A 66361-nucleotide genomic window follows, 5' to 3' on the forward strand; every position below is an offset into this window, starting at 1 on the left:
CGAAAGCTGATTTGTTGCCCGATTTCTGTCGCGTTACTGATAATTACGAAATGCTTTCTCTCGAAACTAAAGGTCTGGTTGTTGCCACACGTTACAGACCCCCTGATGGGGTCTGCAACGTGTTGGGTGATGGGGTCTATAACCATTACTGAAAACTGTTTAAAAGCATTTCAAACGGCGATAGAAGGAATTTGTTGGGATTCAATTTATTCATAAACTGCACAGAAAGCGCGTATGATATTTTCATTACTAAGTGTTTAGAGGTATATAAGAAACACTTCCTAGATAAAGAGCGGAAAATCATTCAGATCTGCAACCTTGGGCACCAAAAAGCTTTTAGGAAAAATGAGAAAACGAGAGAGCATGTACCGGAAATTCTTAAAACTCGAGACCGACTACATCGCCAATTCTTTACATCTGTCAGAAACAAATTAAATAAAGAATTAAGACAAGCAATGAACGCTTAATATGCTCGGGAGTTCGTGTCTTGCACTGGGCAAAGTGAAACACTCTGGAAAAAGATACTCTCCTACGGAACGAAAACAAAAAGAAACGCACCAAAAGAAAATTTATTAAATGAATGCCTAGTGAAAGGCCAAGAATTAACGGATGAATGTAACCAATACTTTGCAGCCAAAGACTCTGTCTCAAATCCAAGCTTCGCCAATGATATCCCAGCGCCGAGAACTACCACATCAATTTTTTTTCGCGCCAACTGATATTGTTGAGGTGTGCTTCGTTTACTTAGCTTTAAAATTTCGCGTATCTGCTACGTGAATGACACACTATATATGGCCTATTAAGTATGCAGTACTTGAAATTCTTCCCATTTCGGTGTACATTTACAACTTGTGCATATCTTGCGGTATTTTTCCTGACAGAATTAAAACTGCAAGAGTAACAGGCATTGTTAAGAAAGGTGACAGGTAGAACATAAACAACCGTTCAATATCGATCCTCCCAGTTTTCTCAAAGGGATTGGAAAAAATCTTTCTCACTCAGATGTTATCATTTAGCAACAAATATCAGCCCATAACTAAACAAACAGGTCAAAAGAGCTGGGAATTATAGCTCAGAAAGGGCACTTATTAATAAACCTCGAAAGCAAAATGCTTACTATTCGTTATTTGTTGATTACACGCAGGCTTTTGACAACATCATTCACAGTATTATTGTAACTAAACTAGAATGGTATGGCATCAGGGGCGCACCTCATGCGTTATTATCCTCTGATTTACAAACCCGGCACCAATTTATCTCACTAAATGAAGTCATGTCGCAAACTAGGGAAATAATTTCAAGTGCACCACAGGGAAGTCTTCTCGGGCCGTTACTTCTTAGCCTATACATTAATGATCTAGTATATATTTACAAACAAGCAAAATTTATGGTTTATGCTGATCACGTATTTTTCTATTGTCCTTCAGTTACACAGATTTAATTATAATGACAAATGAACTCCTCGATACGCTTTCTATTTGGTCTAAAAGCAACAGTCTGCAAGTAAAGTGCAATAAAACCACAGCTATAATTTTCGTACTGAGGGTAGAGAAATCCCAGACAGCCATAGTATAACGTACGTGTTTAGGCATATTGAGGTTGTTAATACATTTAAAATTATCAGTTTAACCTTCTCGAACCACTTACAAAGAGGTGAGAACACAAATTTTGTCCTGAAGAAGCTCAGCACTACAGTTATGTTAAATCACAATGAATATATATTTTCTACGTCTCTTAAGTACTATGTAATGCTCTGTTTGCCTCGCACATTATTCATGGCTTTTTGGTACCCCGTGAAATCTTAATATTTTCACCATGCAGAAAAGGACTTCACGCATATTGCCCATGCATCCTACACTGAACTTAGTGACCCTCTTTGAGAGACGTAACACAAAAAATCCGAGGCATTTATACATATCGACTCCTGCACGAATTCTGTTTTAGTAGAAACATTATTCTACATTACTTGACATCGCTGATTTACGCCTAAACGTACCCGCCTACAGTACACACCGCTCTGAAAAGCGTGAGGTTAAAACACACAGGACAAATTGCAGTAAACAAATTATTGAGAACAATTTACCGCGGTTATTAAATGTCCTTAACGAAATTGGCATCAATATCGAAAATATGAGCCCCGCACATTATCAGACTTATATTGAGTTCATGTATACTTCAGAGTGATTATGTAGGGTGTTGTAAAAGGTATTTTTCATCCTATTTCTTAAGTATATCTGGATGATTGTTTTCCAAGGACCGGTTACGTGCGTATGTGGCGCTTTGCATGTTGTGCTTCTCCGCACTGCCACATGTAAAAGGAGTCGAGGTCCTCTCAAGCTGCACTGTAGGAGCTTTTATCTCGGCCTGCTCCGTTATGTAAAATGTAAATCAATAAAAGGAAAAAGAAAGAAAGGAAGAAGGAAAGAAAGAGCGACAGAAAAAAGAGAAAAAGAAAGGAATGAGAAAAGAAAGAAAGAAAGAAAGGGAGAAAGGAAGAAAGAAAGAAGGAAGGAAAGAAGGAAGGAAAGAAGGAAGTAAAGACAGAAAGAAAGCAGGGAAGGAAGGAAGAAATCTAGAAATAAAGGAAGCAAGGAAACAAAAGAAGGAAGGAAAGAAGGAAGGAAAGGAGGAAAGAAGCAAGAGAGGAAGTAAGGAAGGAAAGAAGGAAGGAATGAAGGGAAGAAGGAAGAAAGGAAGGAAGAATTGGAGGAAAGAAAGAAGGATCGAAAAATGACAGAAAGAAGGAAGGGAGGAAAGGAAGGAGGAAAGAAAGAAACAAGGAAGGAAGGAAGGAAGGAAGGAAAGAAGGAAGGAAGGAAGAAGGTAGCAAGGAAGGAAGGAAGGAAGGAAAGAAAGAAAGAAAGAAAGAAAGGGAGAAAGGAAGAAAGAAAAAAGGAAGGAAAGAAGGAAGTAAAGAAAGAAAGAAAGAAAGAAAGAAAGCAGGGAAGGAAGGAAGAAATCTAGAAATAAAGGAAGCAAGGAAACAAAAGAAGGAAGGAAAGAAGGAAGGAAAGGAGGAAAGAAGCAAGAGAGGAAGTAAGGAAGGAAAGAAGGAAGGAATGAAGGTAAGAAGGAAGAAAGGAAGGAAGAATTGGAGGAAAGAAAGAAGGATCGAAAAATGACAGAAAGAAGGAAGGGAGGAAAGGAAGGAGGAAAGAAAGAAACAAGGAAGGAAGGAAGGAAAGAAGGAAGGAAGAAGGTAGCAAGGAAGGAAGGAAGGAAGGAAGGAAAGAAAGAAAGGAAGAAAGAAAGAAAGAAAGAAAGGGAGAAAGGAAGAAAGAAGGAAGGAAGGAAAGAAGGAAGTAAAGAAAGAAAGAAAGCAGGGAAGGAAGGAAGAAATCTAGAAATAAAGGAAGCAAGGAAACAAAAGAAGGAAGGAAAGAAGGAAGGAAAGGAGGAAAGAAGCAAGAGAGGAAGTAAGGAAGGAAAGAAGGAAGGAATGAAGGGAAGAAGGAAGAAAGGAAGGAAGAATTGGAGGAAAGAAAGAAGGATCGAAAATGACAGAAAGAAGGAAGGGAGGAAAGGAAGGAGGAAAGAAAGAAACAAGGAAGGAAGGAAGGAAGGAAAGAAGGAAGGAAGGAAGAAGGTAGCAAGGAAGGAAAGAAAGAAAGAAAGAAAGAAAGAAAGAAAGAAAGAAAGAAAGAAAGAAAGAAAGAAAGAAAGAAAGAAAGAAAGAAAGAAAGAAAGAAAGAAAGAAAGAAAGATCGACTAAACCTTCGGAAGACGTTAGCAAAATGCGGTTACAAGATTGATGGCTCAAAAGCGGGACAATGATATAAAGATAAAAATTAATGATTAAAACTTAGGCAAAAGTAAAGGCCAATAGAATTTGTAATTAATGAAATTGGCGAATTGATATATAATGACGTTAAATTTGACAGATTGGTTAGAGGAATGCAAAGAAAGATACACCGAGCATACTGGCACCGGTCACCACCCCGTTCCAAAGGGGACGCTAATACCATTCGTTCATCCAATCCGCCATTTTTTCCATACATGAAAGTTGATGGCGCCTGGCGGATGCGGGGCACCTATACAACATTCATATGCGCTCTACTTTGTCATTGCCCTAGGGATTGTTCGGCGGCAAAGCGGGGTCACGGTCTTTTCAAGCACGTCCCAAACACTCCGCCTGATTTCAGCTATGCTAGCTTATTGCGCGACGGCCAGGTATTTTTTCAGCACTCTGGCCGATGCTGCCTCATTTGACAACGCACACTGAAAACTAGTGTGAATCTCGACCATAACCGATCACAAGCTATCGGCCACTGCGGCTTGGGTATTTTTTTTTCGGTATTCGAATTCTGTTAAGTATTTATGTTTAATTTACATTACGAAATATTCGAGTAACTCGATGGCTTTTAATTAACATCATCCTACTGAATTATCACAGAATTTTCTACTTTTCTCTACTAGTGCTTGAAAGGAATGCAAATGGTTTCTAACGGTCTTGCGTTTGTTGAAAAATACATAGAAAGGTGGAATTGTACTCCACTGTGAGAAAATTCAAATTGAAAAAGCAGACAAAACACGAGAAATTTCACAAAGGGCAAAACAATATAAACACATGAACACCAGGAAAAATATATAATAAATACTTCCACACCAAGTCGCTGGATAAGAAAGAAATTGAGAGGATACCGTAATCAGTGCCGTCTGCCGAAAAAAAATATATACAGTTGACAGAGAAAGTAGTGTGCACCATCCTTGTGCAGAGCGCTCGAGCGGTGCACTTCCCTGCAAACAAATCCAGATGTTTTCGCAGCCTCTAGGGCACAGAGGCAACAATTTCCCAGTTGTTGTGCCGGATAAGTGAAGAAAGCTGGGCGAGTTGCTATATATCCAGGATTCACAACATAGCAGCAAACACGGACAAAAGAGAAACTACAAAGGGAGACCAAGCTGCCTTTTGTGCGTGTTTGCTGCGCTGTTGTGAATTACGAGTACCAGATAGACTCGCAAACAAAGTAGACGCGAGCATTTCGTGCAGAAATCAGGGGCTGGTCTCTCATTTAAGTTTTTGCTACCCGTTATGCACCGCTCGAGCGCTCTACACAAATGTGACGCGGGCTGTACAGTGCGTTATTGCTTCGTTTTTATAAATGCAGCTCATCGTAAAAAAAATGAAAAGCAGGACATGAAACGAACGAAAAGTGAAGTACGGTGTGATAGGGAATTCATTCCTTAAATCTGCTGTTATTAGCCTTTTCCTTCCTTCTCACAATTCAAATTCTAGACGAGATCACGTGTAATGAAGGCGTGACACCTAAAGCACGTCTTTTCACTGTATCCTGCAGTGCTAAACTAGTCGATTCACCAACAGCATATGCGCTTGTGTAGACGCAAGAATAGGACTCAGAATCTTAAGCTTCCGAAACGAAGGCAATTTACAAGAATCAATGGCGCGACATGCCTCTACTCTGATGAAAACATCATGTCGACACAAGCGACCAGCGCTTCCAGACTCGCTCGCACTAAATTCTAAAGTGGTCTTTATGTACGCGGTATCAACGTGGCGTTCCCAAATTTCACATATCGGATGAACGGAAGGATAATGGGCATATAAAATTATGAACAATATGCGGCGGAACGATAAGGGTGCCGTCAGAGCTGGCAGGGGTGCTCTGGTCTCATGGCGCTCCCGACGCGACACCCGAATGCTTCCCAGAAGGGCTGCACATCCCGCAGCGCCATGTTGCAGCGCGATCGGGCCGAAGCAGCACGGCCGAGTCCGCTGGGTACAGCCTGTCCGCACAGCTGGAAGCAGTGCGCGGCGAAGAAGGCTCGTTCCTCGCCGCCCAGACGTTTGGAAATCTCGGACATCAGCGCAGATGCAGAGGAACCGCCGCCGCTAGCGTTGCGTATCTTCTCGAAGGCGGCGTAGGCGATGCGCACTCCCATCTGGTCCATCAGCACCTGCGATAGGGGTCGTCTCAAGGATTTATTTGAAAAAGCGCCATCTAGCTCTGAAAAGCACGATCGGCATCACTGCCAACTTGTCTAGGAAAGAGCACTATATCAAAAAGGCACGATTGTCGGAGGAAACTTGTCTTTAAATAGCCCACAGGCTTGTCTTGCAAAATACGATGTCTTGCAAAATCATGAACAGCGTCGCCCAAACCTGTCTTAACCATTTCGCTACCGAAGACGAGCTAGGATCGCCTACACAGTTTGTACAGCTCTCCTCCGAAGACGAACTATAGCCACGCCGTCGTCAGCGCAGGTTCCCATCACCTAGAGAAATATCAGCTTGGTTCTCATACGGTGCCGTTAACATAAGGCGCTATAGAAAATAAAAGCTTGATGGACTTTCAAATCTGGCCGAATATAAGTTAAATCCTAATCACAGGCAACTGGATATAGAGGTCCGCGGTTATGACGTTTCCCACGCGGTTGTGACGTTTCCGAAAAAACAGCTGAACACAAATGTGTATCGATGCTTTGTCAGATTCAGAAGCAGAAATAAGTCTCTCTTCTCCTAGTGAGGGGGATGGCACGGAACTGTTGTGATCTTTTCGGAGTCGATGGATTCTGAAGACGACGACGTTTCGGCGAGCCCGCAGTGGATGATGGTTAACGGCGACAATCATCAACCTTCGCCTTCGTGTTTTCCAACCACAGGTGGGAAGAAGACGCATGTGAACTTCACACTTAACGTAGTGGAGGTTCTGATGGCTGGCAACGTTCAGGATCGCAACCGAAATAAGAAAGGATGAGCATCCAACTTGGCTCCACGCTTCATTGCACGTTACTTTCCGCGGTACCTATCGTAGCTGCTTCATTTGCTCCATAGCGTTCAGAGGGCGACAGAACGAGTCACCCGAAAAATTACGCGGGCGTGGTGTGCGTACTATGGTATGGCGCTGTGCGCAGTGCCCTGTGCTTTGAGATGCACCACACAAATGCCACCCTTTAGCTGGCAGAGAAGTTTTTTTTTTTTTTTCACAGAAGTTATTACTTCCAACCACTTGCCTTGAAAGTAACAGCGCGTGAAAGCGAACTTTTCAGGCGAGCACTTCAAGCACTACAACGAAAGCTCCTCCAAATTAGTGAAGCCGCAAAGTTTAGCTCTGAAACCGAACTATTTTTCTTTTTCAATAATCTGTTTTTGTGTTAGGGCTGAATTAAAGTTCAGTTTCTCACTCCTTTATGTCGATGGTTGTCTCCGTGGAATGCAGTAAAAAATAAAACATGCGGTATTTCTCATCCTTTTTTGGAAAAATATTCTGTGAGGTAGATGAAAGAACGATCAGCGTCGCGGCAAACACCTCTTCGAAAGAGCACTACCTTGGAAAAGCACAACCAGCAGGCTAGCAACCTTCTCTCGGAAAAAGAGCTATCTTAAAAATGCATTAGAAATTTTTTTTGCGTAAGCGCATTGGTAGGAGCAGTTGCGCTGCCCGTAACATGAATGACAGCCACAAATTTCGCCGCGCATCTTTCGCAGAAACAATCGTGAAGTGGACGGTAATATGATGCCGAAGATGGCTGCGGTGGTTGCCGCGCGATCCTGATGCTCCTAGAGGGCGCTTCGTACGAGCACTGCGTGATCGTCGTCGCAACATTAGCCGACAAGTGAGCGCTATAGGAGCAATGGCTGATGCCGAGACTATTTAGCACGGCCGATGACGTCGTAAGTATTGTGGATTGCCGGTTAGTGCATGAGTGCGAGGGAGAAAATTATGACCCCGTCGCTGGCTTTGTAAGGTCCCCCCTTCCATAGGGATCGTTGTCAAAAAAGAGACCGAAACGCAAGCGGAATTCGTCCCTAAAAATCCTGAAATGACAAAAATTCTGCAGAAGCACTAAAAACTGCTTACGTTTGGGAATGCGAAAGCATGTCATGGAGGAAAGACGCAGACGTTTGGTTCCGATATACAAAGTGAGTTTATTTCAGGCGAGCAGTATTTTTTTTTTCGAAGCACGACACTACCCACACACACATGCGCGAATGCCACCACCCGGAACGCTGTACAACGAACGGTTGCATCACAATGTTTGTACGAGTATCACCACATGAATTGCGCCACAGGAAGGTCGGCCAGTGGCGGGTATATATAGAAGAACGACGTGTAATGTATTACCTGAACTGGTGGCGCTCGGCTTGCTTTGTGCGTCACACGGCCGCTTAGTGACGTCACCCTATTTTTCTCGCCATCGTTGCGATTTTCTCCGCTATCGGTGAATACACACACACCAACGCACGCCGCCGGCTTTTATCGTAATGGATCTAGTAATGCTTTAGTATTAATATAAAATTTCTTGACGAAATTCATTCACTTTTTCTGCCTAAATGGGCATTACATATTGCGCCCCTGATTTACGCGTAAGGCATCCACCAAAATTTTCTGCCTGGACAGTGATTCAACCTCGAGCATACCAGGAAGAATACTTCACCGCCATTTCGGGTGACTATTATCTAGCGCGAACTCTGCCACTAAGCTGTCAGCCAGCGAAGCGGACACTTTCGGACCAGAAATTCTCAAAACACTATAGTCATTCGTATTCCGGTGATGGTCTCACAGCCACGCAGTGCTGAAATTGACGCTCTTATGCACAAGCCATGCAGTCTACCGGGGCTCCACACGGACAACATGAATTGTAGCTGAGGGACATGCAACTAAAAATGGAAGGGATTTCGTCCGGTCTTAAATAGTACTGGTAAACGAGCAAGGTTTGGAGCAGGCTAATAAGTAGTTTTTTTTTCGTTTCTTGCTCCGCTGATAATAAAACACTCCCAAATGCGGCTCACCGTCAAATAGGTTAATTGTAGAGTGACTGAGCAATTTTTATTCACAAGTGTAATTCAAAAATACCTCAACTTCCCAGATTAACCCGCAACGTGGCACTCTCTCTGTGACCACGTAACTAAAAGCTATAGTAGCTGACCCGGTGGGTTGTCATCGCCGCAAAGCTGTCAATACTTTCCGGCGATAGACAGTGTCTTGGTTTTATGAACGAGAATATACGATAGAGAACCCGTTCTTGTGACGCTACCTAAAACGCACTCTTGGAGAGAAGAAGACTGCACTTTGTTTCGCCTGATCTTGGTGGTTTTAAGAACGACCGTGAGCGAACTCGGACTTCGACTATATAACCAAATATTGCACTCGGAAACCTGTACTTCATTCACACTCTTTGCACGCATTATTGGCATGAAAAGCCCTAGCGGCCTGAGCACCCACCTCGCATGGGGAGGTGCGAGTTCGATGCCCATTGCCCCCGCGTACCTACCGGCAACACAACTGGTACAAGTTTTCCCCTACTCCGGTACTCGGCTTCGTTGGGGTTAAATGCATGGGAAGTGGGTCTCTGACCCCACCCTATGTAGAATAAAATACCTTGTACTGTGGTGCTGTTTGGCTTCTGATGCCCATGCTCCATAAAATATCATCATCATCATCATCAACATAAATTAAACACTGAAGCCGTTTCTAAAGCTTAATTTTGAAACCTTAAAAAGCGTGTACTCTTTATGCGTTCGGTAGGTGTGAACCAGGCCAGAGTGCTCTTTTAGTGCTCTCCATTTTCTGAGCGCATGCTAAGCTGTTGTGCAGTAAAGTTTTAAATTTGTTATCGTGGTCATCTTTTTTTTCCTTCTGACGGTAGTACACAAACCAGGCCACCTAGCACCGTATCACTGTCGCTTGGACGCTGCTTCACCAAACGCTCAGCCGCAGTCAAAAACTAGAGTGGCATGGTGGAATAGCGGCGCGCGGCACTACTAAATCGGGGTGTGAATGGCCGCCTTCCAATGAAATGTAACTACTGCGCGCACCAGTCGTAAATCAACCTGACTAGTGAAAACCGGGGTGCATCGACCTTCAGGAATTCGCCTGCACACCGCACATGTCGCAGCAGAGAGACGGGCTCGTCTTCGGACCTTCGCCACCGTCGCCGGTTCACCGGACCACTTGTTGACGTCACGAAGTCATCTGGCGAAAGACTGAAGTTACTTCTTTACAGTAGATGGTCGTACCTGTGCTGCCTCGGCTTCGCCGAAGACGTCGTGCTCGCGTTCGGGTCGCCTATTCCTGAGGCAGCTGAGCGCTTTTTGGTAGATGGAGGCTGTGTCAGGAGTGTACGAAGGCACGTCCCGGCTGAAGCCGTCTCGTGGTCCCAAAACGGGGTCCAGGAAAGCGGCCACCTGCGATCCCACCGTGGAGCCCAGGGCACCCAGGTTCAGGCCGTCAGGAGCCACCTCGTCGTCCGCCAAGAAGGGACCGAACATGAGGACAGGAGACACGCGCACAACCGGGTCGAACGGATCCACGTGCACTTTGGCTTTGCGCAGGGCGTCCAGCTGCGACGTGTAAGAGGCGATTGGTGTAGTAGCTGTCATCCATCGATCACAAAAGCCTGATTCATAAATTTACCTGCACCGTTTCTTGCACTGCTTGATTTGCAAGAGGAGTGTGTTGCAAGTGCTCCGTTTACAGAATTTTGTTTCTCCCCAATAAACAGTCTTTCGACTGATTTAGTGGCCAGTCAGCAGGCCAATACATTAATTGAGTGTTCGACCAATTAACTTATTAATTTCTTTGAATGATTGATTGATTGATTGAGTGATTGAGTGATTGAGTGATGGATTGATTGATTGATTGATTGATTGATTGATTGATTGATTGATTGATTGATTGATTGATTGATTGATTGATTGATTGATTGATTTTCCTTTTCCTGAACGTACGATGTGCAACACTGCATTTTAAATCGGCTAAGTAGACAAGACTGACTTTGCATTCCGCAGTTCAACATGGCGAAAAGGGCACCCACGCCTAAGAAAGAATATCGCGTTTAAGAAATGTAAATTCTAAGACTCGTGGCCCGAACTGGGGTGTTTCATTTTTATTTTCTTTTTTGCGTCTCCCCCATAGCGTTGCTTAGTTGTGAAGAACAAAGCAGTCCGCTCTTCGGAAGGTAACAGTGACACCTGTGGATGTTTTAATACCTTACGCATTACTTGGGGTTCGCGACCCTGTCAAAAGATAGCAAGCACATCCTCTATCCTTTCAAGTTTCCCCAAGTCATTTACTCCAGAGTCTATCATAATGCTCTCGTGAAGAAGTTGCTTGCAGGAACTTCTGCAAGCTATTAAATGCAAGCCGGAATCAGGTGGCCTAAAAGGTTCCATACCCCAGCCGAGAACGCGGAGCAAAGGCTCGCCCACCTCGGGCAGGTCGTCCACGTCGCCGAGCGCCTTCGCGTCAGCGGCCTTCGTGACCTTAACGCCGCTGGCCAGCGAGGTAGTGAACCAGGTTAGGAAGACGGTGTCGAAACGCAGGCTGGCCACGTGCCGGTACTGCTTGTTGATGTCGGCCACCGCGGCCAGCGCCGGCGTCGTCGGTCGGCCCTTGGCGCTCAGCAGACGCAGCCGAGCGTCCGTGCGTGAGAGCGTTCGTTCGTCCTGCCAGCGCGCGTACTCGCCCAGCGTCGCGTTCAGCACAGCCGACACGACGCGAGAGGACGCTGAGGCGCGCCTTGTGGAGAGCACCTCCTGGAGGAGCAGTGTGACCGCCAACGACATAAAGAATCAGCCAGATTTTCTCAAAAAACAGTTGACTTACAATACGCAAATCTTGGCCGTGAGTGACCATCTAAGCTTCAGAAATTTATTTCTTACGTAACATAACAAATTCCTTTGATAAAAACTGCTGAATTGAGCCGGCGCGGTGGCTCAGTGATTATGGCGCTTGGCCCCTGAACCGAGAGACAAGGGTCAGACCCCGGCTGCGGCGGTCGCATTTCGATGAAGGCGGAATGCTAAAGGCCCGTGTGTTATGCGATGTCAGTTCACGTTAACGAATGCCAGATGGTAGAAATTTCCGCAGCCCTTTACTACGGCGCCCCTCATAGCCTGAGCAGCTTTCGGACGTAAATTCCTGATAAACCATAAGCCATAAACATTGCTGAATTAAACGCCAATAGTACTGGCTCCAAAGTACTCTTTTGCATCTCTTTTAGGCCTTTACTTGGACACTCTCAGGCCTTTCACAGGGCAAACAGGTTTTTTTTCGTAAACTCGGATTTTTTTCTAAATCGCTATCTGTTGCATTTTAGCTAAACAATTTTACTGTGTTGGACAGGTCCCAGAAAGCCGACGAAACCAATTAAGACAGCTACTTTTTTTAATTTCGAAAATGAGGGTTCTCGCAATAAAAATCATTTACTAAGAATGTTTAAAAAATCGTGTACTGCTATTTTATAGTCGCCCGATACAAAAGAAAACGATAGTTATACATCGTTCATAAAAAATATAGGGCAGTAAGAACCGGAAGAATGTTTTGTTATTTTTTTAATGTGCCCTAGTTTCACATTCAGACGTCTAGGAGGAGAGATTTCAAATCGAGGTCGCAGGATACAAAAATCTTTTCTCCCTATGTATTATGGAAGGACAACTTTGACGCAACAATGAAGAACAATAAATCTTGAGAAAATCTATTGGACTCAAGAGCGCACTCTGCCGCGTTTTGGATGGGACCAAGCAGCCCCTCACCCCGAACGCAAAACCCTATACCGTCTGCAAGCAGAATGAGTCGCGCGGGTTCACACGTAACATTACCGCACCGGTAAGCCCGCACGGCAAAGTGTAAGTATCAGTATCTCTCGCTTTGTTTTCCGTTTATTAATCCCAGGTCATCAACTTATGCATCCTTTTGCACCGTCAATTCTGTTGCGTCACCGGATGTTGCAAGTTAGTTATCGCGGTCACATTTAACTCCACTGAGAAAAGTCATTGATTTTTACGCCGGTTTTAATGGCCCGAATGGCTCGTACAGGAACAGGAGCACCATCGATGAATTCGACAGCCCGCTAGCCTTGACATGGCTCGCATAAGCATCAAGGCAATAAGCCTCGAGAAGCGAGCGAACAGCAGGGACGGGTACGTCATTTTCTGTCCCTTGTTCTCCCCGAATGTCCGAATGTATGTGGAAAGCCTGGTATTTTTTTTTGTCACCGTCCTATGGCAGGGATGGCGCCGACGGAAAGCACCGGCGATGAATTGGACGTGAGTTCCCTCCCCTTGGTCCTGTGAGTCTTGAAGCGGGAACAGTTAAGCAGCGAGCATAGATGGGTACGCTATCTTCAGCGACTTCTCTCCCGCGGGAGTCCAAAAAGTCTAACTTTTTTAGACACCGCCTTCGGTATCAATGGTGAGGAGGGAAAGCACAGGCGATGAATCTGTTGTGTTCACCTGGAAGGTGTAGAACTCCCAAGTGCGGGGCTCCACGCGGCGCGTAGCGTCCATGCAGGCTCGCACACGCAGCCGGAAAGCCGCGCGGGTGTCCAGTTCGAACGTCTTCCCCAGATGCGAAGACGCCAACGGCAGGAGCCTCTCGAACAGCAAGTACCGCACCAGGTTCAGCGCCCGGCCTGTCAAGGCCTCCGCCACCAGGAATGCCGACAGAGCCTCCACCTGAGCCCCAAGAGGATGAACGGGTATGCGATAGCACGACTAGAACCAGCTTCACAATATTGCTTCGCATACCAAGAAGACCGGCGATTGTGAGGAAACACAGATTATGTGTTTCACAGAAACACAGATCACACAGTTTATATCTCTTACACACTGAACGTAAAAGCGCAAAAACACAAGGACACAGACTAAGGCAGACAACACGAGCGCTTACTTCCAACTGATTTTATTTCATGCAAGAAGCGAAATTTTTACTCTTGATAAGTGTCTGCACATGCTTACAGGGCAATTACCACAGAGTTATGACTGATACCAGTTATCATGTAACACATATGAAAGATGTCAGATATGCCATCTCTTTTTGTGACAGCAGAATTGATGGAGCACTTATGCAATCATCCCCAGCTCAGAATGGAAAACCAACTCGCCCAAATGCAGCCATTATAGATCTCTTACACGCTCTGTCTAAAGTGATCCCGGGGATGCAGACTGTCCGCGAGAACTAACGATAGAGGCCATTAATCTCCAAAAGAAGGCTAGGACTGCTATTAAACAGCGGATAGAAATAAAAAAATTCAGTGCGTGTGGACACTATAGTTCTGTATAAAAACATATTGGGAATCAATATAACTGGCTAAAGCCTTTCCATATTGTTAAGCTATGATCGAACAGAACGTATATCTGCAGGAAAAGTCCGCCGCATTAATAACCACCACACAAAGTTGCACAACGGCAAAAAGATGTCCGTTGTTACAGCTTTCGTTGTTATCTGTAGTCACAACTCAAGAACGCAGCGGCAAGTGCCTCTTAAATGAGTGCCCAGCCAATGGGACAAGGTGACGCATTATTCAGATATTAGCCCCGACGTCTTGAAAACTGTTCGACGCCATTGGCTGGGGGGAACCTTCTTTGAGAAGTATTTGCGGCGGCATTGTTGAGTTGTACCCGTCTATATGCACGAATCTGTTCTCAGGACGATACTATAAGCAATGAATTTTGATGCCTCCGGCTTGTTTGATACTGTAGAGTATCAAAAAGTTTTTCTTTTACTCGTGTGGTCGGTAAGCGGAGTGCACCGCAGACCATAGCCTATTGTAAAACTGATTTTTTTGTTTAATTGTAGTTAACCACTATACACTCTGTATGAGTTTCAAACACAAATACGCGTAGATCATAGTACTTTTCTGCGATTGATCACCGAGGGCAAGCGTTCGTGAAGTTGCGCCGGGGCGCTTAATACTAAACAGAAATTGCCTACTTAGAAACGAGTGTCTTTTTATTTCGACGAGAAAAGCCCTGTGTATGCCACCCCTTCTCCCAGGGGTGGATTTAAGGAGGTGGGGGAGGGCAACTAACCCCTGCCCCCTCCACCGGCCAGAAGCGACAAAGCCGCAGTGACCCTCATTTTATTTAGGTGAGAAACTATAGGAAATCCACTGTCTTAAGAACGTCACCCCTCCTTGCAATTTCTAGCATTTGATTCGAGAACTGCTCATAAATACTGCAGCGCATCACCACCATCGGCATGAAAGCGTAAGAGAACGCATTGAAAAGCGCACATTTAAAGAAGAGGGAGGGGGGAGAGACACGACACAGTGTGGTACACTACGCGGAAGCGTCAATAAAATTCGTTCACCACAATAGGCATATAAGCAAAAACTACGCACCCACATCACTCCAAACCTACACAGATTACAAAAGGACTAAACTGACCGCTTTGTCTTATCAACGAATCGGTTGTTCGAACGTAGAATAAGAGTAGCAGGTGATGCATCTGCAGTCAGACTAAAGGAGTAATTATTGCTTTCTAATTAACTAATAACCGAATAATAGTGGAAGTGCAGTTTTCCTTGCAAGACAAAGACCATTCGCTTTTAGTCACATTTATGAGTTAGATTTTGCCCGAGTTCGAGATCTCATGCGCCAAGGACAGTGTAAAGCGAGCTACTCGCCGAGTTTGTTATATACCTCAGCCACAATCTCAGCCTTGAAGCTACATTCGCATTAGGAAGGCACACACACGAGCGGACGCTGCGCCAAATAGGGCGTTCCCTTCTTCCGGGATCGGGTCATTTCTCAAACGTACCTTTATGTATATTTATAATGACATGTAATGAAGATTAAATTGAAGACAAAGGGATTAACAGAATAAAACAATTGGTATACATATAAAGATGGACTCATCGTAGTATAATTACACCGAAATATAACTATTTCTTTTGATGCTTCAGACATAAATTGCGTCATGCAGTGTCCTTCCCTACGCGAGACTTCGTATAGTATGCAAGTGATTTCCTGCGCTCCGGTTATACAAAGAGCGACGCCTGTAGCTGTTTCGTATAGACGGTTTTCTACAAGCGCATTACTACGCCACTGTTTACCGACAAATACCCATTTGTGATGCAGCACAAGCGACGTTCTTTTTTTCGAAGGCTTGACCGCTTCAGCTGCGACCGAGTTTGAGATAGTTGGTTGGGCATTATACGATCTTAAAAGCGTTCAAAACAAAAGACGGACATACAGTGCGCTTAGTTCCAACTTCACGAATGAACACACTTCATAAAAAAAGGAATGAAATATACATAAATTCATTATTAAAATCATTTGTTAATAAGCGCTCTGCGTGTCCGTCTTTCTGCACCCTCTTTTTTTAGAGCGTTTACGATCCTACAATTGACCTCTTCATGAACTTGTCGGAGCTAAGGCGAGGAAGAACCAGCTCCAACTGCGTTCAGGTTCGAAATGTTAATTTGCGCTGCTCGCGCTGCGGCGGCCTAGCCCAACTTCCTCTTTCATGTCCGGCGCCGCGTGCCATGGCCTGCGAGCCGAGTGCGGCGCGCGAGGGGCGCTACAAACTCTTAACTACGTACTATAGGCCACAAAAGTTTACGAGATGTGTGCTCTCAGAAAATGAGATATTGTTGCCCTGACTCGAAACCCAGTCGTCTGGTAAAGTACCAGCCATCTAGAACTGATCACGCAAAGAGAAGATAGGTAGCGCTTTTTGCTGCAGAAATTTGAATTATTCAACTATCTGTTCCCAAAAGCTAGCTGCAACTAGACTCACCCTACGCGTCTGCAGTTTTTCCGACTCAGTGATATGGATAAACTGACCAGCCTGCATACAACTACGTGCTGTTTGTCACACGGTTCTGTATTTACAGGCTATTGGTTCGCACGTGTGTTTCAATGCATTTCTTTCCCTTATAACTGTAACGACCTGGTAGCCCAACATGCAAACCTCCGTTGCGGTAGCCCTTACGAATGTGCGATATCAGCACACAGCCTGACGCACACAACACGCACCAGCGTTGGTGTGCTGGTCACGAGACCTTTGGAAGGGCTGAGCTTGTTTGGATCCGGAAGGTAGCGGTTGGTCAACTGCGCGAACTTCGACGGCTCCAGGAACGGGAACAACCGGCCCACCTCGTCGAGCTGCTCGCGGTGCACGCAAATCCCACGGAAAGTGATTTAGTCTGTGTATTGAAAAAAAGCCCAACCTACAGGAACGAGTTCACGTTGCTGGCAAAATCGTCTAGCCGGGAGAAAATGCCAGCATTTCTCTCGTCACGATTGCGGCAGCTTCGAGCCATGAGTTTCCGACACAGTAATGCTGACAGAAAAGTTTTAAATCATGGACAGCGCAAAGAGGTTTGGTTAGGAAACTTATGGGGGGGTGACTTAAAGACTTGAAGGAGGAGACTTTAAGAGATAGGAGCGCAGCAGGGTGGACAACGAAATAAGTTATTGATATCCTAGCTGAAATCAAATAGACAAAAAATATTGGGATAGAGCGAAATAGATTTCGAGAGGTGGAAAGCATAGCATAGGCGGTGGAGAGATCAGTTGGGCGGTTGAGAATAGGAAGTTTGCGGTGATAAGGTAGTCGCAGCTGAAGCAGGACAGGGTTGTTTAATAGTTAATGTTAATAGTTAAAGCCACTGCTGTGTAGTGGACGTAACGGGGCTGACGAGGTGATGGTGATGACTACGCCTTGGAGTTAATTCTGAATGTACAAAATTACACTGGACTTTTCACTTGGAAAATTCACGTGATGGCTTCACGGTAACCGGGGAAACAGCTGCATTTTCGTGTATTGGTTGCGCGTCTTCGCTATGCACTCGTTTACGTTCACTGTCACTAAAAACGCATTCTTTCCTCCGACTGCGCGAAAGAGAGAGAGTACGACCGCATTCATTCAACGACTAAATGAGGCATGAAGTGTGCCTCCGGAAAAGCCGATGAACGATTCTCTGAGTTTAAAAGCACTGCGGCGGAATGCGGACGTCGTTGTGAGCATGCGGACACCATCAGAAATATTCAGTCGAATGTGATGTGGAAACTTCATGCCGATGCATGCTAAATATTTCCATAGTTGCCTTTTTCAACATACGCTATGTCTTGATAGTGGTGCCTGAGGCACATTCTAAAACAAAGTTCGTTGGGGGCACTTGATATCTCTTAAATGCATCTGTCCGTCATCGGTGGCGTGCCAAAGATCTGCCACTACCTGACAAGTGCCCTCACTGTGGCGCTGCACCGGACATATGTGATGTGCGGCACTTGTTGTGGACGTGCCCAGCGACGGCTGCTATCAGAAAACGGCTCCTCAGGGAGGTGGGCCTGCGGTGGAACCGCGAAAGTGACTTCGTGAAGTGGACAATGGACAACCGTTTCATTAACAACCTCTGCGACTACCTCAGCGCAACGGTTCTTCACTCCTTCTTTTAACTTTCAATCCCGTGCATTCCTTCCCCCCTTTCCTTTTTCAACTTATGCCTCATGGCACACTTCTCGAATAAAAAAAAAATGCGGGAAGGTGAAAGCCGTTTGCGACTCATTGCACTAATTTTAATTTGCCGCGCTTGAATTCAATTTACGACAGAGAAGAAGAGCAGCTGGCGCCAGCGTGGCAGAGAGATCACGTGACATCACTGGGTCACGTGAACTAAAATGTAACGGACGGACGCGAATATGAGCCATTAAAGGCTATCGCCTTGAAAAAGGTCTATTCTTCACCGTCTTAATCAGCCTGACTACGCCCACTGCAGGGCAAAATCTTCTACCATGTGTCTCCAATTAACCCTGTCCTGTGCCAGCCGCGGCTGCCAAATTCTTAATCTTATCCGGCCACCTAACTTCCTGCTCCCCCCCCGCTACGCTTGCCTTCTCTTGGAATTCAATCCGTTACCATAAAGGACCAGCGGTTCTATTGCCTTCGCATTACACGTCCTGCCCACGCCCATTTCTTCCTCTTAATTTCGTCTAGGATGTCATTAACCTGCGTTTGTTCCCTGACCAACTGTGCCTTCTTCCTATCTCTTAATGTTACACCTGTCATTTTTCTTTCCATAGCTGGTTATGCTGTCCTTAACTTAAGCTCAACCCTTTTGGTTAGCCTCCACTGTTCAGCCCCCTCGGTGAGTACCGGTAATATACAACTGTTACGTACTTTTCTCATAAGGAGTGTAAACTGTCATTCATAATCTGAGAGTGCCTGTCAATGATCTTAGAGTACCTTCAAAAGCGCTACGCCCCATTCTTATTCTTGCCGTTATTTCACTCTTGTGGTCCAGATCTGCGGTCGGTACTTGCACTAAGTAGGCGTAAACCCTTGCCACTTCCAGCGCCACGCTGCCGATCGTAAACTGCTGCTTAGAAAATGCGGCACTTCGGTTGCTATGCTTATAGCCTTGACAGTGGTATCCCAGGCGTTCTGAGAAAAAACAAATGATGGTGTTTCGACGTGTACACAAAAAAAAATAAGGCATTGGAACGTGCGGTAGAAGTCTACCATTGTTTCGACGGCCGCGAGGACATATGTGACAACGAATTATATGATCTATTTTGTCACGCGCCAAACAACCACGGTAGCCGCGGTAGAAGAGCCGCGGTAGAAGAACGTGTCAAGGACGTTCGCTTCGCTGCCTGCACCGTTTAACCTAGTCCGCCATCATTCATCTGTAAATGAACCTTTTCCATCAACAAAACATATAATAATATTGTTCATGTTGTAATAAACCTTTAACAAGAAATAGATGACGTGACCCATTCAGTTCATATTCTAGTCACACTCTTCCGCGTGCGCCCTGTTCACATACAACTACAAGTGACTCTAAAACTCTGGGCATAACATGAGTGCCCCTTCCACATTTTTTTATCCATGAAAAAACGAAGGTCTCACGGTGAACCATAGGGGCTACCAATCGCGCTCTGTTACTCTCCACCTATTCTTTATTATCCGTAGTAAGTTACGTTCAGAGACAGAAGGAAAGCAGAGCGGGTTAGGGAACAAGCACGAATGATACCCTAGCTGCGATCAACAAGAAAAAAAATGGGCATGGACAGGTTGAGTCATGAGGAGAGCATATGACCGATGGTCCCCTAAATTAACGCACCGGACAACAAGCGAATGCAAGCGTAGCACAAAGTGCCAGCGAGCCAGGTGAGCGAATGAGATTAGAAAATAGGAGGATTTTAAGGCAATGGCAGCTGGCACATGACCGAGTTTCTTGGAGAGATATGGTAGAGGCTCTTATCCTGCAGCCGGCGTAGTTATGTGGATGATGATTATATTATATATCACTCCCGCCTCTAGGAGGGTTGATTGCACTGCGGCCAGTGTTCCCGAAAATAAGCGTGCGGGAGCCTTGCGACCCAGCGGGCGCCAGTGGTCCTAACCTTAAAGAACAGCACTCTGCCAGGCCAGAGCGGTGCCTTGAGGACAAGAACGCGCAGAGTTTCCATAGCCTGGACTACGTCCGCAGCGATGCTCTTGAAGCGGATAAAGGTGCCGTTGTGGGCCACGGCGCGCAGCACGTCTTCAATGCTGGCCGCGGTTCGTTGCACCAGCGGAGAATCGACCGGCTCGAAGTCCAGCGTCAGCCCCACGACGCGCTGGGAGGACTTTTGCGAAGATGGCCACGACCGCAGGCGTGCGTTCAGCAACAATGGAAGACCGTTCTCCAGAGACAGCCTGCCGAAACATAATGCGCGCGGCGCATGTCTTACACCGTCATGTAGTACGTGCCGTCCGAGAGCTCCGGATAAGTGTCTGGACATACGCACTATTGGCATCCGTGTGAGGTGGCAGAGTTTGCTACCACAGTAGTTCACACTTCCTTTGGCAGCATATTCACGGTGGCATATATTCAGCCTGGTGGTAAAGAACCATATGTCAGGAGCGTGCTTCGCGCAGAGGAAACCCGGTAGCACATGTTTCGGTGATTAGTAACGCCTAATTTGCAAAAAAGCACCCTATTCGCGATATGATGTATCCTAAATTCACTTGAAACAAATACATCAGTGCTAGGTACAGCACACACTGAGAAAAAAGCTGCGAGGCCACATTGTACACAGTCATGAACGAAGTGCATTAAGGAACACTGAGGACGAAGTCACCCAATTATTATCCCCAGAAAAGACTTTCCTAGGCTGTTTCTGTCTATGGTATTTGTACAGCAGCAAAAGACACCTCTATCACCGAGATCATTGCGTTTAAAAGTCTTCCCGTCAGTCGACTGACATTAGTGACGCCCTTTTAAAAGACGGGTTGCCACTGTTTTGAACTGAATGGCGAAGCAGCATAGCCTCCGAGATCTAGGCTAAAACTGTGAACTCACACATTTTAATTTCAAAATGGGCCGAAGATGGCGGCACCTGCACTTCGTTCTTTTTTCTTTTCTAGCTTATAAAAGCTCTGTTTTCACGGAGAGTGGCCTCTTTATGATCGGGACGCGGTGCCCAGTCGATACAAGCCAACTTCTATAATCCTCGGATGTCAGTTTAAAGAGCACCAAAGGCATCAAAATTCTAGAGATTCTAATATCTTCTTGTGATAACGCATCTGTTTGCATAACAAGATCTTTAGCAACTGACTACTTTCTTGTCACGAAGGAACAATGGGTGGCGGACGTGAGAGTCAGCAGTGCTTCACTGCTGACTTTAAGGGACACCGAGGGAGATTTCATGCGAATTTCGTTCTTCATATAAGTCTATTGTATGGTTCTTTACGGCTATATTTATGTTTGTTTGGTAGCGAAAGAGGAATTTTTTGTTGAGTAAACTGAATTTGAGAATGGCGCATTTATTCCCTCGCAAAAGATTCAAAATCATGACGACAACACCGATGGTGAAACCCCGATCATTGTTTGGAAGTGAATGGCGGTGTCACCTAGCCTCCGAAAAGCTGCCATGACGTCATCGCAGATTACTTACGAAAGCCGGTGGTGGTTTTGACGCTTATAGTTCATCTCCAGGTCTTTTCTGACATATGAAATCACCATTTTAAGTTAGAGTTCCTCCTCTGCAATAACGACTTGGTAGTCAGTCGATAAAGGCGAAATTCAGCTTGTCTTTAGAGTGGCTTTAGGTTGTACTGAAGTTAGCAAAACATCCTACACTTACCTAAGCAGGAGCCCTACGAGGTCCGTGCTGGACAAGGCTGCCGGCTTTCGGGTCCAGTGGATGCCAAGTGTTTGGACCAGCTCGCGCAGCCGCAACAGGCCTTCCTCGCTGCCACTGCGGTACTCGTCCACGCAGTGGCGGAAGGCACCCACGGCGCGGCCCGCGAAGCTCTCGGCGGAGGCGACCACGTCGTTGAGCAGCCGGTCGCGGACGAATGCCAGCCGCGCCTCGAGCACAGATAGGAAGTTTGGATGGCGCGGGTACTGCCGCGCGAAGTTGCTGCACACGTAGCTGCGAGTGAAGACATTGGTCTTCATTTACATCTACTAGATGCTATACACTTACATCTACTAGATGCATAGGACTGATGTCGGTAACCGGATGCGCACCAACAATCAGGAAAAAAACTTCTCCACAATCCTTCCCGCTTCTAAAACGTATTGGCGATTTCCAGGAAACTGACGTCACGCCGTACACTAGTTTACCATGAATCGGCGCGCGTGGAGTCAGGTGGTTTACTCGCTCCGTTGCTTGTGTGGTTCGCCGCCACATTCACACCTTGCTCTCGCAATTCTGCCACGAAAGATATATATTTTAGTGCTATTAGTTAAATATTTCACGCTAATAAGATTGAGAAGCCGCTGAGTGCTATTTCATGAATTTTAATAAGGGAGACCATGAGCGCAGAAAGTTTGCGAGCTCAAGAGGAAAGTATGCAAGACCATAACAGCGCATTTATTATCAGGCACTGATCGTATATTTATTCTTAAGCAGATAATTTGCCTGGTGTGGAAGGGTGTGTGTAAATACGAGGCACTGTTTGATAAGGAACATCGCTCAGTACACCTGAATACCGGGCACATTTCGAGCGCAAATAGTTTTGTGCGTTACTGTTTCGTAACTGCAGGCCTTATTACGGCATGTGTGCATGGTGCTATTGTGTTTTGTTATCCACGTAAAAAGCTAGTATGTGTTTGTAGGGGGGGAGGGGGGTGATATAATGATTTCAACTGAAGTATACATTTCATTCTGATTCTTCTCACACTTTGTTTTTCGCTCTTCCCCGGTAACCGCTAGAAAAAGTCAGACAGGCCGACGGGTTATGACCAGAATCGAATAAAATCAGACAGCGAAGATTGTATCATAGCACCCTTACATTCCTCACAAGCCTTCCAACGACTTCTTGGACAGAGATTTCTTCATTGCCTCTTGTTTATTTCTTTACACCCTGAATAAATTAGATTGCTTGAACCACACGATGATGTCCGCATCAACAAAAAATCATAACTTTATCGAGAAATTTTAAAACAAGAGCGATTTGACCTAGAGTGACCCCGGAAGCAGCCCTCCGCAACGCCGTCATCTTGTATTAACTGGGGCGCCTCCTATGTTAAAAAAACAAAATAGCCAATGCCGTCGGCGGCACCCAACACTTTTGACCTCGATTTGCGCTAGATGCGGACAACTACAAACAGGTAGAAACCTATCAAAGTTCCTACGGACCCAGGAAAGCTTTGTTCTCAGGGAAAAAAGAAATGGTGTATTTACTTCATTAGAACGGCAAGCTTTCATTTAGTGCCCCGTTAAAGGAACACCACTGCAAAAACGTCGCTTTTCTGAAGAACAGAGTAAGATTAAACAAGACGGGATGGATGGTGGGAGTAGCGGCGCTTCTTGAAAGTTCGAATCAGTGCGCCAGGTATAGTGAATTCTTCGCCGGCCGCACTGGGCTGATCGCGATTCGAAGTGCAGCACTGTTTTGGCGGGAAGTGTCGTCCAAACAGGACAGTAACGCCACCACCGCTTTTCAGACACAAGAATGTGAAACATCGCCCGCCTAGGCATGTCGCCCATACTCGGCCTGCGTGAATCCGTCTTGCGCAGAAGCACAAGACAAGCGCGGGCTCTCAGGGTCGTTCCAGCTCTTTCCGAACGGTTGAACCATACATTTAATGCACTAAGTCTAGAGCGAAAGCTGCGCATTCAGTCCATGCAATTAAAGGGACAATGCATGATCTTGCATTATCCAAGTGCTCATGGTTGCAAGCTGCCGATAAAACAAAGTTTGAACCTCACGACGAACATAGTCGGAAGATGGCGGCTTGCTGTGCAGCTGCAAACCTCATGTAAACAACGACTGAAGTGACTTGTTTGGAATATTTCCAGGCAGTATGTAGCGCCTACTTAACTTGCGTTTCCACTCTAACATCGTCGAGTAATACCCTCTTTGCCTACTGCTTCTGCAGTGATATGAAGGGAACAGTCGAATTATCTCTGCGTGGAATGCCCTTCTCACAGCGCTCGACGTGCATCGGTCGAGTAGACAAATCTGAACAGAGTCGAAGAGTTTCATGATATATCTGTTGATCATGATATATCCGTTAGAACATATAGTATGTTTCGCGGTTACTGAAGCGGAAAGCTTCACTACGCCAGCTTTTCTAGCCGCCAGCGGAGCCACAAGTTTGACCTTTAATGTAGCTAGAGGTCACGGTGGCCGCAAGTTTCACCGTGAATGTAGGTAGTGGTCAACCCATGAGCATAACTGGTTGTAATCAGATTCAAGACATGACGTCAGCTACAGCAGCGACACCAGAGGCTATTACACCAACTATCTGGACTTTGACCTTTGACGTTAGCATTTGGCCTTGACCTTGACCACCGGTCAAGCGGGAAAGCGCCTGCCGGCATCGCATGCGCAGGTCATGAAAGTGGGTTCGGCACAAAACGCCAACCTGCTGCGGTGGCTCAGTGGTTAGGGCGCTCGGCTACTGATCCGGAGTTCCCGGGTTCGAGCCCGACCACGGAGTCTGTATGTCCATGGAGAAGAAACGCTAAGGCGACCGTGTGCTGTCGGTGGTGGTGGTGGTGGAAACTTTATTAGACACAGGGGAGTTTAGAACACGCAGGTCATTGGGCCCCCGCACGGCCCCACTGCACTCAAACGTTCATGTCCCGGAGGCTCATAGCGTTGGCAGTCCGGCCTGTGGCGATGGCTTGCTTGGCTGGGTCCTCGAAGCGCAGGTCTCCCAAGCCTCCCAACTGTTAAGGTGCTCCAGGTCCCGCGGGGTAGAATCCTCCGGGTAGAGGAAAAGGATATGATCGAGAGTGGCTTTGGGGTGTTGGCAGAGATTACAGCAGGGGTTTGTGTGGATTTGGAAATAGTGAGAGCGTATATAAGGGGAGGGTAAGGTACGTGTTTAGAGCCGCCTCCAAAGTTTTTATGGAGGCAAAACGCTAAGGCGCCCATGTGCTGCGCGATGTCAGTGCACGTCAAAGATCCCCATGTGGTAGAAATTATTCTGGAGACCTCCATTACGCCACCTCTCATCTTTCACTCCCTCCTCCTTTATCCCTTCCCTTACGGCACGGTTCGGGTGTCCACCACGATATGTGAGACAGTTACTGCGTCATTTTCCTTCCTCAAAAACCAATTTTCACTGTTTCAGGGCAAAAAAATGAAGCACAAATATCGATCGCTGCTGAAGAGAGAAAAAGGAACGGTGAAAAAGAAAGTTACACCGTACCACTTTCAAGCAGGAAAATGTGAGCTTGTTTCATGCCCGCACTTTTCAGCTTACTTCATGCATAGTGCAATAAATATTTACCAATTATCCTCTCTTTGAAAGGCGATTCTATTCACTGTTTTCATGTAACACATATTTGAATACACTGAGCATGCCCATAAGCCTTGGGTCAGTTCTACTGTAAATGAATTTCTGATAAAACCGACATATTCTCATAATCCGTTTAAATACGTCTTCAAAGAAGACTACCCTACACGGCCGCCACGGTCGGGTTCGAACCCGGGAACTGCGGTTCAGTAGGCGAGCGCCTTAACCTCGCTCCGCCTGATACCTGGTACCTGATTTAATATCTGCTGCGGGTCCTTGGACCCAAGATATTAAACTTATTTTTGGAATATGGAGGAATGCTCGGCTTGAAGTACTCTGGCACGTATCGGCCCGGTATTGCAATAACTCCGGGATCGGCCCGGGACGTAATGTAGCGCGCGCCTTTTCTTTCTCGTTGCTCTCCTATCCTTTAACTCCTACTTTTAGCACGCGGCAGCGAGCGTGGCTCGGCTTGAGCCAGTAGGCATACCCGTGCACTTTCCTTTTTAACGCGACAGCGTTAAGGAGCTCGTGTCGCAGAAAAGCCGGTGTCGTCGGCGTCGGCGTCTTTGGCCGTGAGCGAAAAATGGCGCATCTCGGTGGACACCTGAACCGCGCCGTAAGGGAAGGGATTTTAAGGCGAGAGCGTTAAGGATTGATTGATAGATGTATCGATTGATTGATTGACTCATTGATTGATTGATTGATTGATTGATTGATTGATTGATTGATTGATTGATTGATTGATTGATTGATTGATTGATTGATTGATTGATTGATTGATCTTTCCTTCCATTGCAGCGCGATCCAGGTGTCCAGGGAGAAATGTGACAGGCGTCATTTCCTTTCCTTAAAAGCAAATGTTCATTTAATTTTCCTTCTCTTAAGGCCCGGTTTGGGTGTCCGCCAAGATATGTGAGACAGGCGTCCTTTCCTTAAATTGTCCAACGGGCCATGCGTCGCGTCGAACGGGCGATGGCGTTCCGTGTACACCTCGGCAAAGCTGCTACACGCTGTCGCGTCTAAAGACGAAGCCATGGTCCTTACGAAACTTAAGCGTCCTCCAGTTTTTTTTTCTTTCTATCAGCAACAGCAGCAGCACCTACACGATAATGTTCTGTGCGGCAGTGCTGAAAAAGAACTTATTCTAAGCTACTTTCTGGTGCACTTTCATTGCCAACTGCAGTTTTCCGCCTCCGCCCTCCTGCAAAGTCCGCATTTTGGTTTCCACAGCAGCCGTGGGGTGGCGCCACTTACCCAAAAAGATCTTGCCGCACATTTTGTGCTCTTCGCCACAATGCATTTGTACAATGCAGAGCAGCTTGTATGCGATCTGGCAGCGAATCATTCAATGGTTCTTCGTTAGCGCCTGACAACCTCCGCGCATCTGAGTACAGCTGCATTTTCGAGCTTCAGCAGCGTTGTTTCTACATGCAGTAAAATCCAACGCCGGGTTGCAGTTCTGGCTGCTTTGGCGGCGGAGCACTGCTTTCAGTTGACGATTGGTCCTCACGACGCGCCAACGCCCGTGCGATGGTTTTGCCCAATAAGCGGACACAGAATAAGGCGGCTCGCTTGAGTCCGCTGACGCAGCAGACGTCCTGACGCGCAGCAGGTGCATTCTCTTTTCTTCCTCTCGCCCCACATCTGTGCTCACGAAATCATCACCATCATTATCAGTGGCCGTGTTCTCCAAAGTCAGCAGGACAAAGACTTCCCCTGGCAATCTGCAGTTACAATTGTTCTCAAGCCAGTGATTGCCCTACACACTCCCTTGGAGGGGGTACACACTTCTGCTATGTTTTTATGGAGGTACCTGTTTAGTAGGTTACGATTTTTTTTCCACACGACGGGCATTTTGTCATCCTAATCGTGGGTGTTGGAGTCAAAAACGTTGATAGTTCTGCGTGATACATCGGCACGAATAAAAAAATCAAGAATGACTACCATCTCTCCTCTAATCTCAACATCCTCCGCCAGAAATTTAGACAACCACCTAATTTCAATTCCTGGGGAAACCCCTGTCTGTAGCTCCCCCCCCCCCCCCCCCCGCTTGCCAGTTTTTGAACATCATAAACCTACCTCACTCTAACCTTTGCCCGAATGCGTTTCCCTCACCGAAACACTTGTCCCTACCGAACCTGATTATTTCTTAGTGAGTAATCCGTCGTTTCGCACGACAGCAGCGCCGATACGCTTTCTCTTCTTCGTAATGCAAGCTCTCACATCAGCAACTCGATTTTCCTGGGCCCATTAATTTTTTGTCTGTCAGCATGTAAAAACTCTCGTATACATTTCATAGCACGCAGAGCTGTCTTCGATTACTTTTCAAGCTTTCGTAGTAGACTCAAAAGTTCCGGCTTATTTAAGAATATTGGCACAGTAAAGTCTTTGCATATTTCACAACGGTGTTAACTGTTTACTCAGCAGCTGAGCGAGTATACATAATGCACCTCAATCTATTTTTGTTCTCCAAAGTTCTTTTTTCATTCTCTGAGCCTCCCGTGACCGCTTGGCCGAAGTAAGAGTATCCGCATTCGTCCTCCGGTAATTTTTTCTCCGGTAGCCTTTGCTGCTTTGCAAACTGCTAAACATTACGACGTTTTTTCTTACACTAGACCCCATTAATCCATTCTGTTTGATTTTTCATTTAACACGGTTATCAGGCATTTGCAGCCCACTGTAGTTCATTCTGTCGCCTCTGAATTACTCAGTACGACGATTTCACCGTTACTTTCTTTTACGCTATTTGGAGGTTGAGAAGGCATTGAGCATCCGCTCTTGCAGCCAGTGATTGAACGCTTTGAATACTTCTTGCTGGCCTGCAGTAAATAATAAAGAAAAGATTACATCCCTTTGCCTGTAACTTTTCTTGACTGGTGTATTATGACTCCACTTTAAAACGGCTGTGCACTCTGGGATGTTCTTGATGGTGTTTTCCAACATATTTATGTACTACTCATCAACGCCCAGGTTATCAGATATCTGTATGAGAGATGATTTTCGCAATGGAAGACATGTGACAAGTGTCGTCTTAATCGACCCAGGGTGTACAGCTCAAAAGAGGGCATTTTATTGAGCACGAATGTAGGCCGTCTACCTCATTGCTTGATGGCACTGGAGAGAGGGTAGTTAGCGCGAGGAAAAAACTCGGAGAGCTTCACTGCTGACCCGAACGTGATTCATCTCCGAGCAGACTTCGGAAAAAAATGTTTTGTGAGCTGTTTTTTTTTCCTTAATTACTGGCATCCAGTTTAGCAGTGAATATGTCACAAATTACCGTTGTATACACCTATGACACACATAAGAATAAAGCCACGGTCTCGACAACTAGCAAGCTGATGAGACACAGAGGAGGCACCGTATAGGAGGTATTCACGTGCAGTCACGGGCGCCATTTTGGTGTCCAATTCCCAGCTTCAGTACTGCAGGCTAGAGGAAGGGTGGATAATCCGATTAGACACGCGCCGTATAGCCTTTCGCCGTGCTGCATGGACGCCAAATTGGCGACCACTGTGTCTTGATTACATACCCCCTATACAAACAAGATGTTCGAAGGCGCGCTGCCCGCGCGCTGACGCACCCGTAGAAGTCGTCGCAGGGGTGGACAGTAGCGCTTAGCGAGAGCGCCATCTCGTGTGCATAGTCGAAGCACCGGGGCTCCCGACAGGGAGGCCACAGCTTGAGCACGTAGGGGCGCAGGAACAGTGCCACCACTGCGCTCGCCGTCAGCGTCACCAGAGACAACAGCATGACGTCCATGGTGGACACCAGTGGGGGCGAAGGCGCCTCCACATTCACCACCAGTTGCCGCTCTGGGTACCGGGAAAAGCAAGCAAATAAAATACCCAATTAGGGAAGAAAATCCATTAAAAATGACTAATTCAAGGACGAAGTCCGGAGTGTCTGTACTTTTACAGCCATTTACCGCCTCGTCCTAACTGAATGCTAAAACATGGGTGGGGGGAGACCAGTCTTTAAACGTGTCCGTTATGACCATAATATGGCAGGGAAGCAAACATGTAAGAATAAAGAATGTTTGCCGTTAGACCGAACAAAGAAGACGTTTCCTGGTAGATATACTGGTCAAAGCGCCCAAAGGCATCGCATAGAGCAGTGATTCTGTACGCGTCGAAGAAGACTTGCACGTTGTTTTCACTTTGACAATTGCGCAGCATGACGCGTTGAAAACAGAACTTGGAGATTCTGTCTGTGCTGATGTGCAGTTATGCCCATGGGTCGCAAACTGACGACGCTACATTGAATTTCTTACTGGTGCCCTATATGGAAAGGAGCGCCCGAGATTGATGCAAGTTCCATGAAGGGAACGACGGCTTTGAAACGTGTCATGTGTCTTTACAGTTGTCACTTTACCGAGGAGGTAAAACCCTAAAGGCGGGACAAACGGGCAGCATTGTGGATGAGGGACAACTGCCCAGCAAAAGTTTCTGGTCGCACGAGCTTTCATTTCCCGGGTGTTCAGGAACCTTATGAACGTGCCTCGCGCTCAAGTTGTGGTTTTTATTCTTGTTTTTTCTCAGAGGCATTGCGAGCACATGCACCAAATATGGTACAGAATGGTACGGTACCGTACGAGTGATGCGATAGTGCATCGTATGGTATTGTATAGTATCGTAAGATATGCCATGTAATGGCATGGTATGGTATGGTATCAGGCACGTAGGCACAATTCTTTTTTTTTGGGGGGGGGGGGGCCGAGACAGTTGAAGAGGGCGAAGGCCGGGGGGGGGGGGGGGTGAGCGCGATTTCGAGGGGGGCCGGGCCCCCTCGGGCCTTCCCTTGGATACGCCTCAGTATGGTAAGGTATGGTATAGTATGGTATGGTATTTTTTGTCGAGTAAAACATCGTGGTGTTTCATGGGAACTCTAGAGACACCGTAATGGAGGACACGGAACAAATTTCGACCACTTGGTGTTCAACATGTTCTACCATTTCTGTGAGCACTTGGCCGTTTTTGTAATTCACCTTTGTCAAAACGCTGACGCCGCGGCCAGGATTCAATCCCGTGACCTCGATTCAGCAGCCAAACAATAAAAAATTGTTAGGGTTTTAACTTGGTTAAACCTTTTAAAGTGCAAAGCACTGGCTTTTTTCAAGTATGGCCTGGACAAATTTTAGAAATAGCCCACGCCAAACTTGGAGGTAACCGTCGCGTTAGGCATGGTCAGTTATGGTCGGACATCGATTCTGGTCCAAATCGGCCAAAGTGAACTTTCGTGGGTGGGTGGGCCAAATTTGGGGTTGGCCCCGGACAAATTTTGAGGTCACCACCATGTTGGGAGCGGTCGGGCCCCGAGTGAGGTGCAGACTGCTCTGCTTCACATAAAACCCGATCAACCAGTCATTTCTGGCCGGCGGGCTGAGCGGTACGTAAAGCAGCTTCCCAGCAAGAATGAGTGGAATTGGCGATTCGGGGTACTGCCGGTGGGGAAGGACATTCCCAAAGGTAGTGGAAAAGTGTAGATCTGAGCACTCCGCGGGTGTTACAATGGAAAGTAATTGTAGGGTGAAAGCATGAGAAACGGTAGGGTGAAATAGAGCAGCCCGTCTGTAATCGTCGTCATGTGGCGCTGGATAAGGGCGACAAAGTATACACTGTGGGGTGATGGTAATGTCATGCGGCAGAGTTTTTAGAATGTGGTGATTTTATGATATGTATAAAGGACCGATGGGGCCTCTTGCGCAAGGTTGGGTGCCTGATCTTCCGGGTGAGTTCTCGGGCCAGCGCATAAACGCGCTCATTATCGGGGATCGAGGCATTCTCATGGATCCACGACAGAATAACCGTTCGGCGGAGAGAGGTGGCTGTGGCAAGAATATGATGTGGTGGCTGGCGTTGCCGCACCCTTTAGGTATTGGCGGTATGCGGCCTGGGAATCTGTGCAAATTTAGGTTATGTTTTTGTCTATGGTGTAGTGGGCCAGAGTAAGTGCGATGGCGGCTCCTTCCGCCTCTGCAGGCGAATGAGTTCGGATAGGGGCTGCAGGCCCCACAGTGCCGTCTTCGTAGGCTGCGACTGCAGTGGAAAATCCTACTTTACAATTTTTTGCCGCGTCGACATAAAGGATATCAGAGCGGTTTTTGTATGTTTTGGTGTAATATCTCGCTCGAGCCTGCCGCGTATACACTGATAAACGCTAGCGCTCATATTGCGCGGTAGGAGCTTCTGATATATGTGATGCTGCGTGCACCGAGAATTCATGTCCCCCACCAGACCCAAAATAAAACAATAGAGAAGCTGTCGCGTGGAGGCGGCTAAAAACCAATACATTTATGAGCCCGGTATGGGCTTACCACGTGTACCCAAAGCTGAGGTCGCATAATCGATGTACACACTGTGGGGCGAGAGGGACCTTCGACCACATAATTTGGATTAACACTCTTGTCTGGACGAGTTGGTTCATTTCTAACGAAGAATGTACTTGCGCAAAGAACACAGGACACAACAAAGTAGCACACACGACCATAACAGAGCGTTATGTGTTACTTTGTTGTGTCCTGTGTTTTTTGCTCAAGTACATTCTTTGTTAGACACATAATTTGGAAGTGCCCAAATTCTCCCTGGGCGGGCAGCAAAAATATTGATAGTCGAGAAGCCTGGGAAACCCTGGTATGAAGCCCGGACCCTGGGCTCCAGGGCAACACCATCTATCTGGCGGAAAAGAGGCTGCTACCAATCAAGGACTGCCAGCGAGCCTCTAACCGCGGACGCGCAACTCTCCATGTCCCAAGCCTGCGTGCCGCGGGCGGAGAGAAACTTGTTTTCTGATGAAAATTAAAGTTGTTCAATCAATCCTGACTGCCAGCGAGCCTCTAACCGCGGACGCGCAACTCTCCATGTCCCAAGCCTGCGTGCCGCGGGCGGAGAGAAACTTGTTTTCTGATGAAAATTAAAGTTGTTCAATCAATCCTGTGATTGTACGTCAAAGATCCCTAGGTGGTCGGAATTATTCCGGAGCCCTCCACTACAGCACCTCTTTCTTCCTTTCTTCTTTCACTCCATCCATTATCCCTACCCTTACCGCGCGCTCCAGGTGTCCAACGATATATGAGACAGATACTACGCCATTTCCTTTCCCCTAAAACCAATTATTATTATAATTATTGTCTCTCTCTTTCTCTCTCCACAGCAGGTGCCATGCTAATCTGCTCTGCATCGTTCTAATTTTAGTACATGTACTTTAATATATGTACGTTGGATGGAGGGCAACATGAATGGGGCCAAGACCTGGCAACTTCTCAGATTCCTGATAGACCCGAGTAAGTCCAAGACGGCCGCCAACATAGAAGAGGTCAAGGCGAGGTATAACTTTGGGGATAAGGACAAACAGCTCATCGAGAAGCTCAAGTCTATGTACGTAGCTCCCCCCTCGACAGTGCAAAAGAGATTAAAAAGGACTCACGAACAGCGAGCTTGACGCGCCCATAACACAATGGAACTGTAGATGCTTTAAAAACCGCACTAAGCGGGCCAATCTCCGCCTCTACCTTGAAACCTTCGAGTCCCTACCAGCCGTGGTTGCCCTCCAGGAGCCAGGCCTGGGCGCCACACTTTCAAATTACACGACGTTCCAACAGGATCCCGCGTCATGTCTTCTCGTTCACAAAGCCTACACAGCCAACTTAGTGGATCTCGACTTCAAGCTCGAGTATTCCTATGTAATGGTGACTATCCTACCACTCCGCCGCAGGGACCTGCCGTTGCATATACTCAACGTGTACTGCGCTCCCAAACTCAAGCGAGTGACTTTTGCGGACCTCTTTAGCCGCGCGCTAAGAGTAGCGGAGTAGAGGGCCGCGATCCCCTGCTGATTGTGGGCGTCTTTAACGCTCCCAGTCAGCTGGGGGGGTATCGCAAGGAGGAGTCGCGCGGACGTAGGCTGGCGGAGCTTGCGTCCACGTTGGGCCTCACCCTCCACACGGACCCCGTCCACCCAACACGGCTAGGAAACTCCGTGACACGGGATACGTGCCCGGACTTAACCTTCACTCGCAACATACGACACGCAGACTGGCTCAACGCCGAGGAGACCCTCGGTAGCGACCACTGCATCGTTAACACTACACCTAGCACACGCTCCCTCAAGCGTTCCAGAACACAAGCCCGTATCCCAGATTGGACGAAATTCAGGAAAAATTTTAACTCACTTGATAATACACCCATTTCCGCGCAAGGCTACACAGCATGGTCCCAACAGCTGCTGGCATACCTTTCCTCGCATGAAACACACATCCAGCTCTCAGAGGCGGTCACTGACGTGGATAACCACCTTCTACACCTCTGGGAAGCCCGTCGCAGCCTCGTCCGCCGTTGGCGACGCCAAAAACACAATAGGAAGCTTAAAGCTCAAATTGCCGAGTTTACCCAGAAAGCGGCAGAGTACGCGGCCCAACTCGCAGACTCCAACTGGGTAAATAGATGCAACACGGCCGCGCGACAAATGTCCAGCCGAAACACGTGGCGTCTCTTTCGAGCCCTATCGACCCAACCCAAACACGAACCGAAACACAAAAACATTTGCAGCGAGCCATGCACGCTTTTCCCGGCAACACGACTCAACTGGCACAGAAACTTCGGGACCAGTATCTGTGTACAGCCCAAGACCCCCGTGGATCTGCGTACTCTTATGCAGGCAGAGAAAACACGAAGCTGGATCAACCTTTCCAGCTTTATGATCTGCGGGCGGCTCTCGCCAAAATGAAACGGGGCACTGCGCCAGGACGGGATAAGGTCACCGTCAAGCTTTTGACGAACCTGCCCGACTTGGCATACCAGTCCCTCCTGGAATACGTCAATGCGATTTGGCGCGGGGGCACCCCCCTGCCATTCGAATGGAAAACGGCTTTGGTTACTTTTATTACTAAAGCTGGCAAATTAATTGACACAGATAACCTCCGCCCCATCTCTCTCACCTAATGTGTGGGCAAACTAATGGAGACGATGGTGCGGGATAGGTTATCTACATATCTTGAACACAAACATGTCTTTGCGAGCACCATGTTCGGATTCCGCCCACACAGATCCGCACAGGATGTCCTCCAGCAACTCAATCGGGAAGTCCTTGACCCCCTCGAATGCCCCCATAATGACCGGGTAGTACTCGCCTTGGATCTTAAAGGGGCATTTGACAATGTAACACATGAGATCATACTCACTAACCTAAGTCACACCGACTGTGGCCTCAACACATTCCGATACATAAGCCAATTTTTCATGGATCGTCATTCCTACATTCGAATTCAAGATCGAGAGCATGGTCCTTACCTACTCGGCACGCGGGGAACCCCTCAAAGCGCGGTACTTTCCCCGCTGATCTTCAATCTGGCCACGATGCACCTGCCGGCCCAGCTGGGTGGTGTCGCCGGCGTGCAGCACGCCCTGTACGCCGATGACATCACTCTGTGGGTTACACAGGGCAGCACAGGGGACATTGAAACCAGCCTGCAAACAGCGGCGACGATAGTAGACCGCTACGCCCGCCGCTGCGGTCTTCAATGTTCCCCTCAAAAATCGGAATTTGTGCACCTCCGCCCCTCACAGAAGTGCACAACTAAAATATCTCTTTCTCTCGAGAGTGGTCCCATAAGCGAAAGTGATGAGATACGGGTACTCGGACTCTACATCCACAAACACAGGCGGCCAGACACTACATTGGCCAAACTCCGTAAGGTGGGAGACCAGGTGGGCCGCATGGTCCGCCGGGTTTCCAACAAACGCGGAGGGTTACGAAGTAAGGATGCCTTGCGGCTGGCAAAAGCCTTCGTAATTAGTCGAATTCTCTATTCGACTCCTTATCTCCACCTACGGAAACAAGAGGAGGACGCCCTTGAGGTCATCCTTCGCAAAATTGTTAAACGTGCCCTTGACCTCCCCATCACTGCTTCAAACAGCCGGCTTATGGCCCTTGGGGTGGTGAATACTTTCCGGGAGCTCCGGGAGGCGCACCTTACAAACCAGTACACGCGCTTGTCGCTAACGGAGTCGGGTCGCCGCCTTCTTGCTCGACTCCATATCCAGCACACCCCTCTAAAGGAACACAGGTTTCACATCCCGGAACTGTGGAGACGTGCCCTCCACGTGCGGCCTCTTCCAGCAAACATGTCACATGAAGACCATAATGGTCGGCGCCTGGCACGAGCGGAAGCGCTAGCCCGGTATTATGGCAACAAAACAGGTGTATACTACGTGGACGCCTCCGACCCTCACCACGGGGGATGGTACACGGCCGCGGTAGTTCACAACAGCAACACAGTTAACGGCCTCACTTTCAGAGCCCGCAGTGAAACACAAGCAGAAGAGGTCGCGATTGCTCTCGCGGCCTCACATTCCAATTCAAAATACATAATCACCGACTCGCGAGGGGCCTGTCGGAACGTCGAACAAGGCTGCACTCCCTTCCTAGCCTATCGAATATACCAAAATTGCATACGGGATACGGACCCCGCACACCGTCACCTCATATGGGCCCCTGCTCATCAGGGATTGGCAGGAAACGAGGCAGCAGACGCAGCCGCCCGCGCGCTCTCTCACCGGGCTGTTTTCTCCTCCCCACCTGATCAGGAACCCGATGTTAATCCGGTCTATACGTTCAAAAATATCGCAACCTACTGTCAAGATAGCCATCGCCTTTACCCTAGCCCATGTAAAGGCCTCAAGAAGGCGGATGAGCGGCTCCTTCTCCGCCTCTTCACCAATACATTGCTGTGCCCGGCAGCCCTAAAACATTTCGACCCCTCCTTTAGCGGCAACTGCCCGCACTGTAGCGCGGTGTCTTCGGACACCTATCACATGGTGTGGGCCTGCCCCTCCAACCCGGCCATTTCCCCCCATCCCCAACCCAACCCGGGAGGACTGGGAGGCGACCCTGCTCGGCTGCCACGACTTACAGGCCCAACAAGCCTTAGTCGGGCGCGCCCGCGCGGCGGCTACCGCCACTGGGGTCTCAAACTAGGGACCTCCACCTAGTGTTTGTAAGGATCGGTCCCTTACGGGCTGATCCAAACACCTCCTGTCCGTTCTGAATAAATGTTTTCACCACAACCACCACCCATAACGGTGGCAGAAGTCAGAGCGAGCTGCACGACCTAAAAAGACGATCGGCCCCCGGGCCGGACCTCGTTAATGCTCGGCAATCTGGACGACGAATCGATCAGTGCCCTAACCAGATATCTAAATCAGGTGTGGGAGAGTGGCCAAGTACCCCAAGAGTGGAAGAGGCCTCAGATCACCCTAATCCACCAGCAGGGAAAACCATCGGGCTTATAGAATCTCCGCCAACCTCCTGCGTAGGCATACTACTAGATAAAGTCATTCAGCGGAGGCTAACCAAATACACCGAATAGAATGATGCGTGGCCGGCTGAAATAGTCGGATTCAGGCCCGGCCTCTGTAGGCAAGTTACCTTGCTCAGACTGCATAACGATGTAGACAGAGACTTCAGAGAAAAAACTGCGCAAGCCATTCCAGGCTTAGATCTCAAGAAAGCTTTCGACAACGTAAGCCACGACGCCATTCTCGACCGGCTTGCTGAGCTAAGAGTAGGCGAAAGAACCTGCTACTACATCAGATCATGCCTGCAAGACGGGACGGTGATCATCAGCCTTCAGGGCTTAAAATCGGAGGAGTTCCTGCTGTGAAACAGATGCACTCCGCAGGGGGCCATGCTCTCACCCTTCCTTTTTAACATAGTAATGAGGAAGCTCCCCCGCAAGCTTGGACATCTCGATGACTAAAAAGTAGACATCTATTCGGACGATGTAACCGTCTGGATCTGCGAAGGAAACGACTGGGACATCACATCCAGGCTCCAAGAGGCAGCGGATATAATCAGCAAATACGCGGAGGAAGTAGGTCTATGCTGCTCGCCGGAAAAATCGAAGCTCCTGGTATTGAGCAGCAGTAGAGGGAAGATAACTCCAGGTATCAAAATTAAATTAAACGGAACGACGTCCCGAAAGTAGATGAAATTAAAATATCACGTATGGTTATCAACAGCAGAGGTAGTAACAAAAGCCTGGTCAAGAAATTAAAAGACCAGGCGGAGCTCGTAGTCAGGGTATTTAAGAAGACGCCTAACAGAAGGAGTGGCCTCACGGAGGCTAGTAGACAGACTCGTACAAGCTTTTGTCCCGAGTAGAGTCTGCTACGCGACTCCATTCCTAAATATCAACAAGACTGAAGAACGGGAAATACACACTGCAATAAAGAGATGCACGAAGTGCGCTCTAGGACTCCCCATAACTACTCCTAACGACATTCTACAGAAAATGGGATTGCATAATGAGTGGAAAGAGCTAGCTGCGGCGGTCAAGATCTTCCAGAGAGAGACTCGTAGGAAGGGCGGCGGGTAGACAAATCCTCGACTGGGTAAACCTAGTAGCCCCCGGGGAAGGCGAGAGTGTCAGAGAAAGCATTGATAGGGCAATCAGAAAGCATCTATACGTCTCGCTCATACCGAAGAACATGCACCCCGTACACGACGAGGAGAGGAGGAAAAGTAGAGCTAAGCACCTGGTTAACAAATTGGACAAACTCTTGCCGGGATCGGTCACATACACCGATGCGGCGAAATGGAAAGACGGCTTCGTAACCTCTGCCGCCCTATTAGAAACCGGGATCGCCATAGGAATCGAAGGACACCGAGATCTAACGCCGGTACAGGCGGAGGAAATTGCAGCAGCCATTATACTGCACGACCAGGCGTGAAATACGTCGTCAGCAATATCAAAGCGGTAGTTAGGAATTTTAGCAAGGGTAGAGTCTCCAATCGTGCTGCCAAAATTCTGAACGAGTCGAGTCTCGCCGAAAGCGTGACTATACTCTGGACCCCAGCCCACGCCGGTCTCGCCGTAAACGAGGCTGCCCACATACTCGCCCGCTCCTCGCTACCTCGGGGTGCTGGGGACGCCTCCACAGCAACATCTAAAAGTAAGGAAAGTATTGGCAAATTTAGGGATCTAAACGACAATCTGAAGAAAGACAGGAGGATATATCCGCCACTGGATAGATCCCTGAGTAAAAAGGTATCCTACGACTGGAGGACTCCAGGCTCGAAATTTCTTCTCGCCCCTGTGGAGGAGTTGGACGGGTGCCAGAGGGAGGAAAAGGGACGGTGATAATAATAATTGGTTTTTTTGGGGAAGGAAATGGCGCAGTATCTGTCTCATATATCGTTGGACACCTGAACCGCGCCGTATGGGAAGGGATAAAGGAGGGAGTGAAAGAGGAAAGGAAGAAAGAGGTGCCGTAGTGGAGGGCTCCGGAATAATTTCGACCACTTGGGGATCTTTAACGTGCACTGACATCGCACAGCACACGGGCGCCTTAGCGTTTTTCCTCCATAAAAACGCAGTCGCCGCGGTCGGGTTCGAACCCGGGAACTCCGGAAAAGAGACGGTGCACAAACCGAAATTTGTAAAATTTGCGGCCCGCTGGACTACTGATCCAGAGTTCCCGGATTCGAACCCGACCGCGGCGGCTGCGTTTTTATGGAGGAAAAACGCTAAGGCGCCCGTGTGCTCTGCGATGTCAGTGCACGTTAAAGATCCCAGGTGGTCGAAATTATCCCGAAGCCTCCACTACGGCCCCTCTTTCTTCCTTTCTTCTTTAATTTCCTCCTTTCCTCCGTTCCCTTACGGCGCGGTTCAGGTGTCCAACGATATATGAGACAGATACTGCGCCATTTCTATTTCCCAAAAACCAATTATTATTATTATTATTATTATTATTATTATTATTATTATTATTATTAATATTATTATTATTATTAATATTATTGCGGCCACGTGGCAACAATAGATCACATAATATGAAGATGCGTTCGTGCCCCAGGGCGCAACACGATTAAAACTAGCGATGAATAGGAGACCTCGCTAAGAAGCTCCGATGAAAAAATTCAGCGCTTCGCCGTCCGCCTGGCGGCCGAGGCTCAAGACCTCTTTTCATAGACGGGGTCGGATGTCCGCCGGCCGCGGTGAGACAGACTGGCTCCCCGGACGCCTGCGTGCGGACCCGGAGGTGGCTGCCGCGCCATATTCGGTGGAAATAAATGTTCTTCCGCTTTATTTACCCGCCGCGGTGGCTCAGTGGTTTGGGCGCTCGGCTACTGATCCGCATTTCCCGGGTTCGAACCAGACCGCGGCGGCTGCGTTTTTATGGAGGCAAAACGCTAAGGCGCCCGTGTGCTGTGCGATGTCAGTGCACGTTAAAGATCCCCAGGTGGTCGAAACTATTCCGGAGTCCTCCAATACGGCACCTCTTTCTTCCTTTATTCTTTACCTCCCTCCTTTATCTCTTCCCTTAAGGCGCGGTTCAAGTGTCCAACGATATATGAGAAATACTGTGCCATTTCCTTTCCCCAAAAACCAATCATAAACCTCCTCCTCTCTCCACTGCAACATTCTTCCTTCGTTTCTGCTTTCTCTCCCTCCTTTATCCCTTCCCTTATGGCGCGGTTCAGGGGTCTACCGAGATCCGAGATAATTTTTGCGCAATTTCCTTTACTCAAGAAAACAATTCTTATGGATGGGTATGAAACTAATAAACAAATGCTAACGCCGAGGCGCAACGAAACGAGTGCGTAAGGCTTTGCTTAGTGACAACATGGTTTGTTTACACAAATTAAACCATGGCACAGAACGTACATTAGGCGGCATCCTTGTCTAGAGCGCTCGAGATGTGTCCTCAACCGCATAAAAGTCAATACCTTGTCATAGCGTCTAGCTTTCAAAGGTTACGCTTGTGGAGAGGTACAGCCCTATGAGCCTGTGAGCAACTGAGGTTGGCACAAGCATTTTGCATGCAAACCAAGGACTCCTTTGTAATTTCATTTGGATGGATGGAAACAACTTTTATTAGACGTCAAAAAAAAATCTTCCAGGGCGGTTCCCTACTGGTCCAGGATTCCATGGTCTTGTGCCTCACATAAAGCCAGATCCACCAGCCATTTCTGGCCTGTAGGCTGAGCGGTCCGTAAAGCAGCCTCCCAGGAAGAATGAGTGGGATTGGGGATGTGGGTACAGCCTGTGAGGAAGGACATTCTCCACTTTTGACCGGCCGGTGCAGTGCTCTAGCGATCTACACAAGGGTGGCGCAGACTGTACACCTTCCCCCAGGAGGATAAGCCAAGCATAACAGGGGCTAGATCACGAATATTTTATTCTTAGATGGGAAGCTCATTTTGATTAATAATTTTGTGCTTCCCCTTAAGTGGAGCATTATAGAAGTGTGCGCTAAACATTTCCTTTTGTGTAATAGAGCTCAATTAGCTAGAGATCCTATTTCTCTAACACATCTTCGTCTGCTGGATAGGACAGCATGTTGTAGTGCAGTGCGATGAGCAGCAATGAATATTCTAGCAATAAGTACCGATGATTTCATCCGAACAGAAAAAATTGTAGAAGCAGTTTGTACCGCGTGCAGAAGGTGGACGTCGTTTAAGCTTAGCCTTTAAGAATGGGACGCTACAGCGTGTTGCAGCGCTGCTATAGTGTGTCCGCGGAACGCCATCGCCCTTTCGTCGCGACGCTTGCATATCGTTGGGTGTCAATTCCTCTCCAATAATAAAGTTTTCGAAGCGAAAGTTCCAGAACGCTAGGTAAATCCGCTCTGCGTACCGCTGAATTTGACCTTCCCAGAGCCAGAGGTCATGCTTTCGCGGGGCTGGGCTATCTACCAAGATGTGCAGATCTGAGCGCCACTGCGCCCTTTCCATTCGTCAAAACGTTTCCTTTCCTCAAAACAAGCTTTCGCGTTCCTCCAAGTAAGCATACTGAAGTGCCCTCAGTTGTGTTTCGCCTCCATCGAGGCGCGGTCGGTGCCACGGTCGAGTTCGTCTACTCCGACACAGTAGACGACCGCTTAAACCACAGCCACCGTGGTGGGTACTTATACAGTGTGCGGAACGCACTGAACGTTTCAGACGCCAAGCCGCTGCATATCCAGTGTGCGGAACGCACTCAACGTTACAGACGCCAAGCCGCGTCTACTTGCCAGATACACTATACTGCTTTCACTCCCTATCCAGGTTCTGCAGCAATTTCTTTCTCTCTCTCTCTCTCTCTCTCTCTCTCTCTCTCTCTCTCTGTAGGAGGACTCTCAAAACAGCCAATCCGCCGCCCGAAGAGATCTCGAACGAGCTGCAGTGACACTGCTCTTTGAATTGGCCGTTCTGCGTCTTTGTTGTTATCGCGATTTTAGAGGAAAGGAAAGGCCCGCATTTGTCTCGCATATCGCTGCACAGCTCAACCACATGGTGAGGGATGGTGGTGTAAACTATATTACATACAGGGGAGTTTAGGACGCACAGGTCCTTGGGCCCCCGCACGGCCCCACTGCAATCAGACGTTCATGTCCCGGAGGCTCATGACGCTGGCAGCCCGGCCTGTGGCGATGGTTGCTTGGCCGGGTCCTCGGAGCGCAGTAGGGTCTCCCAAGCCTCCCAAGTGGTAAGGCCCAGCGGGGGAGGATCCGCCGGGCAGAGGAAAATGATATGATCGAGAGTGGCTTAGGGGTGTGCAGAGGGTACAAGAGGGGTTTCTGTGGACCTAGTGATAGCGCGAGCGTATATAAGTGGAGGGTAAGGTACGTGTTTGGAGCCGCCTCCAAAGTGTCTCGTGGTAATTGTCGAGGGAGGGAATGGGGGGGGGGTACAGACGACGCTCGGCTTTGCAGGCCTGCGTCAGTTCACTGAAGGAATGCATGCGCTCCCGTGAGAACCCCAGATCGGAGGCCGCCGGTGCCCGGTTGAGAGAACCTTGGGCTAAAGCGTTGGCAGCATCGTTTCCGGGATTCCCGGACTGGGCAGGTACCCATATGAGCTCCATGTGGCGGGGCGGGTGTGCGGCGAGGGAGTTCAATATGCGAAATGCAGGGACGTGAACTCTCCCGCGGGTGAAATTTAGTATGGCAATTTTAGAGTCCGATCGTATATACCGGGCCTCCGTGCGCGTGATGGCTAGGGAAGGGATGAGTTTGTAAAGTGTCGCACACTGGATAGCCAACGCGCCCACCCTGCCACCATTACAGGTGGCCGTTAATAGTGATCGCGAGAGATGGGTCACCCAATTAACGCTGCGGCCCATTCTACCGCCCTCTACCGGCGAATCGAAAGGTCGAAAGGTCACAGGCCAAGTGGTGTGACATTATGGTGGACTACATGCGGAAAGGCATAAAGCCACACTTGACCTCTGGCTCACTTGAAGGTCAATTAGCGAAAAAACGAAAAACGAGAAACGAATATTTCAGGAAATGAAATAGTGCAGCAATTGTCTCACATATCTCGGTGGACACACGAACTGCGCCAGCTCAGTAGACGAGCGCCTTAACCACACAGCCACCGTGGAGGGCTAAAACGCAATGCGCGGCGAAATCGGTTCTACCTAGCGTAGCGAAGCTTTCGCTTCACTTCAAGAGGGGCCGTAATAGAGGTATGTGTCATTCGCCGTCGCATTCGTAGACCACGCCACCACACACACGAATACCTCACAGGCGCTCGGGTGGTACGAGTTCCATGCAATCGCAATGGTTGACACCCGCACTCCCTCCTTTGTCGGGCTCTAGACCAGAACGCCGTCCCTTCGCCTCTTCAGTTTCTTCCTCATTTACGGCATTATAATGAAACGACTGTTTCTTTTTTGGTGACGGTGATGGAAGTGGACACTGTTGAACTTCATTCCGCTCGCTGTTGAACTTCAGCCACTGACGCCCAGAGGAAACGTCTTGGCCTCCCGAATGACGCAAGCAGCCAGGCCACCGTGGCGTACTCGGCCACCAGTGATGACCGTTCGGCTGACGACGGCTTCATCAGAGTCCTAAGCAAGAAGGCCACACGGAGACTGCGCAAAGGTGAGGACTCGTCGTCATCAAGTGCGTCCATGATCACTACGGAGCGAGGATCATCTGCACGTACTGTCCTATTTGTGCCAGAGACTCCCACCGACAATCTCAAACACATCAATAGGCAAGCCTCGTCTGCGTTCCTGGAGGCTCGCGTCCCGGGAGCAATTAAAGATGCGAGGGTGAACCGTTTCAGGAATGTCGTCGTCATTGATGTCATGGACCGGAACGCGCTTGAGAATTTGAGCAGCATGAGAACGCTCAGCGGCATCAGCGTTCGTTCCCATGTCCTTCTAGGCAGTGGCACTACGACAGGGGTCATTTACGACGTCGACGTAGCCATCCGCGACTCTTAATAATAATAATTGGTTTTGTGGGAAAGGAAATGGCGCAGTATCTGTCTCATTTATCGTCGGACAACTGAACCGCGCCACAAGGTAAGGGATAAAGGAGGGAGTGAAAGAAGAAAGGAAGAGAGAGGTGCCGTAATGGAGGGCTTCGGAATAATTTCGACCACATGGGTATCTTTAACGTGCGCTGACATCGCACAGTACACGGGCGCCTTAGCGTTTTGCCTCCATAAAAACGCAGCCGCCGCGGTCGGGTTCGAACCCGGGAACTCCAGATCAGTAGCCGAGCGCCCTAACCACTGAGTCAACACGGCGGGTCCATCCACGACACTCCCCATTTTGAATCAACCAGCCACCGACGGTGTAGACATACTGCAAGCTCAGCGTCTTGGAAGGACAAAGTGCATCAAGTTGACCTTCCAAGGGGACTGCATTCTAACGTACGTGAATGTTGGGCACTTTCGGCATGCAGTTCGGCCTTTCGTCCCGAAGCCTCTCCAGTGCCGGAAATGCATGAAGATAGGACACGTGAGTAGTGTGTGCAGTTTCCCTATCGTGTGCCCACGGTGTACTCAGCCACACAGCGCCGATTCTTGCCGGCAAAAGTCCTTACGTGGGCGATTTGCCGCGGCCCTCATGACGCTGCCTCAAAAGATTGTCCTCGCCTGAAAAGGGAAAGGGCGATGCTCAAACAAATGACTAAAGACAATTCCACACACAGAGAGGCTACCGCTAAGGTGCGACGACGTCGTCGCTCTCGTCACAGACCTTCTAAAAGTGTAGCAAGCATCGGAAAGGATCGTCCAAAAATTTTCGCAACTTGTCCTCTCCCTCCGCATACTACTCTAAGGATTGGGAGCAATATGACTGACAAGGCACAGAAGGTTGTCGCAAACGGGCCTTCGCCATCCCTGCCTGAGCTACAAACACCCGCAGTGGCCAAGCAGGTATTGCGTACAGAGTCCCCAGCCCATTGCTAATCAAGCACAAGTCACAACTCTGGTCCAAGACCGGGGCCGGCAAGTGACTTGGCCATCGCTCCCGAAGCACCCTGCACCCACCCCAGCACCGTGCACCCAGTTTCTTGAGCCTACCGCTGCTCGAGTAGTAGGTCACAAACCAGGCCAGGTCGCAGACGAGCAAGTGATTGCAATGCTAAAGTCAATCGTGAATGTCATGCGTGTGCTGCTGTCTAGCATGCACATGCCAGCTGCACATAATGCACTGCAGATGCTGGATTTTTTCAATACTGTGCTTGCTGTTGTCCAATAGCTGGCACAACGCATCCTCCAGCCTCAACCTTCCGAGAAGTCGTATCCTTACGTTGTCATCAACATTATCTGCCTCAACAGCAAGCAGCCTTTCCTGACACTGAAATGTCTGCGCTGCCTTGTGATGGAGGGCCCTCGGTCTGTTCCACTCAGGTCGCAGCAGTCGGTAGCCCTCAAGATGTGCAGGCCACATCTGCGGCGGCCTCTGACTTACAGTGCTTGTTTCATTGCCTGTAGTGCTTTGCTATGGGCCGCATTTTTCTGGTTCTTATTCTTTTACGCCCCCCCTCATCCCTCTAGCCAGTGCAGGGTAACCAACCGGAACATTTTACTGGTTAACCTCCCTGCCTTTGCTCTACCACGTTTTCTCTCTCTCCCTCCTTTGTCCCCTTACGGCGTGGTTCGGGTCTCCACCGTGATAATGTGAGACAGTTATTGCATGGTTTTCTTTCCTCAAAGCCAATTTTCACAGGCCCGGTCACCGCTTATAATATTAATAGGCTTTTTGGGGGGAAAGGAAATGTCCAGGCGGGTTGTCCGAGCCGTCGTCCAGGCTGAGACAGCGGCCCCAGCCCAGCAACATCAGCAGACGCCGCGCGCTCTTTCTTATGCGCAGGCCGTCAGCGGAACACCCCAGCAGCAGCAGCAGCAGCAGCAGCAGCAGCAGCAGTCACAGAAGCAACGGCAGCGCCGGCAGCGGCAGCGGCGATCCGGTTGCCCGGCGTCCCGTACAGCGCGGCCCGAGCCTGCGGCCGCGTCTCATGTCCAGCCCCCTGACGCACGGGACGCGGAGATCGCGCGCCTAAAGCTGGCGTTGCGCGCCCTCAGCGCACTTTTCCCGGAGGGCACCGATGGACACCGGGCTTGCTTAGAAGCAGCGGGTGCTCCCGCACAGATAAGCCAGCATGATGGCTAGCCGCCGGACTCCCTCCTGCATACCATCCATTCTGCAGTGGAACGTGCGCTCACTTGCGGCGCGGTACGCCGAAATGCGAGTTCGCATCGCACAGGATTCGCCTGCAGGGATCGCGCTGCAGGAGACGTACGTACGTTCACATGACGGGGAGCCCTAGATGCGGCTACCTGGCTACATTGGCTACCACTCAGCCACCACGTGCGAGGAACCCACCTGTGCTGCAGTGCCCTGTTGTGTCACATCTCATCGCCCCGGGAAATCAAGGTGCGCGATATACGTGCGGCAGGACGTCCAGCACACCCTCGTCGGCTCGGCGGCGGCGACATCTGATGCCCAGGAGTGCGTGGTGGTGACAGTGCGCGTCGGTGGTGTTGACACGTCGGTGGCCAGTGTTTATGTGCGTCCAGCTGTCGCGTGGAACGCGCTGTGTTTTCGTGCTGTGTCTTCGTGCTGTGCCCCGCGCCAAATCATCTGTGGTGATTTTAACGCCCACCATAGTGCGTGGGGCAGTGCGCGCCACTCTGCGCGGGGAGACGACCTGCACGACGCAGCAACGCAGCTGGGACTCACCCCCTTGAACACCGGCGAGCCCACCTTTCGACGACGCGGAACAACCGGCTCCTGCATCGACGTTGCCTTCGCATCCAGAGGCATCGAGGCGACATGGCGCCGATCACCATCTCTCTGGGGCTCGGATCATTACTCCATCCTAATTGAACCCACTGCGATGGAGGCGCGTCCCAAACGTGCCTACTCCATTACCAACTGGAGTGCGTTCAGGCGGGCGGTCGACGAGGCGGCGGCCACTGGCGCAGATTTCTTTTCAAGTCTAGTCCGAAGCGCTCTCGCAGCCACCCAACGAGCAGAGGTAAGGGCAGGGCAGCCCGCACCTGATATGAAGCTGCTCAATCTGCGCGAGAAGAGAGATCGCGCAGAGCGACGGGCGCGACGGACTGACAGAGCCGCCGACTGGACTGTCTACAACCGCTTGGACGCAGCAGCGCGCCGCCACGCCAACAAGCTATACCGCCGGCAGTGGGCTTCACTATGCCAAAGGATGGAGGAAGATGTCAGCTCGCGGAGGCTGTTTGACACCCTGCGGCGCATCACCGAACCACAGGCAAACCGTCAACCGCTGGCCGCCCTCGCAATCTCCAGCGGGCTCAGCTTTGTAGAATTGGCAGAGCGGTTTGCCGATCGGTTCGCGCCGCCCAGCCCCGCAAACGCCGCTAACATAGCTGCTCCTGAGAGCCCCAGAAGCGACGCCAGTCCCTCGCCCGTCGCCTCGGAAGGTCCATGTGATGCGCCGTTCACCGCGGCGGAATTGAACAATGCGCTGCAGCGCTGCCGCCGCCGCTCGGCGCCCGGACCGGACGGGGTGACATACCAAATGCTGCGAAACCTGGATGCGCAGCAACGACAGATCCTCCTGCAGCAGATCAACCTGGTGTGGGAACGCGGGGAGCTTCCGGAGGATTGGCGAACCGCGGTCGTTTGTCCCATCCGAAAGGCAGGGCGCCCACCTACGGAGCTGAGCGGATACCGGCCAGTGGCATTAACATCGGCGGCAGGTAAGCTCATGGAGCATATGGCGTTGCAGCGTCTGAACGAGCGGGCTGCGGAGGCTGATTTGTTTGACGAGCGGCAGACAGCTTTCCGTGGGATGCGGTGCACGGCTGATTCTATATCGGACGTTGTTACAGCGCTGGAGCATGCCAGGGCAGCAGGCCAGGTTGCGCTGCTGCGGCTGCTGGACGTCTCGGGCGCTTTTGACAACGTTCACCGCGCACCAATTCTCGCGGTGCTTGAGGGGGCCGGTGTGAGCGGGCGCCTTTTGCGATACGTTCATGGCTTCCTGAGCGGGCGCACCATGCGCGTACGAGTAGGGGGTAAGCTCTCCAAGCCTCGCCCGGTCGACATGGGCGTGCCGCAGGGCTCTGTCCTATCACCATTTCTGTTTAATGTGGCCATGTCGGTGGTGCCGGCCTCCCTCCCCACGAGCGGGCGACACCATGTGTACATGTCCATATACGCAGACGACATAGCTCTGTGGTGCCGGGGACCACCGGGCGAGGCGTTCCGCGTGCGGGGGTGCCTTCAGGGAGCCCTGACCGCAATCGATGCCAGATTGCGCGGCCTTGGTCTGTCACTGAGCGCGGACAAATCGGTGGCCATGGCCTGCGTTTCGCGCTCGCGCGCGCACCTTGCGCCACTGTCACTGGACGGGACTCCGATTCCTTGGCGTAAATCGGTGCGGTACCTTGGCCTGGACATCGACTGGCGCCTTTCCTTCCGCCCCGCGGCGACCAAGGCCTGTCTGCAGATGAAGAGGATCACCGCCGCCGTGCACAAGCTCACCGCTCGAGGCCAGGGCACCTCCCAGCAAGCCGCGCTGCGTCTGTACAATGCCGCAGCTTTGGGGGCGGTGCTCTATGCGCTGCCGCTCGTCACGGTGCGCAAGCCGTGCTGGAAGAAGCTCGAGCTTCAGCACCGCAAGTCCCTGCGCGTGTGCCTAGGCCTGCCCAAAAACTCGCAGTGCGCCGCAACGTTGGCTGAGGCAGGAGCGTGGCCCCTTGAGCTCCAAGCAGCGCGCAGGGCACTGAATCGCATCGACCGGCTTCACCGCGCACCGGACGGCGGCTCGCTGCTGCAGCGTATGCGCTCCCACCCGCGCTCACGAATGGGCGCGGCGCTGCTCGAGTATGAGCAATTGACCCAAGGCCCACCCCCCTACGGCTCCTGCGCGCCCTGGCCTGCTGCCTCGGAGGTACAGCGAGAGATCGTCGGCATCGCGGGAAAGCGGAGCACACCCCTCTGCGCTGTGCAGCAGCTGGCCAGAGCCGTCATACACGAGGAGCTCCAGGACCATCTCCTCGTGTACACCGACGGCTCAGTGGCCCGCGACCGCTGCTCCCTTGCTGCGGCGGCCACCATCCCCGCCCTGCGACTGCACAGCCAGCAACACGCAACCTTCCTGGGCTCCTCCACCACGGCGGAGTTGATGGGGATCCGGCTCGGGCTGGACCTGCTGCTCACCCTCGGCCCTCCGCCGCCCAGGAGTGCTCTGCTGTGCGACTCCCGCGCCGCCCTCAGCCGCCTGCAATCTAACGGCCGCGGTACCCCACTAGTGCGGGAAATTCGCTCGCGCATCGAGCGCCTCGCGCAGAGAGGTTGTGCCGTGCGTGCACAGTGGGTGCCCGGTCACTGCGGCATCGCCGGCAACGAAGAAGCTGACGACCTCGCGACCGCTGCACACCAACTACCTGCCAGCGATCTGCCCCTTGCGCTGGAGGACGTGCGTGCGGCCATTCACGACCATCTCCGAAAGCAGCACCCCGACCCACGCATCGCGGGAGGTGAGCGCATCGACAGTGTCACCGGCTGTCGCGCACTTACACGGTCGCAACGTGCAATGATCCTCCGCGCGCGCATTGGCTGCGTGTGGCCCGGGGAACGACGGGTGCGGCACGGAATCGCGATGAGTGATGTGTGTGACGGATGCGGTGCAGTGGAAACACTAGAACATCTGCTCCTTCGCTGCTCCGCGTTCGCCGATGCTCGTCGCGATATGCTCGCGGCCTATAGGGCGCAGGGCATACTACCAGACTCCATCAAGATGCTATTGTGGCCGCAGGGCAGTGCGCGCACTCGTGAGCGAACTTTGGTAAGCCTCTGTGCATTCCTCGAACACACGGGCTTGACGTCCCGTCTGTTCTCCGTCAGGTAGTTACACGCAGTGACCGAACGCTCCGCGAGTTCTACCTTGAACGATTAATAACTGGACGCCCCACTCCAGTTGTAACCTACACAGTTCTGTGCGCGTGTGTGATTTAATTCCTCTAAACTGAACTAATCACGCGCACAACCTGGACATATTACTTATTGTGTAAATAGTTTGTACATATTACTTCTCCCCCTGTCCTCTATTCCTGTCCCCTCACCTCTTTCATTTCATTTCTCCATTCTGCCTGCTGTCCTTTATTTCCGCTGCCCCAGCTCAGGTGCTTCAGTATCGATGGCAGATGCCGGGGCTAGCAAAAATCTTTTCCTTCCTTTTTACTATTATTTTTAATAAAACCACTACCACCACCACCTGTCTCATATATCGTTGGACACCTGAACCGCGCCGTAAGGGAAGGGATAAGGGAGGGAGTGAAAGAAGAAAGGAAGAAAGGTGCCGTAGTGGGGGGCTCCGGAATAATTTCGACCACCTGGGGATCTTTAACGTGCACTGACATCGCACAACGTGCGATGGGTGTAGTAAGGCTGATGATGATGATGACATCGCACAGCACACGGGCGCCTTAGAGTTTTTCCTCCATCAAAACGCAGCCACCGCGGTCGGGTTGAACCCGGGAACTCCGGATCAGTAGTCGAGCGCCCTAACCACAGAGCCACCGCGGCGGGGTGACCGGTCACCGCTTCCGGCTCGTCAGAAGCCCGAAGAGGTCGCGAAGGGTTGTATCCGTGCTGCCGCCCGCATGGGCGAAATCGTCGTGACCCGTCGCACTGGCTCAGTGGTCGGCCTGCTCGGGTTGAGATCCGGAGTACCCGGGGTCTAAACCGGCGGCGGCAGCGCTTCGACGGAGGCAAAATGCAAAGGCGCCCGTGTCCGCCTGACTGCGCCCACTACAGGGCAAAGGCCTGTCCCATGCCTATACAATTAACCCTGTCCTTTGCCAGCTCATTCGCATTACATGTTTTGCCCAAGCCCATTTCCTTCTCTTCATTTCGACTAGGATATCGTTAACCCGCGTTTAATCCCTCATCGACTCTACCCGTTTCCGGTTTCAACGTTACACCTATAATTTTTCTTTACATAGCTCGCTGCGTTGTCCTTCACTTGAGCTGAACCGTTATTTCTAAGTCTTCCCGTTTCTGCCCCGTAGCTGCGATGTCAGTGTAGGTAAAGACCCCCAGGTGGTCGATTACCTGGCATGCCTTGGTGGCCGGGACCCATATGATTGAACGACGAGTCATGCCAGGTAACGAAGCCGCCCATGAGGCAGCCCGCGCACTCACTTACCGGGCACCAGGCGTTCCTTGAGAGTACGTTCACCCGGATCACAGCCCTCTTCTTTCTTTTAAAAATATTAGTGAGCACTATCGGTCCGAACACCGGCGCTACCCGGTTCCTATGAAGGTATTGGGTAAAAGCTGGCGAACGAACTCTCCTTAGGCTCTTTACAAACACCCTACTGTGCCCGGCGGTTCTCAAGCACTTTGACTCTTCTTTTGACGGCCGCTGCTCACTCTGTGGGGAGGTGGCCGACACCTTTAAAATGGTGTGGGCATGCAGGCGAAATCCTTCTCTCTCTCATCACCCTTTCCCCTACCCGAGAGGATTGGGAGGCGGCTCTGCTCGGCTGCCAGGAACTATCTGCACAACAGGCCCTGGTTCGGCGGACCTGTGCAGCGGTCAGGAGCAACGGTGTCCCGGAATGAGGGTCTCCGGCTTGTATTGTAAGGGGCGAGACCCACTATGGGCCTCTCGCGAGCACCTCTCTGTATATATTTATAATTAATGCTTTTCACCACCACCATCAGGTGGCCGAGATTATTCCGAACCCCTCCACTACAACACCTTTCTTTTCTTCCTTTCTTCTCTCAGTCCCTCCTTCATCCCTTCCCTTAAGGCGCGGTTCAGGTGTTCAATTATATATGGGACAGGTACTATGCGATTTCCTTTCCCCTAAAAAACAATTATTATTATTATAAGTATTATTATTATAATTATTATTATTATTATTACGCGTCTGTTGTTTGGAACGGCACTTGCCAGTCGGACTGTGAAAAAATCGACATAGTTCAGCTAAAGTTTTTACGCATATTTCACCATCGGTTTTCTTGCAAAACTTTCAGCTCTCGTCCCAGATGGAGTAACTCACTGCAGCTTCCTTCTCTTAGCTGCCGTCGCGTGAGGGCAGATATAATTTTCTTGTATAAACTTCTTCATGGTCACATTCTATGCCCTCAGCTCTTAGCGCGTTTCCTTTTGCGTGTACCGCGAAAGAGCATAAGGGAATTCAGACCATTCCAAGTTTCTGCGCTTCTGCACTCCCTCTCCCCTCTGGACAAAAGGCAAAAGTTGTTTAATTCTCTTTGTCCTCACCTTGATATATTCGAAAATTCTCTCCCTTCCTTTATGTTGGATCTCCGTGACGTTCCACTTTGAGCCCTGTTTTTCTCATACATAACTTCCCCTTTCATGCATTTTGTCTTTACTACACTTGTGCATTTGCACCGGTATTATATAGTTTTTTTCCTTAATTTTTCATCACGTCTACTAGTTTTCATTATTATTATTTCTTTAATACTGTGTACTCATGCCTGATTGTCTGTAACGCGTTCACTAATTACATTTCTTATTGTGTATATGATTGTATTTCTAGCTTGTATTTCAGAGGTTTCTTATTCGTTCATATTAGTATTGGCTTTCTTCTTGTTTGTATTTTGCTATATGCTGTACTTTGCTGTTATCGGTCGTAGTTGTGTTCATTTTCTGTGTTTATTGTTTCATTAGTTATTTATGTCTGTTGCCTATTCTAGCTGTTTTCATTTACCCCTGCTCTCGCTGTTTTCTTGTTTTCGCTTTTTTGTCTTTTTTGTCCCAAAAACCAATTATTATTATTAGCACGTGGCGGAAGTTTGCACTCCATGGTTGCCTGTTCTCTGTAACTCGTTCATGCCAAGGCTGGCAGCGCCGTTTGCATGGTTACAACAACCATGTAAACGCCCAGCTGACCCAGCGATGCTTCACCGTCACGTCGACGGCGCAGAAGGGAACACTGATCAGTGCCGTTCCCTTACTTTTGGATCCGAACTCGAGCGCGAAATACTGCGACGGTGTGACAGCCTACGCAAGATATCAGACATTTAACATAGCCTGGTGGCTTGGTTGGTTGGAAGATTGGGGTTACGGGTGCGGTATTTGGCTACCATCTAGGGTAGCCAAATGCCGAATACATAGCGCGTACCACTACTGCTTACCGCCAACCATCGCCCGTCGCCCCTAGCGCGCTGGTTGGCCACGGCGAGCAAGGAGCGCGCGCTGTTGACGGGAACGTGGCGCCATCTGGCGCCACCGCCCGGTCATCTTCCACAAGCTGACGATGCGCACTGCGTGCTAAATGTGAAACGAACACATCCTTTCATGGGACCAAAACGAACGCTTATAGAGTGCAATGGCTCGATCGGATCGATTCCGCAAAGCCGCTCTCAGGTACATTGAGAATAGCCATAAGTGTTTAGTGCTAAGTCGTAGGATGTTTACAGAGAGGCGCAAAGTCCTTCGATGCAAAAAGTAGCCAGAGGCTCTAGTGGTATATTTTTGTTTTACTTGATTTACAGTGTTTTTATCTAGGGCAAACAAGCTGCTCTCTAGTTATTAACGCTATTTGCAGTGTATTTACTCTTTGTCCAATCATCAAGCTTGCACTAAGTGATGTCATATCGCTGCTTAAAACCGCCACTGTAAGGTGACACCGTCAGCGCCACGGATTTGTTTTTGCGAGCTAATTAAAATATTAAAAACCACAGTATACACGGTACGACCGATGCTAACAGCATCACTGTAACTCATTCTATGCAAGCAACAGGCAAAACAACGTTCTGAAAATGTGTTTCGGGGCCCCATTAAGGAAAGGTCGCCTGTCTAACATATTATCGGTGGACGGTGGAAGGGAAGGAAAATTAAATGAAAATTGGTTTTAAGGAAAGGAAATAATGCTTGTCTCACAATTCTCGCTAAACACCCGTAACGCGCCGTAAGGGAAGGAAACTCCCTTCCCTTACGGCGCGGTTCAGGTGTCCACCGAGATGCCCATTTTTCGCTCACGGCCAACGCCGCCGACGCCGACGATACTGGCTTTGCTGCGACACGAGCTCCTTAACGCCATCACGTTAATATTGTAACTTCCCAGGCCAGCGCAGGCCCAGTGCAGCCAACTGCCGAAGAGGAGAAAGACGTGTTCAAAGCGCGAGGCCTGCCTGCGGAACTGCCTTTTTGAACTGGACGTCGCGCTGACGCCGCCTGGATTGCTGCCTTGACGCTGCCTTCCGGTCTTCGTCCAGAACTCCCGAGCTCCCTTATATTTGGCGGAGCTGTGACTGCATCCTCATCCTGGAACTTCGTAACGGAACTTTGCAGCCGCCGCCGGCTATGCCTGACAAACCCAGCCAGACCACACCCACCCTTCCCGCTACCATCATCTGTTCCGATACCACTCGGCAACGCGACCCCCACCCCTTCTCTTCCGAGGCCGCGCTGATGAGGACGTCGACGACTGACTCTCAACGTATGACCGCGTCAACCGCTATAATAACTGGGACGACCCCGTTAAACTGTCGTCTTTTATCTTCTACCTGGCGGATGTTGCCCACCTATGGTTCTGGAACCATGAAGCGATCCTTCCGACTTGGTCGGCATTTAAGACTACCTTTGCGGACGCATTCAGCCGCCCTGCCGTTCGCAAGCTTCGCGCCGAACAACGGCTCCGTAGTCGCGCCCAGCCAACTGGTGAGGCATTCACTCGCTACATCGAGGACGTTGTGGACCTTTGCCACTGTATCAACCCGACCATGTCCGAAGCAGACAAAATTCACCACATCATGACGGACATCCAGGACGACGCGTTCCAGATGCTGCTGGTGAAAAATCCTCAAACCGTTGTCGAGGCGACCACCTTTTGTCCCAGCTATGATGAACTGCGTCGGCAACGCGCTTCCAACCGCCGTCCTACCGACCCTGTAGAGCCCCTCGCTGGTTTGTTTGGTGGCCTCGAACAGCCATCGTTGCTAACTGAACTGAAGGATTTCATTCGTGAAGAGGTTGCCCGCCAACTGTCCATCTTACCGTCCATCTCTCCGCCCTCACATCTGACTGCTCTGTCCATCCGCCGAGTCATCGAAGAGCAGATCACTTAGGCCATTCCCCCTCATTCACCTCTTAGGCAGGTGAGCGCGGCGCTCAAATCATCACAGGCGATTGCTGCTACTTCGCCTGTCACGCAGGAGCTCTGGCACAACCACATGCACAATCGCATGCGCAGGAGCTCTGGCACAACCACGTCGCCCTCCCGTTCCTGCCACCTACGCTTCTGTGAACACCTATTCTTTTTCACCAGCCTTCACTGCACTGCCGCCGCCACCTCCTCGACTGGTACCCTGGCTTCGCTCTTATGCTCTTAACCCGTGGCGCACATCGGGTAACCACCCTCTTGCTACGTATGTAGTCTTCCAGGACACGTGGCCAGGCTGTGCCGCCAGCTGTTGCCGATGTCTTCCTTTCGGGCTCCTGCAGGACAATATGGCTATTATGCACCCGCGCCAGCCTTCTCTGACCATCCTTCGACGTTTCTCTCCTCGGATCGTGCCCCTTACGCCACCCACCGGTCACCTTCGCTTCGTCAGCGATCACTTTCTCCCATGATACGTCGACCCCCGCCAGTTGCTGAGGAAAACTAAGCGCCGCAGTGCCGGAGGCAAGCACTGCGTTTTCGTCGAACTTTAAAAGTCCTCCGTATTTCCCTGCCAATGTTCTCCCTGTAAGTGTCGACGGTATCGCCGTTTTTGCGCTCGTTGACACCGGAGCGGCCGTGTCGGTTCTATGCGAAGCACTGTGTCGCCGGCTTCACAAGGTCACTACGCCCGTCTCAAACGTTTCCCTCCGCACCTCAAATTAGCACCGCATCGGCCCCACTAATGCGTCCACTGCACGAGTGACTATTCAGGACGTTTTATACGTTATTGAGTTTATTGTTCCTGCCCGCTGTTCTCCCAACGTCATCTTAGACTCTTACTTTCTTTCTACCCACCAAGCAGTGATAGGCTGTGCCCGTGCTTCCATCGCCTTGGGACCGCTGTGTGGCCCACCCTCATACGACATCTCTCTGCACTCCGCCAAACTAATCGTCGCTGCCGGCACCGCAATTCATCCGTTCTCATCCGGCCCCGTGCTTGCATCTTCTCCTTTTACACCTGATGGAAACTTTCTCTTCAATCCGACAGAGCCTGGAGTGCATCGCCAGAGCCTCCTGCTTCCGTTCGCAGTTCTGACGATTCTAAGTGGCTGTACAGCGATTTACGTCCCCAACCCGTTTTTTGCCCGTGTTCCTTACTCCGTGGTGAATGCCTCGGCCGCATTGAATCATTCAACCTCGCCTTTACTTATCCGGTTCACGATGACACACATCCGCTTCACGTCGACACCATCAGCCCTATCTCTTCTCCTACACCTTCCCCTGAATACCGTTACTTTGTTTTTGAACTGCCAGCGGCGGCAACCTTTTACCTGCCCAACATGATCAAGTCGTCACCCTGCTTTGCCGTTTTCATGCTTCATTTGACTTCCTGCAGACGACTTTGGCCCGCACATCCGCCGCCGTTCACCATATTGACACCGGTACGCATGCTCTATTACGTCAGCACCCATATCGCGTATCGTCCGCGGAGCGCCAAGTGAACCACTCCCACGTCGCCGGCATGCTTGAGGGTGGTGTCATACAAACTTGTCACAGCCCGTGGGCCTCCCCTGTGGCACTCGTTCAGAAGAGAGATGGGTCCATCAGGTTTTGTGTCGTTTACCGACGGCGGAACAGGACTACTCGAAAAGGCGTCTACCCGCTACTCCGTATCGGTGACGCTTTGGACTGCCCACGGGGAGCCGAGTTCTTCTCATCCTTGGACTTACGATCTGGCTACTGACAGGTCCCGATGGACGAACCTGACCGCGCGAAAACAGTCTTTGTCACCCCATAAGGCTTATATGAATTCAACGTGATGCCGTTTGGGTTATGCAACGCACCTGTCACATTCGAGCGAATGATGGACAATATTTGGAGCCGACTCAAGCGGCACTTACCTTGATATTGTCGTGTTTTCTCCGGACTTTCCTACCAGTCTAAGTCACCTAGAACGTGTCCTAACTTGTCGGACTGCTGCTGGCTTTCACCTAAATTTGAAGAAGTGCTGCTTAGCTACTAGGAAGCTCCATATACTGGGCCATGTAGTCTCCAAGGCTGGTGTTCTTCCTGATCGCGCAAATCTTCGTGCCGTTGGTGATTTTCCCAAACCATCTAATCTGAAACAACTGCGAAGCTTTATTGGTTCATGCTCATATTATCGGCGCTTTAATTGAAATTTCGCTTCCATAATCCCACCGTTAACACGCGTCCTCATTACGAGCGACAATCTCTCGACGTGGACACCAGTTTGCGATGACGCATTTACCCCACTACGCCGCCTTCGCGTCTTACACCCGATTCTACGACATTTTGACCTTACTGCACCGACTGAAATCTACACTGACGCCAGCGGAATGGGTCTTGGCGCAGTGCTCGCCCAGCGGAAACCGACTTCTGGTGAATAAGTAGTGGCTTGTGTGAGTCGCACCCTAGCAATAGCTGAATCTAACTAATCGGAGACAAGAAAGGAATGCTTGGCCACCATCTGGGCGATCGGCAAATTTCAGCCTTACGTCTATGGCCGCCCGTTTAATGTCGTGGCCATTCCGATGCTAACGCCCTATCCCGTTCCCCTATTACGAGTGACTCGTCTCCTCCATCCCTCGCCGCTTACGACTCGTGGTCCCTTGAAATCTCGGACATGCCGACCGAACAGCGCAAAGACCCTTGTATTGCCTCCATTATTGCTTTGCTGCCTACTTCCCCCTTTCTGCTTCTCGAAATCTCCAACGCCAAGCTCGCCACTTCGCTGTTCGCAATGATCTGCTCTACCGCCGTAACTACCTCTCTCATGGGCGAAAATGGCTTCTGGCTATTCCCCGCCACCTTCGCTCTGACATCTGCGCCGATTTCCACGCCGATCCCCAGTGTGCTCGTGCCGGTGTGTTGAAAACATAAGCACGCTTGCGTATGTGGTACAGCTGGTGAGGCATGTACCGCTCTGTGCGACAATATGTGCGCTCTTGCCCAGTTTGCCAACGCGGGAAGACAGTCTCGCCTTCCCACCACACCCATGCAGCCACTCACATGACTTGTCCGCCCATTCGACCGCATTCTGATTGATCTTTACGGTCCTCTTCCACCGACTCCGGACGGCCATCGTTAAGTCATCGTTGCCATCGACCACCTCGCCCGTTATGCGCAAACTGCGCCATTGGCATTTGCTTACGCGACTGCTGTTGCTCCTTTCGTCCTTCATCACTACATCCTTCGACATAGCGCACCCAGAGAAGTTCTTAGTGATCGCGGCCCCGTCTTCCTTTCGGAAGTCGTCGAGACAGTAATCAAGCAATGTCAAATTATTCATCGCGCTACCTCTGCTTGTCTTCCCCAAACTAACGGCTTAGTTGAGCGTTTCAATCGTACCCTCACAGACATACTCGCTAAGTATGTGAACCGTCTCCATTTTAATTGGAACAAAATCCTTCCCTTCGTTACATATGCGTACAATACTGCTGTGCAAGCTACCACTGGGTTCTCGCCCTTTTTCCTCCTCTTTTCCCTCTACGGTCGGGACCCTAGCTGCGTGCACGTTGGACACCATCCTCTCTTACCACCCTGACGCTTCCCAATCATTGCCACTTTCTCAGGCTGCTCAGTACGCGAAGAGTGCCGCCAGCTTTCCCGCGCATTGACCACCGAAACCCAGCAACACGAGCAACTCAGCCGATACAGCTTCACTATGGCACCATGATTTGCTCCAGACTCGCTTGTCTGGCTCTGGGTCCTTTCCTCCACCCCCCGCATCTGCACGAAACTTTTATCCCGCTATAGGGGTCCCTACCGCGTCACTCAGCAAACTTCGCCGGTCAATTATCTCGTCAAACCGCTCGCTCCCTCATCGGATCTGCGTCGTCGTGGGCGAGTAATTGTCCACGCCAACCGCCTAAAGCCTTACTACGACCCCCAGGTTGTGTGCTCGCCGTGAGTCGCCAGGATGGCTCTTTGACGGATCCTGGCGCATTTTTTGCCGGAGGGTGATTGCAATATAGCAGGCCAGCACGGGTCCAGTGCAAAACACTGCCGAAGATGAGAAAGACGGCTGAGTCCAATGCGCGAGACCTGCCGGCGGAACTGCCTGTTTGAACTAACTGGACGCCGCGCTTACGCCGCCTTGATCGCTGCCTTGCCGCTGTCTTCTGTTCTTCACCCAGAACTCCCGAGCCCCCTTAGAATATACACCTAAAAACCAGCCCACCGTGTCCGAGGCCAGTGCATTTAATCGTAACAGGCTGGCCGGAAAGAGCAACATGGGTCGCACCCTAACCCAAGCAACCCTTGCAAGATCCGACCGATGGCAGCACCTGCCATAGAACAGCAGTAGCGCATCTTAACTTGACCGCTGCACCACTGCGTAAGGAGTGGTAGGAAGTCTTGAAGATCTATGAATGGAATGACCAATTCCGCATACATCTGAAAACCAGAACCGAAGCGAAAACTGAACCGCTAGCACACCTAATTCGCATTTGGCTTAACTGCTCAATTCGACCATTATTTATTTATTTATTTATTTATTTATTTATTTATTTATTCACTCATTCATTCATTCATTTATTTAGCACGTCCGCCGCCTACTCGACTCTCTGACACCCCAATGCTACGCTTCCGCCCTTTCCTGAAGCAGTGTCGATACTAGAGGCTTTTAGCATAACGAAGGCGTATTAGCTGAAAAGTGCACGGGTTTCCCGCACGCCTCCTGCGCACGCGCAGTGGCCATTGACGTCTCAGGTATGCTAAAAGCCTCTACTGTCGCAGCCAGCCCGCTCCTTCGGTGATGGTGGATTTTCAAATTACGCGGCGCGCTGCGATAGCCACAATTCTAAGGCAGGGAAAAAAAATTGGCTGCGGTTTAGCTCTGGTTAAACCTGGATCGACGCAAGAGCTACATCTGGCCGAGTGGAACTCACTCAAATTGCAGTCAGTCTTTCGCCGCTCAGTTGCGCTGGGCGTTCGTTCTTCATCTTCTCCCCTGGACGTGGATTAACCCTCTCCCTCTCTCCACTCACCCCCCACTCAGTTCCGCCGGCGCCCCGCGCCGCCGGCAGCTGCTCCGCACCACGTGACCAGCCACGGCGCCACCACGGAGCTCAATGGCGGCTCGCAGCTCAAGGGCTGCCACGCTGAAGGCTCGAAGTGCTAGTGTAGCATAGCGTAGCTATCGCTACAAATGTTCCCAGTAGGTCAAGTCCGGGGCCAACAGGCGAGGTCGGGGTGTCACGTGCCCTTCGTGGTCACGTGAGACGTGTGACGTCATCACTCTATCGACCAATCAGGGAATTTTTTGACATCCAGCGGAGGGGTTTTGGAGTAAGGACAGCTCTCAAGCAATCGCATTAACACAAAGTCCCACTAGCCCCTGCAAACCTTTGGCAACCTATATTGAAAGTAATGCTCTTGTTCAATGCCTTTTGCAAATTCACAAGCGCTTTCGGCCTTTTATATTCAAACGCTAAGGCCGCTTAGGCGATACGGGTGGCGCACTTAATTCGCAAGCAGCGCATTGGCGTGTTCCGTATTGGCATTGCGCTTGCGGCAGCAGGCTCACCTGGAGTGGTGTCACGGGTTGTCGTCATTGTGCGAACGACGATTACCTCCTGGGCGTTCCCTCGTTCCTTGCAGCGTTTGGCCGCCTGGCGCGATGCTTTATTCTGCTGCGCAGAAAGATCCACGGGTACACCACTGCTGCCTTAAACTCCTTCGTTCAAAATTATCAACTTGCACGCACGCATGGACGGACGAATGCACACGCTCATCGTTAGCACACAATGTATTGAAAGCGAAAGAGACGATAAGGAACAACAGTGGTCTTCATATTTAAAAAAGTTGTTATTAAAAGCGCCGTACCCAAAAACAAACAAAAATGAACAGGCGATCGATGCGCTGGACCAATGGAAATGCGCATCATAAGATTTTCATTACAGTTAACATTATACGACACATCAAGCACACTTCTTTACATCCACTTTTATTGCACACTAGGACTCCTCTGTACTTCCTGGCACTTGCATGTTTCTCATTGTTTCCCACTTGTACACTTGTGTAGTCGGCTCCCTTGCACGCTTGGTTTTCTAATCCATGTCTGACATCCAATATCCTTCGGCGCTTGGTTCAGGGGGTGGATTGTAGTGCAACGTTATTATCACGGCTTCGCTGTCGATGAAGCGGCTGCTTATATACTTGGCAGAATTTATGGAAGATTTGCTATGAACGCCAAGCCTATGCAAGTGTTAGACACGGACCCCTTCGAAGTGGCGAGACGAAGGTCAACACTTTTACCCAATGTTTCTACGTAGGCTCGCATTGTCATGTCCTGATTAAAGTCTCCTACGAGCACAACAGAATCTTTCCTTAGCCGGAAGGGTAGTTCACGACGCATGGTTGTGGTAGCTTGTTCGCCTGTCGCTTCGGGGGAGATGTACGGTGCCATCGCAACGATGCATTTAGGCAACTGCCGCAGCACACACTTCACCTCGTGCGTGAACTTACTCCGTCAAGTCCTCCCCTCGACTCCAGCGGACCGCAGCGAGTCAGGGCCACTTCAGGGCAGGGCACCAGCCAAATTTTACGGACTTCCTTCATGCTCTCCCTTTTATAAAAGGTAATGTGTTAGAGGACAGCTTATCCTATCTTTGCTGCCATAAGGCGTATTCGTGTTTAGAGAAAGAAAGTGTGCCAGCTTACAGTTTACTTTTTCTTCTTTACTACTTTCTGTTTAGAGCGAATAACTGCTCTCGCCGTAAAAAAAAAAAAAGCATACCACACTTATGGCGCCCTTCTACACTGCGGCAAGGAGATACACCAGGCAGGAACACCCGAGCCGTTTATCTTCGATAATGAATGCGTGCGTTCATTTTCGCTTCTAGAGAATTACATCACAGGGTAACCGTATTGCGTGTAATTTTATTGTTTACCTGTGAACAGACTGCACAAGAGCCTCCAAGTAACAGGAAAATACAGTGATGCATCAGAGTAGTAACGCTTTAGCGTGCGTATATAAATTACCGTAGTATAGTGCAGTGGACCGACTGAAGCACGCCCTGTTGACGAAAGTTGGAAACAATAAATAATTGAAAGGGCAACACAACCAATGCAGTCCTAGCAACTGCTATTCATAATCAGTTTTCTTGTGCGAACGTTCAAGGGCAAAGTTCCTGCGGCCAAAAATCTAGTGTCACGCACCGTGGCACCCCAGTGTGACGAAAAAATCACATAACCATGTCCTATGAGGCGGTGCACACCTCCGTGCATCGCCACCAAGTCAAACTAACGTTCACAGCTAAAGCAAGCATTTACGCAAGACATTTTTTCGTGACTACGTGCCATACAAATGCGGCTGGTATATTTCTTACATTATTTTCTCCTTTGTTTTAGCACATTTCATTAGTATCGCATGAGACTATCATATTAGAAGCAGGAATATGTTCACCAAGCCCCTAATAATAAAATATATGAGTTTACGCTAGAATACACCTGACCCAGGACGCGTATAGATCACATGGCGGTTGCTCACACGCAACAGCCATTCGACTTTTGAACCACGCTACAGAGAAGGCACAATGCACAGTCACGTGATTCCGATGTCCATGGCAGAGGCGAGGTACGTTCACCAAGGCTGCAGCATGAAAAGCGCCGCCTTAACCACAAAAATGTACCGCGAGGCCTGAGGTACAGGCCGGGCCGTACTTACCGCGAACACTTGAATGCGTGGTCCGGCGAGTCGCGCTGCCCTAGCTGCAATGGAATCTCGCAGCTACCGGCCCCGTCACTTTATCTGCGCCCTGCCACGCTTTACCAGAGAGGAGCCCGGACCAGGAGCTGAACGAGGCGTGCAACCACGAGCTCAAATGCGACGCCAGTTGTACACACCCTCAAAGAAAGGCTATGTTTCAGTCGTCACAGCATGGTGCAGACGTTTGGAGCTCGCCACTAGATGTAGTGGTCTTTGTTCGTATCGGGGCTTTTGAAACTTAGCATCTCATCGAAAGATTGACTAGGAAACCGGGCGAAGACCGCAAAAAAGAACAAGCGAGGCTCACCAGACCAACAGGGCACAGCGCTTTTCTACTTCTTCCTTTCTCGCTTCAAGGCAACTCTCGCGTACCCATCACTTATGCCCTCGACTTATTCAGCAGGAAAAAAAAAAAGAAAAAGCAGTGCTTCCCGTGCAGGCGTGACTTATAATCTGAAACGAAAATTGAAGAGCACATACCTTAGCAAGAAAAACTCACTGCAACGTTCAATTTCTCAGTGCCGCGGTGACTCAGCGGTTATAGAGCTCGGCTGCTGACCCGAAAGACGCGGGCTCGATCCCGGCCGTGGCGGTGGAATTTCGGTGGAAGCGAAGTGCTAGAAGCCCGTGTACGCGTTAAATAACCGCAGAGTGCGCGTCAAATAACCGCAAGTGGTCGAAGTTATCCGGAGCCCTCTACTCGAGCGTTTATCATATTCTGAGACCCTACCATCCTCATCATCGTCCTCAGCCTGAATATGCCCACTGTAGGGCAAAGGCCTCTCCCACATCTCTGCAATTAAACCTGTCCTTTGCCAGCTGCGCCTACCGTATGCCTGCAAACTTCTTAATCTCACCCGGCCACCTAACTTCCAGCCGCCCCCTGCTACGCTTGCCTTCTCTTGGTAGCCATTCCGTTACCCTTAAGGACCAACGGTTACCTTGCCTTCGCATTGCATGCCCTGCCCAAGCCCATTTCTTACTCTTGATTTCGACTAGAATGTCATTAACCATCCTTCTTTCCCTTGCCCACTCTGCCCGCTTCTGGTATCTTAAAGTTTCGCCTATCATTTTTTAGGCGAAAGCCTTTCTTGGCTCATGAGTGGCAGGGGCGGAAGCTGTAGACGGAAGTTTGTGGACGGAAGTTGTCCGCGCGAACTGTCACTCGTAAGTTGTGTGGTAAATAAAGCAAAAATGTAAAAGTTGTTTGAGCAAGTCCTTAAGCAACGTATATGAAATGAAATAAAGAAACCAGGAAATAAAATAAAAATAAACAAAATAAAAGATAAAAACAAAATAAAAATAAAAGTAAAAAATGAGAATTAAAAATGAAGGGAGAAAGACAACAGAAAAAGGCTTTCGCATTTGCGTTCTTAAGCAGACTTAGTGCAATCCTGTAACATTTCTCTCTCCTTTTGTCACTACTATTCCTTTCTTTTATCATTTATTAATGAGAAAGCATTAAATGGCTATGTCTAGAGTTTCGTGTCAGCAAAGCATTCTCCGCACAATTCCGTCGCTCTGCGATGATAAATGTGCAAATCTTTGGTGGTGTTAGATAGTGGGTGTTAAAATCTTGCTAAGGGAAAATTTTGGTCGATGTGGTGAAATTAGTTAATTAAACGCGAAAATTACACTTCGACGTCCCTATAGCCACGGACGTCGACATACCTTCTCCGCACGACATGTCGTTCTGTAAAAATATATGTGAACCAACTTGATGTGTTGGGAACTAAATACCATAAGCAGGATATGCACGAAAATAGACAGTCATGGCCCCTCTAAAGCGAAGCTTAAATGTTCCCTCCAGTTTTCTTTTTTTTGTATGCCCAAATTAACTTACTACCCGAACAGACAAGATCGTCAAAACTTAGATTTCAACTATATGTTACTAAAGCACTATCTTCCGCGTTACGACTTACTTCACGAAGAGTGTAAATGTAATTTTTCAACATCAGTCGTAACGATTCCCAATTCCACGTGAGACAGCGGCAGTGGATCCACACCGTTGCCGTCTGTACAGTGCTCTTTTTAATATGTATGTATAGAAGGTGTGCGATTCACACAACTGAGTGAACTCAAATGTTCGGCCAAAAAGTGGTTTTGTTTAGTCTCAAATGTTCATCTGGTGTCTTTTCCTTCGCTCGTATCAACTGCATTGACTTTCTAGCGACGCAGCTGGTAAAAAAAAAACAAATAGGAAGAAGAAGAGGTGAGAAACGAGGAAGTCTCGTGTCACGCAAGCACTCGTGCATCCGTTTTTAACCAGCGCCCCTGCCCCGGGCTCAGTACTTCTGAGAGCGCCATTTCACGACGACTTACCGGTGCACGCACTGGTTTCCACCTAGACGTCACGGCATTAAAGTTCGCTGCGATGGCGCCGGACAAGCCCGTGGAGAACGAGGCCAGTAAGAACCGAGCTATGGATTTAACGTGGCGAACACAAGGCAGTGGCTCTTTTTGCGAGGTCAGCGATTTGGACCGGGAAGAGGCTCAGCAGGGCACCAACGCCATCGGACATGGCCACTTCCAGCGGCTCATATTCGGCTTCACCATCGTGGCCCAGATGGTCCTCCTCTGCCACAGCAATGCTGTGGCGCTCATCACCAACCCAGTGGACCACTGGTGCAAGCCGCCACCAGAGTTCGCCAACATGCCGACCGCGGTCTGGAAGAACGTCGGTATACCCGTCGACGAAGTGGGCCGCTACAGCCAGTGCCGAGTGTACATCCGGCCCGGAGGCGGCCCCAACGACACGGAGACAGCCCTGTGCAAGGTGTGGGACTACGATCCCGACCAAGCACTGAGAAGTGCCCGGAGCTTCTGGAACCTCGTGTGCCATCGTACCTGGCTTCTGTATCTCGGAAAAGGCGTCTTCATGAGTGGCGCGCTACTCGTGGTCCCCTTCATGGGTTATCTCGCTGACACGGAGGGCCGCAAACCAGTCATCGTGGGCGCATCGTTCGTTCTCTTGCTGACCGCGGTCGCCAGCTGCTTCACCGAGGCCTTCCCGGTCTACCTGGCGCTGATATTCATCAACTCCGCCTGTGCCAGCACCGTACACGTTGTTACCGTGATCCTCCTCTTCGAAGTGGCCCCGCAGGAGTACCGCACGTTCTACATGGGCTTCGGTAGCTCCGTGGGCGTGTTCTTCGTCGAGCTGCTGTTCATTGTTGTCACTGCCATCCAGCTCGGCTGGTTCTTGCTCCAGCTCCTCATCATGGCCCCCACTCTCCTGCTCCTCTCAGCCACGTTCATCGTGCACGAGTCGCCGCTATGGCTGCTCACAATGTCCAAAGTGAAGGAGGCGGAGGAAGTCATCTACGCGGCGGCCAAGATGAACGGCGTGCCACGCATCCGGGCCAAGAAGGCTGTCGACCGCATCAAGCTCGAGATAAACAAAACGAACGTGCCCTTCGCACCGGCGGGGCCTTCCTCACTGCTGGGCCCCGGGTCGCTGCGCGCTAGGGCTGCCGCCGTCTTCGGCACCACGTTCATCGTCATGCTTACGTACTACTCTTTGTCATGGAACCGCAAGCTCGGCGGCAACCTCGTGGTGAGGATCTTCTCCGCGATCCTCCTGGCACCGACTTACCTGGTGATGTACCTCGCTCTCAACACTCTGGGTCGCCTGCAGCTCATGCTCGTTCTCTTCGCGATGCTCGGTGGGGCCTCGGCAATGTTCGGCATCGCCACCAATGCCGAGCCATCCGAGCTCGCCTACGCTATCGGCATCGCGGCCAAGTGCGTGGCGACCGCTCTAATTCCGACGAACTACCTTTACATGGCCGAGATGTTCCCGTCGTCTGTGCGCAGCGCTGTCATATGCGGCGCCTA

The 66361-nt window shown here is 49.9% G+C and overlaps 3 protein-coding genes and 1 non-coding gene across 4 annotated transcripts in view; 1 reads left to right on the forward strand and 3 right to left on the reverse strand.

Annotated features, from left to right (window-relative positions):
• Nucleotides 1-5542: 5542 nt before the first annotated feature.
• LOC144118905 (uncharacterized) lies at nt 5543-10252 on the reverse strand. The gene is made up of 2 exons (XM_077651683.1): nt 9980-10252; nt 5543-5916 (listed from the first exon to the last, which is right to left on the reverse strand). Exons 1-2 carry the CDS (start codon nt 10229-10231, stop codon nt 5605-5607), a joined length of 564 nt encoding a protein of 187 aa, XP_077507809.1. The 5' UTR covers nt 10232-10252; the 3' UTR covers nt 5543-5604.
• Nucleotides 10253-11111: 859 nt separating this feature from the next.
• On the reverse strand, nt 11112-60410 carry LOC144119951 (uncharacterized). The gene is made up of 8 exons (XM_077652449.1): nt 60341-60410; nt 29021-29252; nt 21824-22114; nt 20099-20393; nt 16724-16852; nt 13196-13417; nt 11171-11497; nt 11112-11120 (listed from the first exon to the last, which is right to left on the reverse strand). The coding sequence occupies exons 1-8, from the start codon at nt 60366-60368 to the stop codon at nt 11112-11114; spliced, it is 1533 nt and encodes a 510-aa protein (XP_077508575.1). The 5' UTR covers nt 60369-60410.
• On the reverse strand, nt 32553-32653 carry LOC144122302 (U6 spliceosomal RNA). Its single transcript, XR_013312899.1, has one exon. It is a non-coding gene; the product is annotated as a U6 spliceosomal RNA (small nuclear RNA).
• Nucleotides 60411-64810: 4400 nt separating the features above from the next.
• LOC144119952 (organic cation transporter protein-like) overlaps nt 64811-66361 on the forward strand; it is a 1927-nt gene continuing 376 nt past the window's right edge. Inside the window, exon 1 of the mRNA XM_077652450.1 lies at nt 64811-66361. This exon is cut by the window's right edge and continues 376 nt beyond it. Coding sequence (XP_077508576.1) covers nt 64899-66361 — 1463 coding nt within the window. The 5' untranslated portion in view covers nt 64811-64898.

This window comes from Amblyomma americanum, chromosome 2 (assembly GCF_052857255.1).
Source record: "Amblyomma americanum isolate KBUSLIRL-KWMA chromosome 2, ASM5285725v1, whole genome shotgun sequence".
NCBI classification, from domain to species: Eukaryota; Metazoa; Arthropoda; class Arachnida; order Ixodida; family Ixodidae; genus Amblyomma; species Amblyomma americanum.

Excerpts from the sequence above, each read along its gene's own strand:
- LOC144119951 (XM_077652449.1), bottom strand. The coding sequence starts at position 60,368 with ATGACGACAACCCGTGACACCACTCCAG. Across the intron at positions 29,253-60,340 it reads AACCCGTGACACCACTCCAG|AGCGGCAACTGGTGGTGAAT; the intron begins GTGAGCCTGCTG and ends CCCGGTACCCAG. Across the intron at positions 20,394-21,823 it reads CTCGTAGGGCTCCTGCTTAG|GCTGTCTCTGGAGAACGGTC; the intron begins GTAAGTGTAGGA and ends ATGTTTCGGCAG.
- LOC144118905 (XM_077651683.1), bottom strand. The coding sequence starts at position 10,231 with ATGTTCGGTCCCTTCTTGGCGGACGACGAGGTGGCTCCTGACGGCCTG. Across the intron at positions 5,917-9,979 it reads GCGAAGCCGAGGCAGCACAG|GTGCTGATGGACCAGATGGG; the intron begins GTACGACCATCT and ends CCCCTATCGCAG.